This window comes from Lissotriton helveticus, chromosome 7, assembly GCF_964261635.1.
Source record: "Lissotriton helveticus chromosome 7, aLisHel1.1, whole genome shotgun sequence".
NCBI lineage: Eukaryota > Metazoa > Chordata > Amphibia > Caudata > Salamandridae > Lissotriton > Lissotriton helveticus.
Window position 1 is genome coordinate 924,695,119 of NC_136068.1, and position 72,089 is coordinate 924,767,207.

Below are 72,089 nucleotides of genomic sequence, written 5' to 3' on the forward strand. Positions count from 1 at the left end.
GCAAGTTCGATGTGCATTCCTGACTTACACCCTGACACTTTCCATAAATAGCTGGGGTTACTGACAGGTAAAGGGAAGAAAGTTTCCAGGGGCCCTGTTGCGTCTGTAGGTTTCCACTGAAATTCGGAATGCAGCTTTATGTAAAGCATTATGTTTTTACACAGGTGGTATCTATGACAGCACAGAAATCTCTGTAGAATTTCCACAAATGGTGTTACTGTACAACTTACTTAGAGAACCTGGAAGTTTCGCTGCTTGTTCATCCGAAAAATCTTTGCCACCGTTCTCGAATGAAGCATTACATCAGAAAGACATCAATAATTACATTTGATGTTCAGTCAATAAAGAGAGGGTTGGCAAAGTTTTAAAAGTTTATTTTCTCATTCTTAGTATAATAGTTCGATATTTGTATTCTTTTATTCAGATTAATGACAAATAAATTACAGAAATGATAAGAAATAGTTTGGTTAGAAAAAACATAGACAATTCAACAGTTTGTTCCAATCAAATTATAGTCCCTGCTCTAATCTAAAGGACCTATCATAACCTACCAATAACCCATAAAGAGTTATTTCTGGAAAAGAGCAAGTAGATAATGGAGCAGTTCAGAAAAAGAGAAAGAAGACCGAACTCCTCATAAAGTGTTATTCTGGAAACTCAGCGTAGCAACCATCTAAAAGGATCAGAAGGAAAGAATCACAACAGTAGCTATAATCAGTGTAAAACAAGAAAATTCTCCTCTCAAAGTGTAAGGAAAGCAAAGAAAAATGACTGTAAGCAGTAGCTTATGCCAAGTTGGGCTAGCACAACAAGGGGCAAGTGGCATGGAAAGGGTTGGGAAGAGAAACTCTATAGCTAGGAACACATACTATACAGAAATCAGCTAAAGATGTTGCAAAAACAGGTGCATTTCATAATCGTCATCCAATGGTAAGAAGTTTTCTGATGGTCCATCCTCAATTTCCACGGTAAACGTCCACACCAGCATGAAGTCAGTTTGAAATGGCTACAACGTATTGCAAGAAGTTACATGTACGAAAGTTTTCATGAGACCTTTTGGAAGCTTACTCTGTTTGCTGCCTGGTTTCTCATATTATAACAATGAGATGCTCTATAAAATGAAACATTCAAATTCTGGTATATCCTGGTTAGATCACAAAACGTAGGCTGCAGCAAGCATTTTCTTTTCATGAGTATACTTGTTCATTAAGGGTATGTGGCAAAGAAAACAATATAAGTACAGTAAAGTCATATGGTGATTATAAAATCATCACACACCTATGCTTCTCATGTGAGTCTGTTTCAAAGTGCACTTTCGTCATCAGTTGAGTCTTGTCTTTTTCTTTTCAACCCCCTAAATTTTAGTGAGTTCATGTAGTTACCGTTCATGATGCAATTCCATGACCCTTTCATGTAATTTCTTTTGGAATTTTTCCTGTCTCTTTCAGAGTATGTATTTGCAGCTCGGAAATAACACGTAAAGAAAAACAAGACAAAGCCCTACTATTACTATTGGCATTAATATAGCTTTCAGTACACTTCTCCATCACTATATGAGACAGCGGATTTGTCCCAGACACTCTTGCTGGTTCCTCTCTAGGCCACTGCACTGCAGTTTTACATTCAGCCCATAAATCGGCAGGCACTACAATGTCAAAAACGTTATTCAAATCTGTCCACAGTACCTTTGAAATGTGTAGAAACCTTTCCACTTGTGCATATCACTGAATTGGCTTGTCCCTCAATTTTGATAAATTGTTCGTAAGTGCAGCAAAATCATTACAACTCCACGGGAACATGGATATATGTACCTTCAGCTATTTCTCTAAGTGGATTAGCTGTGACTTCTCACATGTAAAACACCCCTCAGGTAGGCCCAAGCTACCCCTTTGGGCAGGATGCAGTGTATGTGAGAGTTAGGACATGTACTGGTGTGTGTTACATGTCCTGATAGTGAAATACTGTGCTGTTGTTTTTCACTATTGAAAGGCTATCTGTCCCATAGGCTAACATGGGGGATGCCTTGTAACATCTTACAAGCCTAACATCTATTGGGACAAGATAGAGAAATGGAGTTTAGGCTTCCTGAACTCAGAATTTATAGATACGTCTTTTCGTAAAGAAGGTTTTCCTATTCTATGTTTGAACCTGCCACTTTTAGACAGTGGGAATTTTCCTGCTTTATCATCCTGTGTGCCTCTGCCTTTTGTGCATTCCCTGTCTGGATTTAGAGTGACAGGAGCAGGGGTTGTGCAATCACAGTAAATAGACACAAGGGAGGTTGGTGAGGTGTGTCCTGCCTTTCCTGGGTGACTCATAGCCAGGCTGAATAGACCTGGCTGCATTTAGAGTAATGGGAGTTGTTTCTTGTACCTGAATGGACTGCGGCTGCTTCTCACAAAGCTGTCTCCATCTCCTGTGGTGAACCTGGCCTGAGCCAGGGACCTGGTATAAATATTAGGTCCCAGGCCCCAAAGCTTTAGATTACTGGTGGACTAAGGGACCTGCCAGGAAGAAGAGCTGGAAGAGCTGTGAGGAGAGACTACCACTTTGCTGTGTGCCTTCCTGGGTTGGCCTGCAGTTGCTGCTTCTGTCTTGGGCAGGGAAGGACTAAACTGTGCTTTCTGCATCCTATGTATATCCAAGGGCTTGATGTAGAGCTTGTCTCCTGTTGGAAGTCTCAAGAAAATCAAAGACTCCAACATCTACTGGGTAACGGCTTCTGGAACTGGATGTTTCAGCTGCCACAAAGCGAAAAGGTAACCCAATGCCACCATTGAAGCCGCCGCCAGCCCTGTGACCTGAAGGCACAGTAGAGGGCACCGCTGCACTTCACACCGCAACCCTGGTCCCACCGATGCCACCACCCGACGTCGCCACCGAGACCTGTGGGCACAGCGCTCTGCACCTCCTTGCTTCACACTGCTACCCTGGTATCCCCAACAATGCCATCACTGACACCGCTGCCTGCACTGTGACCTGTGGACGCCACTCGTGGAGAATACCGAGCACCTTCCCACTGCCCACTGTAGCCCTGATTTCACCAACGATGCCTCTCCAAGCTGACATCGATGCCGCTGTCTTCACCGTGGTTTGGGGGCACCGGTCGTAGGTTACTCGATGCACCACCCTGTCCCACACCGCATTCTTGGCCCACTGACGTCAGCGCCATCAACTACAGATTGTCAACTGTTGCCGCTGCTTACGACCCACTGACGTCAGCGCCATCAACTACAGATCGTCAATCGATGCCGCTACCTATGACCGTGACCTGTGTGTTTACTGATGGAGCCTGAGGTCAGTTCAAAAGCAGCCCTGTGTTGAAGGACTGCTTTTAAAATGCAAATTGTGCCCAAACTCGACTTTGGTGTTTGGGGCACTAACAAATGTATAAACTACAATAATCAGGCATATTAGATACCCCCAGGGTCTCCCCTAGGTTTCCCAGGGGAGGGGGTCAGGTATCCAAAAGGAGGACCCTTATAAAATTAGGTTTATATGCCCTTGGTTTAGTGAAATTGCATATTTCACTCACCAAGTTGTGGTAAAGTGCTACACAAAATCGACTTTTGTGCTAGGAGCACTGTAGAGTGAGGATCTGCAATATTGTTACATAATCAGAACCCCTATGTCTCCTCTAGGTATCCCAGGGGTGTGGGTTCCGCTAGATATTGGCAGGGTCATTATAAAAGATGTTTTATAAGCCCTGGTGTTGGAAAAAATCCTCAAGTAATTTTTCCCATTGCAAATCCCCAGCCATATAGGTTAACATGGCAAGAAGTTATTAAATAATAACTAATGTCAAGGAGCTGATAAAATATAATTCGAGTTCTTCCTAGAATGGTATTGAGAAATCCAACAATATGGTATTGTTGAATGTATCCTAAAATGTATTGACAAGAAGTTATATGACTTTCTGTAAGACAGAATTCAACCTGCTAGTGCTCTGATGCGATTGGCCAAAGTTAAGTGGATTAGCCAGGGTGCTTTGATAAGGTGATAAGTAGCCCATGGGGTCATGGAGCCATACTGGGTTCTGCTACATAAAAAGTGCTACAGCAGGGAGAGGGGTTTAAAACAACTTCTTCAAAGAGAGGAGGGGACATACAGTGTAAGTTAGGTCCAGTAATACCCCTACCCAATGAACCTAGTCGGATGGCAGGTTTAAGGCCTTTATTTCCAGATGCAAAGGTGAGGGAGCATGTCCTGTAGGCTGGTTTAGTTAGCTCTTCTCTGGCTGCTGGAAAATAGCCATAATGAATTTTGGAGAAATAGTTCTCTCTGGGAGAATATAGTGCCACACTGTGGAGGATGTGGTCATAACCTGGGGTGTTGCCCTGCACCTCTTTGGACAGGTGTGCCTTCCTGCCTGACCCAGAGAAATTGGAAGGGGCAGAGTTTCTCATCTCTGCTGCTTAAAACTTAAGGAAGAAGAAGGGTCCATGCTGAAAAGTTTGGTTTGCACCAACCAAGACCTGCAATCTGACTGACTGAGCCTGCTACACAATCAGGAACTACAACCCTATGGACCCACCTTGCTTCAAAAAGACTATGGAGTGAACTCACTGCAAGCTACAGGCTAACAGAGCTCACCTGGACCATCACCACCAAGAATCCCCAGCCTGGAGTATTACCAGTTGATTTGTAATGGTTTTGTCCAAGTAGAATGTGGGAATAGAAGTCCCAAACTTTCAAATACCATCTTGGAGCTACCAGACCCTCAGAGTATGTTTTGGACCCTTTCGGACCCTCAAAGGAAGTTCAGGAAAAAATTCCAGAAGTTTGGAGAAGTTTGGAGCAACTTTGGAAAAAAGCTCCATAAGTGGACCGACTCGACCTGACCAGCCAAGCCAGAGACCCTCAACCACGAGCTTGCCTGCCATCTCCCTGACTGGGAGTTGGCTGAAACCCAAGCTAGTGAGGGACACCTGAAGAAAAACTCCGTAAAAGTTTCTAAGTTCCAACGTAGGAAAGTTGAACGTGACAAACTGCGAGAGTCAAGCCGCCTGCAACCACGAGCCAGCCTGGATCCCCGGTTTGTCTCGCTGGAAAGCTCCGGAGGTCTGACTTCCATAAGTTTGGCTGGGAGCTTGTCGCAAGGCAAACCGGTAAACCCTCACACAATCCGGACTAGCTGAGAGCTTCGAGGGACTCCAGGAAGAAAAGCTCCAGAAATGTTTCTAGGTACGAAGGTAAAACTTTGACAAAATCTACTGCAAGGGGTAGCCCCACAGGGCTCCATTGTGGTTGACCTGAAACTTTGATTCTGTCCCGATCTAGTGCGACCAGATGTGCCAATAGGTGCTATAGGTTTCTATGTGCTATATACTACTAAATAATTACAAATTCATATCTCCAATTCCCTACATTGGAATTTTCTTTGTTTTCATGTCATTTTAAAGATAAAAATCTTGCCTTTTTTTTATAAATTGGTGTTGGATTTTTATTGTGTATGGTGTCTTAATTATTTACTGAATTGGTGTGTTTAAATGCTTTACATACCTTTCTTTGAAGTTAAGCCTGTGTGCCCGCAGCCAAGCTACCAAGGGTTGAGCATGGGAATACTTTGCTAAGACCTATACTGAGCCCTATATTGTGTTAGTGGTCTTTTTGCCAGTGGTAGATATATATTTACCACTACTAATAGCCTAATTTCCAACTATTGTGGCAATCTGCAATATCTGTAGGGGAAGTTCAATCTGAGTTACACTCAGCTGTACTGGAGCCGTTGGCACAATAAAACTAGTACTAGCACCTGACCTACTCAGTTCTGCTGCGGTCAAGTGTGGTGGAGGTCTCGAACTTAACATCTGTTCTAGTATTTAATCCACTGAATCAGTATCTGACTCACCCTCTTCCTTTGTTCTGGAGTCTTTGTTCTGTCCCCTATTAGCAGTCTCTCGATTAAGGACTGGATATAACCTAGTACCCTCTATGATAGTGATAGAGCGGAATTACAATTTCAGTTTCAAAGACGAGCAAAAACTGAACATGGCACATTTTGAGAGAAAAATAAATAAATGTGCAAAAACCTCACGCTATAGAAAATGCTGAAAACAAAGAATTTTAGTTATTGCATCATATAAGCAAGCAGAAAAGAGTAATTTAGAATGAAATCATACGTATAAGTAACATAGGTTGTTGTTTACTAAAGAAAATGTATATTGTTTTCTCAAGGTGTAAGAAACGTGTACTTGGTGAATTCCAACGTTATTGAGTTTACCTCTAATCAGTTTCAAATTTCAATTACATACTAGAAAAACAAATGAAAGTTATGAATTCGAATGATTAAGAGGCGTGGCTTGCAAGTGCAAGATGGCAGGCGGATTCTAACTTCTCTCCTCCTCACATCCAAGTTATCTGACAATTCCAGTGACATAGCGGTGCCATCAAACAGCCTGGAGTGAGTCGGCCATGTCCTAGGAACACCTGGAAATCATTGGTTTTTCGGGCGGGGCTGGCGGATGTGAGACCCTGGATCTGAGCTGGATGCACAGCAGAGCCAGGGATTGGGCATGAGTGTGCCCGAGATGAAACACGACTTGGAGATGGAGGAGGCCGAGAGAAGGACCTGACAGGTGGGAGCAAAGTGCTACACACCTGGTGGCGGCTGGCACTCCGGTTTGCACGGCTGCTAGAGGTGAACTGAGGCAAGGCCTTCACTGTGTGGGAGGAGACCACGCCGGCGGTGGGCTCCATCGTACCACTGCATGCCTGGAAGTACACGACTGGAACATGGACTGCAGGTCCCGGCACGTGCTGAAGAACATTGCGCCATAGGTATGGAGTGGATTTGTTGGCGGTGCATTCGCCTGCGTGCTGCGACATCTGCTCCTGCTGTGGGGAGGCATCAGGGTTGGGTCTGGTGCTACAGGGCACACTCCGGCCTTTTCGCAGCTGAGGCCACATCGAGTGCTACGGGCTGATCCGCTGCACATTGGAAGCCTCCTGTGGATCACAGTCACCAACAGGATTGAGTGCTGCTTACCCACGAGCCCGCTGGGGAGCAGAGTGCCGGTAGTTGGTGGCGGAGAGATGGTGTACGTAGTTTGGGAGCTCGCCGCAGCACGGGGGCAGAAACAGCACAGAGGTAACACGATGCAGATGAGAGATGGGTAGAGGCTAGCTGGTGTATCGCTCTGCTCGCACATGGGAACACATGATTTTACCACGCTGAGACCCTGCAACTGGACCTGCGGCTGTAAGGCCCGCATCGGACCCATTGGGAGAAGCAATGAGCGGTGCATGCCCGTCTGGGCTGGTGCCCTCTCCCCCATCCCTGGGAAAGTGCAACTGGTGGACTCCTGCTCAGATGCTAGGCCACTGATGGTATGCTCTCGCTTATGGCTCTAATTGACAGAAGGGAACAGGAGCATTGCACATGAAACATAGGAGGTCAATCCCCCTGGAATAACCTCATGAGCCCAACTGCTGGAGAAGAATTGCAGTGATGCACCTACACTGAAGTGTGAAGTGGATGGACTGTTCCTGATATGTCCTCACTGCATTAGGGAACATGAAAGATACAGAGGAGGACTGAGAAGACACAGCTGTGCTGGGGTGGATTGTTGGTTACTCCCTTCGAAAATTGGGGCCTGCTGGAGGCTAACCACAGAACACCGTGGAAGTGGTGAAATGAGGACACACGTGACCCTGCCTGTTGTGAGCCACACATGCCACATACATTGCAGCAGATATGGGAAGATCCAAGGGAGCAGGCTCTAGGGCATCCTCTCAGTCTTTCTCAGTTTTGGAGTTGGATCAGCAGGACCCTCAGATGCAACAGACCTTGGTTCCTGAGGACAAGGTCGATATGGTCCTCAAAAGCCATTAAGCATTCCAGACTCTCGCTGGAATCAAAAATAGATAGTGTGGTGGCAAACCTCACGCTTGTACATGCAGACCATTGAAAACTGGCTGGCCGTGCATCCTCCATGGAGCATTCCCTAACTGAAGTACAGCCTGCAGTAAACAGCATGAAGAAACAAATGAGGGACTATGAACAGAGGCTTTGTCATCTGGAAGAAAGGGCAGAGGATAGAGAAGGATGCTTGGGGTGCAACAATGTCCACATAATTGGCCTACCACAGGGAAGAGAGGGACAAGATGCAGGAAGACACATAGAACAATGGTTGTGAGACCTGTTACCTGTGGAATCACTATTTCCATTCTTCACAGTTGAGCGAACACATCGTGTCTCCTTCCAGAGACCTGCCCCCGGCAAGAGTCCCCATCCAGTCTTGCTCAAAGTGCTTCACTATCGTGATAGGGACTCCATACTGAGGGAACCTCATAAACTCGAGGAGGTCGGTATGAAGAATGCTAAAGTAATGTTCTTTCCGGACTACACCATAGGAGTGTAGCATCAGCAAAGCTCATTCCCAAAAGTAAAACAACAACTGCGATACCTTGACATCACGTACTTCCTGAAGTTCCCTGCCAGGCTTCTGATAGAGGCAGATGGGAAAACACTATTCTTTGACACACCCCAAGACACCTGGGATTGGCTAGAGTCATCCAGAAAATTCTCGGGGCCCAGACCTACCGAAAGAGAACAGAGGGGGGAACCCCATGAAAACCCCAGACAGACGGAAGCGACGGTTCAGGATTCGCATGCTCAATCTGACAGCAGTACAGAATCTGGAACAGATACTGCAGGAACACCAACAAGCAGTCAGAGAGGCAGAACGGATTGCTGATCCCTCTAAAGAATCTGAGAGAGAAATGTCCGCCAGGTCCACAGAGGATGAGGGCTCCTCAGTGTTGTGCCCTTCTGACACTAACTCTCTAACTTTACCAGATATCACCCCACAAACTTTGGAAGGAATAATTTGAAGTACATAACCTATCATTCAATGGTTTACTCACTTTTTGATAAAGTTTAACTGTGCATGCCGAAGTATAACTGGATAACATGGGAGGGGGCAAGGGAGCAGTAGTTGATATTCTCAGAAGGATGAGAGTGGGGGTAGATTACGTGGGTGCTTTTGGCTACTGGGACGTCCTACATGGCCCTGCTTCTAGTAATGACTCAGAAGATTGCTGATGCCGCTCTACCTACTGTTATCGTATAAATGAGTGGATGAAGTGCCTCTGATTGAGCCGTCGGGTCACACCCCCTCACATACACGCTTGTTAAAGGCTTGAACTAGTTCATATATTAAACAGTAATACGTTTGGGCAGTTCCCTACAATGTTATGGGCCGCTATATTGGTATTGAATGTTGCCATGTTGGCGGATAGCATAACATGGAATAGATAAAGGCACTTCTATTCCCGGCTGATACCGACCATAGACAGTACACCACATTATGATCATACACGGTATGCTCCCTTGCCCAACTTATACCTAAGTGACATAACTACACAATGCATAATAACTTGGAACACCCAAGGGTTGCGTACCTCCTCCCCTAGGTATGCAGTTTATGCATACTTGAAACAACATAATACACAAATAGCTCACTTGCAGGAGACTCACCTGACACAATTAGAAGTGAGCAGGATGTGACTTAGGTGGATGGGACACATCTTAGCTACGAGTTACTCTGCATTTGCTAGAGGAGTACTGATTTGGGTGCGACCTGGTACAACCTTTCTAATAGAGGAAGAGGAGATAGACACGGAGGGGAGATATGCTTTTCTGGCAGGCAAACTAGATGGGAGATGTTTACTAATTGGCAATGTGTATGCACCAAACAGAGACCAGGGCCTGTTTTGGAGCAAATTGTCTGCTGTACTGCCTATATTGTGTGATTTACTATGCAGCAGGGCTAGAGTACATGTTATACTAGTAAGTAGGATATAACAAAAGTCATGCTTGTTCCCATTTGACCCTGGCATAATTGACCCATCATATGATTTGCATATGACCATGTCTGATCTGGGGTGGCAGAGTGGGCTAAATAACGTTGATGGATTAAACCCAGATCTTTTGACTGGGTGTGAGTGTGTGATTGGTTCAGATGCTCCGTCCATCACCACCCCATTTTGTACCGCTTTGTTCGCCATAAGTTGGCAGGGTATGCTCACATGTGAGTCCCTTGCTCACTTTGCCACTGGATTCAAGCAAGCCTGGCTGAAGACGGCAGAAATGCCAGAAACCGGTCCTAGGAAGCTTGTTTGCGGTCCAGGGAAGGCATGGTTTGGCAGTTCGGGCTGGACTGTTCCCATGAGGCACAGGGTCAGACTGATTTGCACATGGCCATGTCTGAACTGGGGTGGCAGAGTGGGCTAAAGAACGGTGATGGATTAAACCCAGATCTTTTGACTGGGTGTGAGTGTTTGATTGGTTCAGATGCTCCGTCCATCACCACCCCCTTTTGTACCGCTTTGTTTGCCATAAGTTGGCAGGGTATGCTCACATGTGAGTCCCTTGCTCACTTTGCCACTGGATTCAAGCAAGCCTGGCTGAAGACGGCTGAAATGCCAGAAACCGGTCCTAGGAAGCTTGTTTGCGGTCCAGGGAAGGCATGGCTTGGCAATTCGGGCTGGACTGTTCCCATGAGGCACAACTGCCAATTACCTTGTTCTCCTTCCTTTGCATTATATTCCTATATAAAATGATGCCATGAGCACTTGTAATAACCAAGAAAGATTCTCCTCACTTCCTTCTGATAATGCTGTTTACATATCATTTATAATTGTCTCTGAATAATACCAGTTGGGATATCATATATTTATACCATACTACCTACCCCAATCCCAACACGGTTGATGGGTTTTATGCTCCTGTTGTACATACAAAACCAACCAGATACAGCGGGCAGAGATTCACCACCCACGCTCAGAAAGGTACTTTCCTTGTTTCACCCCTGTAGTGGAAAGACTGGTGCTCTTCCTCTGCTATTGCCAGTGGCTTATCGCTGCTTTTGGAAATCGTTATTTCTCACAAAGAATATCAGAACTTACGCTGCAGCTATGCCGCTACTCAGTGCACCCAAGGGGGACAGAACAACTACACTACCTGAGCTCACAGCCTAGCACAAAGCAGGGTTACACACATTGGGAGATCTGTATGTAGACGGAACACTTATGACATACAACGATCTTATGCAAGAAGCGGAATTACCTTTTGGATCCTTTCTTATACATGCCTCATGGATTCATTTATTACGCCAACACTGGCGAGATATCGCCCAGGAACCACATGCATACCTTGTACTCCAATACATCCATGTTATGGGAGAGGGTAAACATTTAACTTGATGGTTTGCAGATGCAGTCCGCTCTCACAAAACACAAGACTTGTCTTCATTGTGTGCTAAATGGGAATCCGACCTTGGGCGCTCATGCACAGATGCGGAGTAGGGCAGAGTCTTCGTGAGTCAAACATACATCCCAAATAACGCTTGATTCAAACGAATTCAGTACTATTCAATACAAAGGACATATCTCAACCCGGAGAAATTAAATTGCTATTTTCTCAGACAAGTCATGACTAGCCCTAGATGTGGTTGCTTGGAAGCTGATCGATTACATATGTTGTGGATATGCCCTGATTTGCGGTGGTACTGGGAAGGGATGGCACACCGACAGACAGGTGCCCCATACTTGGAAGGTATGCATACTGGGTATGTACAAGAGAGACAAAAAACAGATAGCCATGAGTCGCTTTATAGATCTAGGGCTGGTGGTGGCCAAACGATTAATAACAAGGCGTTGGCAATCTAGGGACCGCCACATCTACAGGCCTAGCTATGTTCTGTCCTCATCTGGGCCAAAGCAGAGGGAGAGTCCCTTCACAAGGAAGATGTATTGGGATTATGTAAATTCTCCATCTCAGACTGTTGGGAGGTGATCCTCGTGGCTGTTCTTATGGCTACACACCCTGGTTTGATAGTAAAGGATTTGTAGCCTAGAATAGACTTACTCAACGAAAGGATGTAGACGCACACTCCTTAACCAGAGGTGGTCATAGTGGTATGCTGTAGGGAGAATTTTTCTAAAGGAATTGGTAATTTTAAGAGTTTAGTTGTGGGTCTGATCCATTTGCTGTGCCTTTAATACTGGGGAGGAGGTGCCGGGGTAGACTGTGGTTAATTGGTTTAAGAATACTTGTTTATTTTATCTAATGCAACTTAAAATTTAACAAAAGAGTCCATATCCTGAGACAAAGTTGTTGCTCAATGTATGACAAAAATTAGGTAATGGTGGTGAACGTCCTTATGTAACTGTAGATTGTAATATGTGTATTCGTCAACTCACAAATTAATTATCCTTGATGCAAAAATTGCACTCATGCTGGTTTTTCTACGCTATAAAACTTGGTAAAAAGATCAAACAAAAAAATGAAATAGAATGATTACATCTTAATAATGATAGTGAATTTTATAAAAATACTTATATGTATGATAACATGTTCACTGAAATGACAAAAAAGAAAATAAGTGCTACACCTTTCTACTAAAAGATTTGTTCGTGAAACTTTCAGAGAATGTTCTTTACATATGTGTAATAATAATTGCTTGAAATTTAAAAATCATCTATACTTTTTAAGTGCATTTACAAGTTGGTACTTATATACGTGATAGTACCCTATTTCTAATTGAATTGATATTGACCATATTAAACGTTCTTCAGTGCATCAGAAATTACACTAGAAACTCAACTGCTACATTTTCTGTATAAATATATGTTCATATTTCTATATGTCACTGCATTATATTAGCTTGAGATTATATAGGCCAAACTGTACTCATAAAGATTTCTGCTTCGCTATGCACACTGAGTAAGAAAGAATCGCCAGATGCAGCAATGTGTATGTAGCAAGTTCTTTCCCTATTGCGTCCTCATATATAGTATAAAGATGTTGCCACAATTTTGGTATCATTTACAGGACAGCTGACTGGGAAACTGCCCTTTTGAACCTTTCTATGTGCTCTAGCTAAAGGGACATTGTTTAATGTTTCATATAACAGGATTATATATGGATTATTTATGGACTGTGTAATTGTTCCACCTTTTTCCACTGCATTTTGTGTCTTATTTAAGTCACCTGATCTACATTATACATGAACTGACCAGTGGTCTGATCGCATGAGGTGACACCAGGAGGTCTCAACCCCAAAATGCTAAAAATATAATATTGCCTGATAAGAAAGATTTTAGGACACTTGGGAAATACTCCTGGGAACAGAGTTTTGGAACGAGATACTCTTGTGCAGCTAATGGTGGTAATGGATAGCTGCTGTTCTGCATGCATGCAAATTACGAACTGACTGATGAGATGTGCAGAACTTTTTGATGCGGACTGAATTGACTTCCTGTCCTAACTAGCGCATAAGCTGCATGCACTCAGTGGTCCCTCCCATCTGGGAACACTAGAGCTGACATTATACGTCCTTTCCTGAAATTGTGAGCTTTGGGTATTTGATCTGTCTATTAAATGTTTTATTTCCTATTTGATGCACTTATTCTACTATTTGATAAACTAAAATATGTTAATTTAAATTGACTCAGTTGTCATGACTTATCCACTTAAAGTGAATGAGCATTCTTAATTTTACTAATGACTAAAGGCAAAGGGATTGAGATTTCAGGACACCAAATACTAAAGCTGCTATTCTTTATTGCTTTATCCGAAATTTTAATGTATTTAATCCACATTCGGTAGTCATAATGTGTGCAGGCTTTCACTCAGTAGGTGCCTCTTTGTCTCTACGTACTGGAATCGTAATATCCCCTCTCATCAAACCTTTAAACTTTTAAAAACATTTCATGATGACAATTTAAATCTGAAGCAACACGATTTTTAAATGCTATGATTTTGTTTCCGTATACGTCAAATTTCTGCTAACTCAATTAAATTCCGGCTATTATTTTCACTGTAGTTTGATAACAAATCCAAATTCACGATTCACTTTTAATGTTCCAATCCCAGTGCAACACTGCTAGATCACCAACCAAATGTAAATGTATGTGTCTTGTAAAGCGCACTGCTGCCCTGAGGCGTCGTGGCGCTGTAGACCGCTGGGAAACCCGTCCTGGCTACCCCTGTGAGATGGTCCCTACTGGGTATCTCCAAGGTGAAACCAGGAATCCCCGGCGAATGTGGGGGGGAGGTGTAGAGATGAGGCAAGCTAATGCCCAGAGTTACCGAGTGTGATCCCTGGTTAGAGTAGGCACAGAGGCGAGAATTTTCGAGTCCGCTGACCCTGGTCCACGACCCTGCCGCGTCAGGAATTGAACCCTGGTCCCGGGCCGTTCTCTGCTTCCGGGTCTGCCACCTCTAACCAGTGAGCCACACCACTCCACAATCCCAGTGTGAAAGCACAGCAACCAACCAAACCCAGCGTGAAACACTATGCTGCACAACTTTACTCCTCACAGTACTCACCCTGCCTCACAAGTTTCTTCGTACTTACACAAGTAATTTCCTCAACTCTTCAAACGTTGTTTGCTCTTACTAAAGAATAAAGCTTTGCATATACACAGGAATCTCTTCAGCATTCGTTTGTGAATTCTTGACCAGCGTGAAATCACCCAAATCAATGCAGCTTTGCCCATTTGCGCAATTAAATTCAACTAACACAGATCAATATTAATCATTCACAACAATGTAATATCCCTATGTTACTAGTGCAGGTGATGGTACCTCACACACCACACCTCAGAATCTCTGCAAACAAGTTTTAAAATTATGATTTTATCCCAGGGATTATTTGATTTCAACATGTCCGGAATCTTCGAACACCTTTTTCAACCACTTATCAACAATTTTTTCTCACTCACTCATTCTAATCAACCTTCATCCGAACCAGAGAAAAAAAGACACAATCACGGTTACTACCCATTTGCCCTATTAATACTCACACCTTCAAAACCACAACCGCCTCCAAGTACTGCTTTGCCGGTTCATATAAGAAGAAAGGTACCCCCTAATTATTTTCAGGTCCAAGAGGAGGGGGAAAACAACAACAAGTAGGAGAAAACCTCTAATCTGATCTATCTAATTTCAACATTGGCAAGAGGCTCGAATCTAAGACATCACCCCATAAACACAGTCTTGTCAAATGTAATTTCTGTATAAATTATTATTTTATTTTATATTAAAAAGTAAATTTTTTCATTTTTATATATATATTCTCTTCCATTTGTGCTCATAAGATCATAGAACAATACAATTATTTGCAAATACATATGAGTTCAGTCAATATACACATTTAAGAACCAAATCTCAAAATTGTGAATAACCCCATAAACAAACCATTGTACCTACATTCTCACCTGTCAACCTATTCACTCATACTAACATATATACTAACACCAAAAGTGACAATAAAATGACAATAAAGTACAAAACATAAATGGGATCTTACATAATTTTGCATTAAAATATAGACATGCGAGAGTTAGATTCTTCTTCTTGGCCGATTCTCTTCTTGGCTGTGTCTCTGGTAGGATTCCCAAGTGTCTGGAAATGGTCTAGACCAAATTATGTAGTTTTTCTTCTCATTCTTAGTAGAGTAGTCAATATTTTTATTCTTTTATTCAGATTAGTGGCAAATCAATTACAGAAATGATAAGAAATAGGTTGGTTAAAACAAGCATAGAAAATTCAACAGCATGTTCCATTGAAAACATAATCCCTGTTCAAATCTGAAGGACCTATCCTACCCTACCAAGAGTTCTTTCTGGAAAAGAACAAGTAGAAACTGGAGCAGTTCAGAATAAGAAGAGAAAGAACAAACTCCTGTTAAACGGTTGTTCTGGAGTTCTCCGGACAATTGCAGTAGCAACCAACTAAAAGGATGAGATGGAAAGAATCACAGCAGTAGCTATGATCAGCCTAAAACAGGAAGATTCTCATCATAAATTGTAAGTAAAGCAAAGAAAAATCACCATCAGCGGTAGCTTATGGCAAGCCAGGCTTCCACAGAAAAGTACCAAGGAGCATGGACCATTACATAAAAGACACATTCATTTATTTGGTGGTACAGAAATTCCTTGTGGAACATAAACTTAATAGTAGGTTGTTGGGGCTGTTTTCGTTGAGAGAAGACCTTCTAAGGTAGCAGGTAAGCTGCTTGAATGCTTTGGGGTGATTGTGTCCCTCTTTTTCTTGTGCCATGCTGAGGTTGCTGCGGGTGATGACGACAGTCATAGGGCTGCTTCACAGAGCATCTTTTTCTTCATCGCCAGCTATTTGAATCAGTTCAACTTCTTTTCTCTCACCAGCAACTATCTTTTTGATTTGCTCTGCCCATACAAATGCATGTTGAGTTTTCAGGTGTGCCTGTTGTCCCCGATACCATAAAGTTCATCTGGCTTAACAAGATGCACTGTTTTATGGCCAAGTGAGCATTCTTTACTTTCTCTGGAGTGTTCTTTCTATTATTTGTAGGAGATTGTGAAGTGGATATGTCCGGTGGAAGAGCAGTCACAACAACATCTTGCTCAAAAGCAAACTCAACTTTTGGTTTGCTCCTAACTCCAGAAAATCAGCTGTAGCATACTGTTAAGTTTACTGTAAAGCTTTTTTTTTGTTTGCAGCTGGGACATATTCACTCCAATTCACTGCTTACAGCCGTGACTGCCGTCACTGCAGTGCTGAGAGACATCTTCCTCGGTTTCGGTAGTGGTACTTTTGTTGATCCATGTTTCTGCCTAGCGGAGAGTGCAACAGGTGCGCTGCATTGCCTGAAAAAAGGATGATCACTTGATGTCAGGGGTGGCACTGGCAAAAGACAACTTCTCACTGGCCACTTTGTTGGTAGAAACTTCCTTCTCTGGGGCCATCTTCTTTGCTTCTTGTGTTAGTCAGCAGAAGAACTTAGCTGCGAGTTCTCTGGACTCCAGTGTCAGCTCATTCACATACTTCTCACTGTTTCAGTCAGTATTATCCTCTTATGCAACTGCAGGCTATAAAGATGTAAGTGGCAATTCCTGTCAATACAATACATGTAATCACGATCATCATCATTATCATCATAACAGTTTTATAAAAATCAATTAAATTAATATAAAAAGTACCTGGTGTCCCTCTAGGGCCCATGGACCCATATGGGAGGCAGGGCAGCTAAAAATGTAGAAAATTAATTAATAAATACTCTGGGTCCTTCTGGGGCTCATGTTACCCCTATGGGAGGTGGGGAGGGAGGAGGCATGCAAACAATTGAATACATTAATATCAGAATACCCAGTGAACCTCCAGGGCGCATATAGCTACTATTGGAGGTGTGAGGGTAGGGAAACAATTTTAAGAAATTAATATAAAAATGCCTAGTGTCCGTCTAGGGATCACGGAGCCCCTATGGGAGTAGGCAAAAATTGAATACATTAATTATTAAATAGTTGATGCCCCTCCATGGCTCATTGAGCAAAAAATCAAATACATGAATATACAAATAAATACCTGGTGTCCCTCGAAGGCCCATACAGGAGACAGGCACAACTGTAATAATGTAATTAAAAATAACAGCTATGTACTACAGGCTACTGCATTATTAAAACTTTCATTTTGTAAATCAGGGGTGAGATCTGTTTGTCAGGCTCTCGTTATATGCTTAGCCGGTGTTTCTATTCCACTGATTTGTCAGATGATAAGGTTTCTAACAAGGGCCGAAAAAAAGCTGATATCTGGATCTTAGATTTGTTGGCCTATGTTCTTCTGAATGGGTTTTTATAAGATCAGTCAATAGAAGGTCCTGCTTCCCTAAGCACTTGGCACTTTGAAACTTTATGCAGCTGTTTCTAGGTTATTTGAATTTAATTCACTCAATGTTTTTCTAACTCCGAGATTTTAGCTCAATATTTGTATAATTTATTGCCAAATAATGTATTTTATTGAATTTTTATGTATATATACATTTTTATGGATATATTTTCTATGTATATGTGTATTTAATATATTGTGAAGTGCTTTTTTGGGATGATTTTTATTAATCAGACAATACAATCTACTACTACTACTACAGGCAACTACACTCAGCCACAAGCTCAAATAAATATATCAAGAACAATATATTAGAAAAATAAATGCACAAAAATGACAATGACTGCTTCTAATATCAATGCTCCCTAACAATGTCCTTTAAAAGTGGAATACAATTATTAATAATCAGAAACAACCACAGGCCCAAAAAAGGGTGAACTTTTACCACATGTCAAAGCCTGCAAGGAAGGATACATGGAGAACAAAAACAAATGTTTGCCTATGACACACACATATTAAAAAATTTAAATCCGTGTTTGTAAAGCGTGAACTACTCACCTTTATGGGTCTCAAGGCGCTGGGGGCTGTCGTGGAAATTAAGTGAGCTATTGCCCAGAGTCCCAAAGTGCTGAACTGTGCTGACGCTAGAGCCAGAAATCGAGCCGTGAACGCTGTGCTGTGAAGTCAGCTGCCCTGGCCGCAGCTCCACAAATCTCCACATATTGGCTCTACAAAATGACAATCGCTGCATGGACAGCAAAGATGTTGGCATGGACAACAAAGTCAAAATGGCTGCCTATGACACACACAGTGGCTACACAAAATGGCTGTTGCCCCAGAGCCAGCAAAGAAGGATTCACAGAGAACAAAGACAACATGGCTACTCTGTGCTGGCTTAAGCCCTTCCTTTCCTTCCACTAACACAATCTTGCCGAGAAGGGTTTGGACAAATATACAGCCAACATGTGACTTGAACCTATCTCTAAGCAGCAACAATAATTTCAACAGTACCGCTAAATGGAATCAGTGAGATAATGGTTGAATAAACGTCAAACATGCCAGGACACAAATAGAATAATGCAACATTTGACCCTGCGAAATACTTTTAGAAGTTAAAGAAAAATTATTAATCGGCCATCTCACACAACCACAAAATAATAGTGGGTAAGCCCGTAAGGAAGAACAAAGAAAAAAGCCACCAAGAGGCACAAGCAGACAATAAAATAACCCAAATTTGGCATGACTGCATGGCCAACCAAAGGCCCAAAAATAATTAAAAAAAATTCTAGCACACAAGCAGTTATAATGTGAATAATACATTGAAATTGCATCCAAGTTCTACAGCAGACTGTGCCCCAAAATGTAAAACACACCACATTAAGAAAACTTTTTACAGAATTCACAAAAACACAAAACAAATTGGGAAATGTTATCACCCCTGGGCCTCCACCATTTAAAATGTCCATTACCTTTTAATCTCACGTGGGGCTCTCTGTACCTTCCCTAACTTAAACTCCAAGCCATCAGCAACGAACAAACACAATTAAAAAAAAAAGAATTGTGGTGCATGACAACGCAAACCTTTTGCAAAAAACTACACTCAACTTATATTATTTCCCCAACAAATGTACATATTCTAACTTTCTAGGGTGAATGATGCAGCAGAGATTGCACACAAGGGAATCCAAATCTAAAAGGACCAAGGTCTGGGCAAAGCACAGGGAGAAGTCTTCAGGACTGGAACAGGAAGTTAATACTGCATATACAGCATATACAGTAGCCTCTCTCTCTATGGCGCTTCCTCTGTGTAAATAAAAAAAAAGTATTTCGCTTCTAAAACTTATCCGCACGGTCCGCAAAATGAGTTTCCAAATTATGTAATTGGTGCCCCCCTAAAAGTAATGGTGCTTGCATTCAGGATGATGGCATTGTTCTGGTGCATCGACCATGTCGGTCCCATGTTCCGGTGGTAGATTTTGTTCACGAATAGCTATCTTGTTCATGAGAGACTGTGTAATAGAGTAATCTCAGAAATTAAGCGGAATTACTCCACCATAATGAAAAGTACACTGGAGCCTACTAAATATATGGTGAAAAAAACAAACGTTAGGTTATTTGCCTGCTGTATAAATTATGCACAATCCTTCTGACACAATTTATTTTCATAGACTGTGGCAACATTTGGATGGCTGGGGCATTAACCATTCGTTACTGTATCTCTTAAAACAGCTGCACACAGGCTCCCTTGCAAGTGTGAAATGTGTGATATCTCATTTTCGGCCTAGTTAAAGCTACTTCTCCCTCACTAATTAATTTAGAAGTTGGGCAGACAAGTTGTCATTACCCGCAGATAGAACCTCTATAACATATGCAGCACAGATTAGGCACTAAGAGTGAAATGTAGTTATAACTAACTTTATAAAGAATCAATTAACTGCACAGAATAGGACATTCCAATACACAATATAACGAATCATGTGATTCCAAATTCAATTTGACTGAGAACGAGACGGAATAAGATATCAGCCTGATTAGATCTATAAAATTCACCAGCAGCACATAATATGCCAGTACCAGACTTTTTACAAACCCTAAACATTAAGAAGATCTCAAAATTGTATTACAACATTAATACAGCACTTACTACCGCTATCTGGGGCGCTAAAGCGTTTGCCTACATGGATACCACACTACATCATGGAGGGTATGTGGTTGGAAGTGTGTTGTCTTTGTTTTGATCCTATGTGGGAAGTGTTTCCATGTCATGCGAGATGACCACCGACATGCAGTTATCGTGTTAGGGGACACAGCGCTTAGCTGTGTGATAGATGAAGAAATGTGTGAGACTGCATGTAGTTTATGTCTATCAGTATGCTGACAGCTTTCAACATCTCTGAAGACTACTTTACAGTGTTTCTTATGATCATAGACCACTTAGCTGGTTACTGAACTTCCTTGCCGATTCTGAGATAATGGGTTTAAAGTTTATGGTCCTAAGCAATCATAGGTTTGAGGGAGACACTGTGGACAGATCTGCTGGGATGGACTTTGTTAATATCATCCCATATCCAACTGTTATTGTGAGATATCAAGAAGCAGTAATTTTAACTTGTTGGGACCTGCATTTGTGGACTAAATTAAAGTTCTCCGTTGGTCAGCGGCATGTGGCAAATCTCTTCATTTATTCCATACCTTTTCGGTTAGTTTATCGTGTGGACTGGTACAGTGCTTGCTGAAGGGCATAACCTGTAGCAGTTTAGTGTTATTTGAGCGTATGAGTGTCAAGCAGTATGATGAAATTATTATTGACCCTGTATGAGTCGGTGCACAGACAGAATTTCGAGTTTTTAATATCGATATACAAAAGAATCGAGCCAAAAATATCGTGATACAGGAATATCGACAGCAAGAATATTGTGGTCCAGAACATTGACTTTAAGGTAAGCAATATCGTTTTTTTAAATATCGAAGTCAGTAATATCATTTTCAAAAATATTGTTGTTTAAAATATCGATTTTTATATGTGGTATGTATTTTAGTATGTATTTTAAAAGTATGTGATCTATTTTTTTTAAATAAGTATTGCTTTTGTTTTTAAATATATGTTTTACATTTTTAGTAGTGATTAATTTTACGTTAATTTCATTTTGCGTTTTTTAGTTCTGTGGCGGGTTGTGGGTTTATAGGGGAATAGGGTGGAAAGTAATTTAACTTTAATAAATTAATTAATATTTATTATTTATTAGTATTTCTTTAATTTATATTTTATAGTGTTAATTGTGGAAATTCATTAATTATGAATTAATTATTATTTTGTGGATAATTACTATTTATTAATTGGTAATTATGTTAATTGTGTAAATTTTGTAGTAGCGGGTTGTGGGTTTATAGGTGATTAGGGTGTGAAGTAATTTGTTTAAAAATAATGAATCATTAATTGTTATTTAATGGTAAATAAAGAATTAATTATGGATATTGTGTAATTAATTTGAGATGTGAGTTGTGGGATTTATAGTGATAAACGGTGGGAAGTCAATTATTTTCAATTAATGAATACGTTTTGTTAATTGATAATAATTTAATAATGTAAAATTAGTTATGGACGTTGTGTAATTATTTTCATCTGTGGGATGCAGTGTTTGTTGGGGTAGAGGGTGGAAAGTATTCTAAGTTTGATTAATTAATAATTATTTACTCATTATTATTCGTTTATTAATTGATACATTTTTGTAGTAAATGTTTACTTTTATGTTGTGTCTGGATTTTGGTTTTATAGGGGTAATGTTTGGTGAGTAAATTACTTTTTATATGATTTAATTAGATTTATAGTTAATAATATTTGTTTATTTGATAATTAATTATATTAATTATGGAGGTACAGTTTTTTTAGAAATTTAGATTTGTGTTGTGAAATGTGTGATGTTATTGGGTAGGAAATAAAAAATATTCATTTTGTGTAATAATGTTTTTGATTATAATTAATTGATATTAAATATGGGTATTTGTTTATAATTCATTTATATCAAATATAGTTATTTCCTTTTTTAAATTTTTATAAAATAATGTTTGTAGGTAATTTTTATATTTTTTAACATTATAATGTTTCCATCTTTTTTAATTTTTTTATATTTTTATATAATTTTTATTTTTGTGTTATTAACAATTTTGTATTGTAGTTGATATATATATATTTTTTTATTTTGAATTGACTTTGTTGGGAATATTAATTTTAACCCTCTGCTGTCCAACACCTTCCCTACTGTTCCACTCACAGGTGTGGGAATAGTAATTTGTACCCCTCCGCTATCCAACACTTTCCCTACTGTTGCACTCACTGGAGTGGGAATAGTAATTTTGACCCCTCTGCTATTCAACACGTTCCCTACTGTTGCACTCACTGGAGTGGGAATACTAATTTTTACCCCTGCCCTATCCAACACTTTCCCTATTGTTGCTCTCTTTGGAGTGGGAATAGTAATTTGAACCCCTCCAGTATCCAACACTTTCCCTACCGTTGCACTCACTGGAGTGGGAATAGTAATTTTTTCCCTTCCGCTAGCCAACACTTTCCTTACTGTTGCATTCACTGGAGTGGGAACAGTAATTTTTACCTCTACGCTATCCAACACTTGTCCTACTGTTGCACTCAATGGAGTGCAAAATGTAAGTTTAAAAATGAGTAAATATTTTAATAATTTAATTTATAATATAACTTTTTTATTAGATTTTATGTTATAGGTGTATATATGTATATCTTTTTGTTATTTTTTATATATTTTTAATGTTTTTTAATAAATTAAAGTTCATTTATTAATTGTTTTACAGTAAATATACCTTTATATATTACATTTTATATATGTAAGTTTAAATTTTTTAAATTACATTTATTTATTATATTTGTTAAAATGTACATTACATATAAATAATTGTTTTAAAGTTAATTTTATTATTTCATTTATTTAACATTATTTTTTATATATATAATTTTTTTTATATTTTCTACATCGATATTTTTAACATCTATATTATTTTTTCGACACAAACCACCTGCGGGGTCCCCCAGGGATCCTCACTGTGCCCCACGCTGTTCAACATCTAGATGGCTCCGCTCACCCCCATCATCAGAACACACAGACTCAACATTGTCTCATACGCAGACAACACCCAACTCATCCTCTCCTATCCAACGAACCAAATGCAGCCAAGCACATCGAAGGCATGGAAGCAGTCGCCAAATGGATAAAAGCAGCTGCCTAAAACTCAACACTGCGATACAAAAGGAGATGATGGACGGAGTCTTTGAACAAATCAAACACTCACCCCCAGTCAACTGATCTGGGTTTAAACCATCACCATTCTTTAGTTCACTCAGCCACCCCAGTTCAGACATGGCTATATGCAAATCAGTCTGACCCTGTGCCTTGTGGGAACAGTTCAGCCCGAACTGCCAAGCCATGTCTTCCCTGGACCGGAAACAAGCATCCTGGGACCGGTTTCGGGTTCATAATCCTCATCAGCCAGGCTATATTGAATCCAGTGGCCAAGTGAACAAGGGACTCACGTCTGAGCATACCCTGCCACACTTAGGGCGAACAAAGCGATACAAAAGGAGATGATGGACGGAGTGTTTGAACAAATCAAACACTCACCCCCAGTCAACTGATCTGGGTTTAATCCATCACCATTCTTTAGTTCACTCAGACACCCCAGTTCAGACATGGCTATATGCAAATCAGTCTGACCCTGTGCCTTGTGGGAACAGTCCAGCCCGAACTGCCAAGCCATGTCTTCCCTGGTCCGGAAACAAGCATCCTGGGACCGGTTTCGGATTCATAATCCTCATCAGCCAGGCTATATTGAATCCAGTGGCCAAGTGAACAAGGGACTCACGTCTGGGCATACCCTGCCACACTTAGGGCGAACAAAGCGATACAAAAGGAGATGATGGACGGAGTGTTTGAACAAATCAAACACTCACCCCCAGTCAACTGATCTGGGTTTAATCCATCACCATTCTTTAGTTCACTCAGCCACCCCAGTTCAGACATGGCTATATGCAAATCAGTCTGACCCTGTGCCTTGTGGGAACAGTCCAGCCCGAACTGCCAAGCTATGTCTTCCCTGGACCGGAAACAAGCATCCTGGGACCGGTTTCGGATTCATAATCCTCATCAGCCAGGCTATATTGAATCCAGTGGCCAAGTGAACAAGGGACTCACGTCTGAGCATACCCTGCCACACTTAGGGCGAACAAAGCGATACAAAAGGAGATGATGGACGGAGTGTTTGAACAAATCAAACACTAACCCCCAGTCAGCTGATCTGGGTTTAATCCATCACCATTCTTTAGTTCACTCAGCCACCCCAGTTCAGACATGGCTATATGCAAATCAGTCTGACCCTGTGCCTTGTGGGAACAGTCCACCCGAACTGCCAAGCCATGTCTTCCCTGGACCGGAAACAAGCATCCTGGGACCGGTTTCGGATTCATAATCCTCATCAGCCAGGCTATATTGAATCCAGTGGCCAAGTGAACAAGGGACTCACGTCTGAGCATACCCTGCCACACTTAGGGCGAACAAAGCGATACAAAAGGAGATGATGGACGGAGTGTTTGAACAAATCAAACACTCACCCCCAGTCAACTGATCTGGGTTTAAACCATCACCATTCTTTAGTTCACTCAGCCACCCCAGTTCAGACATAGCTATATGCAAATCAGTCTGACCCTGTGCCTTGTGGGAACAGTCCAGCCCGAACTGCCAAGCCATGTCTTCCCTGGACCGGAAACAAGCATCCTGGGACCGGTTTCGGATTCATAATCCTCATCAGCCAGGCTATATTGAATCCAGTGGCCAAGTGAACAAGGGACTCACGTCTGAGCATACCCTACCACACTTAGGGCGAACAAAGCGATACAAAAGGAGATGATGGACGGAGTGTTTGAACAAATCAAACACTCACCCCCAGTCAACTGATCTGAGTTTAATCCATCACCATTCTTTAGTTCACTCAGCCACCCCAGTTCAGACATGGCTATATGCAAATCAGTCTGACCCTGTGCCTTGTGGGAACAGTCCAGCCCGAACTGCCAAGCCATGTCTTCCCTGGTCCGGAAACAAGCATCCTGGGACCGGTTTCGGATTCATAATCCTCATCAGCCAGGCTATATTGAATCCAGTGGCCAAGTGAACAAGGGACTCACGTCTGGGCATACCCTGCCACACTTAGGGCGAACAAAGCGATACAAAAGGAGATGATGGACGGAGTGTTTGAACAAATCAAACACTCACCCCCAGTCAACTGATCTGGGTTTAATCCATCACCATTCTTTAGTTCACTCAGCCACCCCAGTTCAGACATGGCTATATGCAAATCAGTCTGACCCTGTGCCTTGTGGGAACAGTCCAGCCCGAACTGCCAAGCTATGTCTTCCCTGGACCGGAAACAAGCATCCTGGGACCGGTTTCGGATTCATAATCCTCATCAGCCAGGCTATATTGAATCCAGTGGCCAAGTGAACAAGGGACTCACGTCTGAGCATACCCTGCCACACTTAGGGCGAACAAAGCGATACAAAAGGAGATGATGGATGGAGTGTTTGAACAAATCAAACACTAACCCCCAGTCAACTGATCTGGGTTTAATCCATCACCATTCTTTAGTTCACTCAGCCACCCCAGTTCAGACATGGCTATATGCAAATCAGTCTGACCCTGTGCCTTGTGGGAACAGTCCAGCCCGAACTGCCAAGCCATGTCTTCCCTGGACCGGAAACAAGCATCCTGGGACCGGTTTCGGATTCATAATCCTCATCAGCCAGGCTATATTGAATCCAGTGGCCAAGTGAACAAGGGACTCACGTCTGAGCATACCCTGCCACACTTAGGGCGAACAAAGCGATACAAAAGGAGATGATGGACGGAGTGTTTGAACAAATCAAACACTCACCCCCAGTCAACTGATCTGGGTTTAATCCATCACCATTCTTTAGTTCACTCAGCCACCCCAGTTCAGACATAGCTATATGCAAATCAGTCTGACCCTGTGCCTTGTGGGAACAGTCCAGCCCGAACTGCCAAGCCATGTCTTCCCTGGACCGGAAACAAGCATCCTGGGACCGGTTTCGGATTCATAATCCTCATCAGCCAGGCTATATTGAATCCAGTGGCCAAGTGAACAAGGGACTCACGTCTGAGCATACCCTACCACACTTAGGGCGAACAAAGCGATACAAAAGGAGATGATGGACGGAGTGTTTGAACAAATCAAACACTCACCCCCAGTCAACTGATCTGAGTTTAATCCATCACCATTCTTTAGTTCACTCAGCCACCCCAGTTCAGACATGGCTATATGCAAATCAGTCTGACCCTGTGCCTTGTGGGAACAGTCCGGCCCGAACTGCCAAGCCATGTCTTCCCTGGACCGGAAACAAGCATCCTGGGACCGGTTTCGGATTCATAATCCTCATCAGCCAGGCTATATTGAATCCAGTGGCCAAGTGAACAAGGGACTCACGTCTGAGCATACCCTGCCACACTTAGGGCGAACAAAGCGATACAAAAGGAGATGATGGACGGAGTGTTTGAACAAATCAAACACTCACCCCCAGTCAACTGATCTGGGTTTAATCCATCACCATTATTTAGTTCACTCAGCCACCCCAGTTCAGACATGGCTATATGCAAATCAGTCTGACCCTGTGCCTTGTGGGAACAGTCCAGCCCGAACTGCCAAGCCATGTCTTCCCTGGACCGGAAACAAGCATCCTGGGACCGGTTTCGGATTCATAATCCTCATCAGCCAGGCTATATTTAATCCAGTGGCCAAGTGAACAAGGGACTCACGTCTGAGCATACCCTGCCACACTTAGGGCGAACAAAGCGATACAAAAGGAGATGATGGACGGAGTGTTTGAACAAATCAAACACTCACCCCCAGTCAACTGATCTGGGTTTAATCCATCACCATTCTTTAGTTCAACTCAACACTGACAATACAGAAGTACTCAACATGGGCCCACACCCCGACACCTGGAACGACACCTGGTGGCCCCCCGCCCTCGGAAACCCGCTGTTAGATTTGGGGGTCTCTGGTTGGCACAGGTAGGTACTCGTGACAAATAGGGACCCTCGCCTCTAGTCAGGATAAGAAGATTACACTTCTAAAATAACCCCTGCTCACCCCCTTGGTAGCTTGGCACGAGCTGCAAGGCTTTATCTCACAGGCGTTGTGTGTTAAGCATTTGTGACCACATACGGTAACCCAGTGACAACACTACAAATGGAAACCACACAGGTTTTATATAAAAAATAAGTAGACCATATATAGAGTTACCACAAGACCATAAACAACAAAAATACACAATACTATTACTTTGAGATGGTAGATTTAAGCTTAGTTCAGTTCAGTTCTTAGAAGCGTCACTCTGGGGTCGATTCCGATCCGGTAAAATAATCCGCCGTACGATTCGTATTCGTAGTCGAATCCGTACGAATGGGAAAATACCATCCGACCTGCGTATTACGATCCATTTCCGTTGATTGCCGTACGAATACCAGCGAACCGTACGAACCACAGTCGATGACCCGTACGAATTAGCATCGGAAATCCTACCGTACGATTTGTAAACATGCCGTACAATCACTCTAGTACGATCCTGCACGGAAAGCCTGTCCGCGATTCGTACGGGCCAAAGTATTTGCACATGAACAATGATTTGTACGGGATTTTTCGCCTCACAGCAAGCGGCATCAACACATACCACCCGTGTAACCCTCGACGAAGCGTACGCGAAGCCCTCCACCCGCCAACGGCCCGTACAAGTCACCCGCATGCACAAGTACGACACGCACACACCCCTCAAGCGACCAAGAACCCCCCCACCCGCCAACGGCCCGTACAAGTCAACCGCACGCACAAGTACGACACGCACACACCCCGATCAAGCCTATGCGAACCCCCCTACCAGCCAACGGCCCGTACAAGTCAACCGCACGCACAAGTATGACACGCACACACCCCGATCAAGCCTACGCGAACACCCCCACCCGCCAACGGCCCGTACAAGTCAACCGCACGCATAAGTATGACACGCACACCCCCCCTCAAGCGACCAAGAACCCCCCCACCCATCAACGGCCCGTACAAGTCACCCGCAAGCACAAGTACGACACGCAGACCCCCCTCAAGCGACCAAGAACCCCCCCACCCGCCAAAGGCTTGTACAAGCACCTGCACGCACAAGTACGACACGCACACACCCCGATCAAGCCTACGCAAACCCCCCACCCGCCAACGGCCCGTACAAGTCAACCGCACGCACAAGTACGACACGCACACCCCCCTCAAGCGACCAAGAACCCCCCCACCCACCAACGGCCCGTACAAGTCACCTGCATGCACAAGTACGACACGCACACACCCCCTCAAGCGACCAGGAACCTCCCCACCCGCCAACGGCCCGTACAAGTCACCCGCACGCACAAGTACGACATGCACACCCCCCCTCAAGCGGCCAAGAACCCCCCCACCTGCCAACGGCCCGTACAAGTCACCCACACGCACAAGTACGACACGCACACACCCCCTCAAGCGACCAAGAACCCCCCACCCGCCAACTGCCCGTACAAGTCACCCGCACGCACAAGTACGACATGCACACACCCCGATCAAGCCTACGCGAACCCCCCCACCCGCCAACGTCCCGTACAAGTCAATCGCACGCACAAGTACGACATGCACACACCCCCCTCAAGCGACCAAGAACCCCCCACCTGCCAACGGCCCGTACAAGTCACCCACACGCACAAGTACGACACGCACACACCCCCTCAAGTGACCAAGAACCCCCCCACCCGCCAACTGCCCGTACAAGTCACCCGCACGCACAAGTACGACATGCACACACCCCGATCAAGCCTACGCGAACCCCCCCACCCGCCAACGTCCCGTACAAGTCAATCGCACGCACAAGTACGACATGCACACACCCCCCTCAAGCGACCAAGAACCCCCCCACCCGCCAATGGCCCGTACAAGTCAACCGCACGCACAAGTATGACACGCACACATAACGCCTAAACCAGCACAAGGACTTTGCTAACGAGTCGCACAACAACACTGAACATGTCTCCTGTGTACACACCAGTGAGAAACAATGTCCTGGTCACAGCCAAACAGGCAAACAGAGGTCAACACTAACACCCACCCCATATAACACACACACCACCAATTCAAAATAAGCCACACCCACAAATTGACCAATAAAAGGGTCCACACATACAACCCAACATCCTTTGCAAAATACCTATTTGCTAAAAGAAGAGCCTGCCAGCACATCAACAACTGCACCCATTAACCTTCACACATACACCCTATCTCATCTACACCCACACCACCCCCTTCACAATCAGACCCACACACCCTCATCCATACACACCATCACCCCCTCAATCACATACACCCCACACCATGACAACACCCAAGAATCCAAAGTTCACTAACCCGGAGAATGAGATCCTTACAGATGAAGTCATCAGAGTCGAGCCACAGCTGTTTGGCGCATTGGTCAGACAGACCAGCATGGCAGAAAAAACACGCATGTGGGAGAGGATCGTTGACAAGGTCAATGCTGTTGCACCCATCAGGAGCACTAGGCAGGAATGCCAGGCCAGGTGGTATGATCTGCGGAGGATGGTCAAGAAGAAGATGGACCAGGACTACGCCAATGCACACTACACTGGAGGTGGTGGTCCCCGCAGACCTCCAGTATACCAGCCCAGGGAGGAGAAAGTCATGGCCCTGCTGCCACCGAAGGGAGTACACGGAATTGAAGGAGCCGTTGAGCCTGGTGAGTGTACAAAAAACACATGTTACATGGGTGGACTTACAACAGTGCCCAGCAGTATGGGGGTGGGTGGCCATGAGTCACAGCAGTACACAACAGAATGGGGGTAGTTGCAAGGGGGAGGCTCAAAGGGTGGAAGGTGTAGGGTAGGAGGCTGCTCTCATCCCATATGTCCCAGGTACACACCCAAGCACCATGCCCAATGCACAGGAATAGGGAAATTTCACACAAGATAGTAGACCACAGCTTCAAAACATTTCATGTTGCTGACACACTTTTCGGAGATGCATCATTTTGTGACACAGTAAGGCAGTGTAGCAAGCGAGCGAGCACAAACAACCTGTCTCCATCCCTCTATTGCCCTCCTCCCTCTGTCTGTCTCCCTCCCTCTGACTGTCTCCCTCTGTCTGTCACACTCTGTCTCACTCCCCCTGTCTCCCTCCCTCTGTCTCCCTCCCTCCCTTTGACTCCCTCCATCCCAGTCGCCCTCTCTCTCTGTCTCCCTCTCCCTATGTCTCCCTCTCCCTATGTCTCCCTCCCTCTGTCTCCCTCCCTCTGACTCCCTCCATCCCTGTCGCCCTCTCTCTCTGTCTCCCTCTCCCTATGTCTCCCTCTCTCTGTCTCCCTACCTCGGTCTCTCTCCCTCTGTCTGTCTCCCTCTCCTTCCCTCTGTCTCCCCCTGACTCCCTCCCTCACTCTCACTCTGCCTCCCTCACTCTGTCTCCATCTCTGTCTGTCTCTTCCCGCTCCCTCCCTCCCTCAGTCTCTTACACTGGTGGTGTGCGGTAGCGTACCGTACCCCCAGGTTGATTACGTAGGTGCGGCACGTCTCACTATTACACAGGTGATATGCGGTAGCGTGTGGCGCAATGTACCCAGACATTACAGTCGTGCAATGGAGATGTGCGCGTGTGGCACCATGTACAGGTATGTTGGACTTCGTTGTACTCACCGTCTGCGCCATCGTCGGTTTCTATGTAGGAGGTGGTGGCCGTACAGGATTGGGATGACACGGACGATGGCGTTCATGTCTTGTTTGTCGCGTACCGGGGTGCGGGTCGTGCCAGTTTTACGGTAGTTTTGAGCTCTCGTAGCAAAAGAGCCGTACGGAGTGTGTTCAACACGGATCGTACTTCCTGGTTTGGAAGAAGCGGTCTATTTACGTTCGGACGTAGCGTGGAGCGTCAGCCGACTGCAAATCGTATGGACTTTCGATTTGTACGGCGTTTTTTACGAGGCGCACGGAGTGACGCTTTTGGTTGGGATCGTACTTGCTGATTCGTACGGGGACGCTTACGGGTACGAATCGTATGGGGAAAAATGCTCCGAACGGCAATTCGGAGCGCTTTTTACCGGATCGGAATCGACCCCTCTGTGTCAGTGTACCTTAGGTTGCGTTGCGCTTCCACGACTAGCAATGTCGCAGCGATGGGAAATGCCACGGGGAAGAAAAGTCTCCTTCACCGCCATTAGCGAGTGAGCCTGATTACAGGCCATGCCCACTACTTTTGGCCACGCCCCCTTGACTACTTAAAGCGCCGACGCCCAGTCTCTCTCAGAACCTATACTCCTGAGGCACAGCCGGGAGCTCTGCTGAAAAATTGTATGAAAAATTTTATGTTTTTTTTAAAGTGTGTGTAAATTGATTTTAGAATTTGTACACCTCCCACTAACCTGTTAGGGGCACTCACCTAGACTCTGAAAACACCCGTGCAGCCGACCTAAACGCTGCCACGGGGAAGAAAAGTCTCCTTCACCGCCATTAGCGAGTGAGCCTGATTACAGGCCACGCCCACTACTTTTGGCCACGCCCCCTTGACTACTTAAAGCGCCGACGCCCAGTCTCTCTCAGAACCTATACTCCTGAGGCACAGCCGGGAGCTCTGCTGAAAAATTGTATGAAAAATTTTATGTTTTTTTAAAGTGTGTGTAAATTGATTTTAGAATTTGTACACCTCCCTCTAACCTGTTAGGGGCACTCACCTAGACTCTGAAAACACCCGTGCAGCCGACCTAAACGCTGCCACGGGGAAGAAAAGTCTCCTTCACCGCCATTAGCGAGTGAGCCTGATTACAGGCCACGCCCACTACTTTTGGCCACGCCCCCCCTGTCGGTAAAAAATCATGTGCCGCATTCGGACGCGCAGCGGACGGGCGCAGCGGGCGCGCCGTCAGCGCGCCGAAGGCGCGCCAAAGGCAAGCCCATCTGGGCCCGTCCGGGCCCAGCCGGACCCGGGCCCAGTTACTCTGCCCATTTCTGTCACGAAATGCCCGAACTACACCCGGGACAGGCTCCTGGCCCTGAACACACAAAAACACCCCCTCTGCAATTACACCTATTCGGGCGACAATCCTTTTACCGGCTGCAGTTTCTGCAACCCTCCTGGCACAGACTCGGCACCAGGCGGACTACAACTAGGCCTCCTCAACTGCAGATCGCTCGCTAAACATGCGCATGAAATTAACCTCTTGATTCTAAACCACGCTATGGACATTCTGTTTCTCACTGAAACATGGCTTACTCACAACAATGGCCCTGATATAGTCCTAGCACTCCCTCCGGGCTATCAAATCTGCTCATTGAATAGACCAGTTGGTAGAGGAGGCGGCCTAGCCATAATATCTAAGGACGTGTTCTCCTGTAGAATCTCGGATGGTAACATCAAAGGTTGTGAAAGCTGCCACTTCTCCATCCAAATCTCCCCAGTAACATCCCTGTCGGGAATGCTTGTATATCGCCCCCCTGGCCAACTCACCGATTTTCCTAGCAAACTCACTGACCACATCACCATGGATTGCACGACTTCCTCCAACTATCTCCTACTGGGGGACCTCAATATCCACTTCCTGGACCCGGTCGACAAACAGGCTGTAGAACTCCTACAAGATCTTTCCTCTATGGGCCTCGGCCTAAAAAACGCACAGGCGACTCACGACAAAGGACAGCTACTCGATCCCATATTCACTAACATCCAAGATCTGAGCACTCGCCCCCACGTCCCCCTCCCTTGGACCGACCACTTCCTGGTCCCCTTCGAATGGCACATTAACATCCCTCCACCTCAACCTCCTAAATTCAGAACCCTTATTAGACGCTGGCATAAACTGGTCCCAGAGGAATGGGCAGCTAAACTAAGTGAAGATACCCCTCCCCCCTCTCAAGACACTATCACTGCTGACACCAAATTTAACACATGGATCTCCCAATCTCTGGACGACATCCTCCCGAAATCCAGCACCCTCAAACGTACCAAGAGAGTCACCCCTTCCCCCTGGTACACCCCCGAATTAAACTTACTACGGAAGGAATGTAAGAGGAACGAACGCTTATGGAGGAAAGATAAAAAGGCAGACAAAAAAGATATATTTCGGGCCTCTTTAAAATCCTATAAAACGGAACTCCTCAATACTAAAAGCGCCTTCTACGAAGATAGAATTAAAAACGCCTCCTGCTCGGCACATGAAACCTTTGCCGTCCTTAAGGAACTCCTCCAGGCCCCAGACCCCCCAGTAAAACCTCTGGACCCCAAAGCAGCGGAAAGCAAATGCATTAAACTTTCCACCTTCTTCGACGAGAAAATCCAAAAAATTCTTGCGGACCTACCCCCAATCACGGCTGACAACCTGGGCGGGGATCCTTCTAAATCTCCCATTTACTGCCCTCACTCCCCTGATGGCAACCTACCCTTTCTGGACACCTTTGGCCCAGTGTCTACGGAAGAGGTAGCCGCGACATTGGCTACAATTAAAAGTGGCTCTCCTCGCGATCCCGCCCCCCTCCGTTTTCTGAAAAAAGTGTCTAGCACCATCCTCCCCCCCCTCACGTCCCTCATTAATTCCTCCCTCTCGCAGGGTCTAGTCCCTCCTAGCTGGAAGGCGGCAGTGGTCAAAGGCCTTTTAAAGAAACCCTCTCTAGACCCCCTGGACCTAGCCAACTACAGACCTATCTCCCTCCTCCCAGGAAATAGCAAGATCACGGAGAAGCTAGTGAATATAAAACTATCACTATTCCTTGAGAGCAACAACCTACTCGGGACCTCCCAGACAGGGTTTCGTCCAGGACAGGGCACTGACACAGCTCTCCTGGCAGCAGTGGAGAAGGCCAGAAGCATTCTGGACACGGGAGGATCAGTGGCAGTGATCCTCCTGGACCTCAGTGCGGCCTTCGACACTGTGAGCCACCACACCCTAATCCAACGACTGGGAGACATCAGAGTAAGGGGCACGGCCTTGAAGTGGCTAAAATCTTTCCTAGACGGACGCTCCTTCCAAGTCTGGGAGAATGACAGCCACTCCCCCGCAATCCCCCTCCGTTGTGGAGTACCGCAGGGCTCATCCCTTAGCCCTACGTTATTTAACGTGTATATGTCCCCGCTGGAGAAACTGGTCAACCCGTTCGGCGTCTCGATTATCAACTACGCCGACGACACCCAGCTGGTGGTAACCCTCTCACACCCGCACCAATCCCCACCCGACCTTCACAGCTGTCTCTCGGAAATTCATAACTGGATGAACTCCTCGGCACTGAAACTGAACGGGTCCAAGACCGAGATCCTGCTGCTCGGACATAAAGAGCCCTCCCTGCCGCCTGACATCTGGCCCGTCTGTCTAGGTGACCCCCCTACACCGAAGGAGGAGGTCAAGAGCCTGGGCGTATGGCTCGAAAAGGACCTGAGCTTCAGATCACAGGCCAAAAAAACGGCAGGAATCTGCTTTGGACTCCTTAGGGCCTGCAGAAAGGTCTTCCCCCTGCTCCCCGCTACCTCCAAGAAACTCCTGATTCAGGGCCTCATTATGGCGAGGCTGGACTACTGCAACGCAATCTACCTGGGTGCCCCCGAAGCCACCCTCAATACCCTGCAGAAAGTCCAAAACGCCGCGGCCCGCCTACTTACCGACACCCCCGCCAGATCCTCGGCAAAGCCAGCCTTGAAGCTCCTGCATTGGCTCCCAGTCAGAGAAAGGGTGGCTTTCAAGGCCCTCTGTCTGGCCCATAAGACCCTCCATGACAAAGGCCCACCCATCCTCAAGGATTTCATCATCCCTTACAATGCGAGTAGGGTCCTCCGCTCAGGCGGAGAGAACTTCATCACTGTTCCCAGAGTCAAAAAGGCCCGGTCCGGAGGACGCCGCTTCTCGGTCCACACGGCCAAACACTGGAACAACCTTCCTCAGAGACTGAGAACTGAACCTAATCTTCTCCAATTCAGGAAGGCCTTGAAAACCTTTCTCTTTCCTTAAATCCCCCCCCCTCGATTCTGACCTCTCCTGAGTTCTGGTTCTAGCGCTGGGATGCTCTAGGGTTACTACGCGCTCTATAAAACCTTAAAAAAAAAAAAAAATGCGGCAAAGTTCAGATACAAAGAAATAAAGACGTGAAGATCTTCCAGATGCGGCACGCTTCTCAGGGATGCAAGAATTTCTCGGTTCGATGAGTGGACTACAGCAGCGACACCCTGACGATGCACCGGCAACAGCTCCAGCGGCGACAGTCTTCTCCCACGATGCGTGAAGCTTCCGCTCGATGCGACAACCACAGCGGCTTCATCTATGATGTGACGGCAGCAGACCCGACGGCGGCGTGCTTCTCGTGGATGCAAGGTGCTCTTCTTCGATGCGGTGCAGGGCGACAGTTTCAGTGGCGACACCCTCCTTCAGAGTTGTGATGGGAACACACTGCCCCCTCGTTGCGAGATTCTTCTCCTGATGCAGTGCAGTGCGACAACTACAGAGGCGACACCCTCCGTCAGAGTTGCGACGGCAGCAGCAGCAACGGCGACACGCTTCCTCTTTGTTGCGGCACGCTTCTCTCCGATGCGGTGCAGTGCGACAGTGACACCCTCCTTCGGAGTTGCGACGGCAGGCTCAGCGACGGCGACACGCTTCTTCTCGTTGAGTCGCGCTTCCAGCTCCTTGCGACACGCAGTCCCTCAGAAGGCCCAAAACAGCAGCAATCACTTCCACAACGACTCTGGGGAGCTGGGGGGGGGGGTGAAGTCTGTTGTCTATGAGACTTCAGCAAGAGGCAAGCTCTTTTCCAAGCCCTTGGAGATCCTTCACAAGTTGAAAGCAAAGTACACAGAGTTCCTTTCTCCTTCCTTTGGCAGTAAGGCAACCACTGCAGGCCAATCCCCCAAGCAGCACTTCCACTTGGGAATAGTCTATCCTCAGTTTCTTGAGGTTCCTCTCCTCAGTAAAGGTTTCTTCTTGTAGTCCAAAAGTGATTTAATTTCATGGGATCAGGGACCCAATATTTATACCCCAAAAGTTCTCTGAGGGGAGAGGGGCCTTTGCCCAGTCCAACCCAGTTCTGAAGCACTCTGTTTACCAGACTTCTCCTTTCCTTTCACGGTACAGGGCAGGCACATCAGACACCCACAGGAGGTGGAACCAGCACTGTGGAAGGCAAGTACAGTCCTGGAGCTCTTTGTTTACAGGACTCCTTCTCTTCTTTCAGTGTGCAGGGCAGAGACATCAGCCGCTCCCCAGGAGCTGGAGTCAGCATTGTTGAAGGCAGGCACAGCCCTGTTCAAGGTTCAGGTGCAACTCCTCCCTCCCATCTAGATGCAGATCCCTCTATTCACCACTTGGGAATCTCGAGCCCGGTCACTCACAAAACCAGACAAAGGAATACACAACCTAGCAGAGGCAGGTTTGAATGGTTAGACAAGCAAATACCTCCTTTCTAAAAGTGGTATTTGCAAACACAGAATGTTAAAACCAACTTCACTGAAAGATGTATTTTATCATTCTGAGTTCAGACATACTAAACTCGAATTTCTTCCATGTTCTCTGAGACAGTTAGGATTATAAACATGTAATAATCTAACAGCCCATTCGGGCCTATGGAGAACAGGTAGCCTTGCAATAGTGAAAAACGAAAATGGCTGTAATTCACTATTAGGATATGCCACACACATCAGGGCTATCCCTGCCTTATACGTGCAATGCACCTTGACCTTGGTCCTACCATAGGGGTGACTGATATGAAGAAAAGGGAAGGTTTAGGGACTGGCAAGTGGGTGCACTTGCCCAGTCACCATGACAATACCAAACTGCACGCAGGCTCTGCAATGGCAGACCTTAGCCACATTTTACAAGGCTGCTTCTGTGGGTGGCACAATCAGTGCTGCAAGCCCACCAGCAGCTTTTGGAGTTACATGCCCTGGGCACACTAGACTAGGGTCTGACAAGTAAACCAAACAGCCAAACATGGAACCACTGATTAATATATCAATTTACAATAGGGAGCACTTGCACTGTGGCACTGGATAGCAGTGGCACAGTGCCCAAAACATCTAACATCAGCAAAAATACATGAGGCAACAGCAAAAATGGAAGGGAGACCCACGCCAATGGTGCCAGGTCTAACACACGCCCACCCCCACGGGCCACACACGCAACCTCGGAATCATCCTGGACTCCGAAATCAAAGTGGACCGCCCGATCAACTTCGTAGCATCCTCCTGCTTGCACACCCTCCACCTCCTATGCAAGACTTTCAAATGGATCTCCCTCAAGCACAGAAAGACAGCCACACACGCTCTCATCACCAGCAGACTTGACTAGGGCAACACACTCTATGCTGGAATAAACAAAAAACTCACCTGCAAGCTACAAAACATTCAGAACGCCACCGCAAGAGTGGTCCTCAACCTGCCAAGACACTGCCACATCTCCAAGCACCTGCACACACTCCATTGGCTTCCATTGAGGCTAGAATCACCTTCAAGATTCTCACCCATGCACACAAAGCCCTCCACAACACTGGACCTGCATACCTGGACAGCTGACTCAAATTCCACGCACCCCAAAGGACCCAACGACCACCCCAGCTCTACTATGCGGTGTCCCCCGTACCAGGAAGTCCAGATCGGGAGGCTGCTCCTTTTCCTTCCTCATGGCCTGAGCCTGGAATACCCTACCTCTCCACCTCATACAGACGACATCACTCCCAATCTTCACGAAAAACCTCAAAAGATGGCTCTTCGACAGACCTCCTCCTTGATGGACTGGAACCTGCACCTCCCCTCCTCCCCAGCGTCTTGAGACCTTCATGGGTGAGTAGTCGCGCTCAACAAACCCATGATTGATTTGCATTTTACATTTTAAAGATAGGATGTCGATATTTTGGATATCGATATTTTTGTATCGATATTTGTGTATGGGGATATTTATGTAGTCAATATTATGTCAGTGATCCGTATGAGTAACAATCCACTGCCCCATTGCTGAGTGTTATGGTATTATTGTGAGTCAGGAGGGGTTGCATATTGTGTACTAATTTAATAGCATGTATTAAACAATTTACCCAGACGAGGCGCTGAAGCCCTTTACGTCAGACAGCATGGTGCTCTGGTACCCAAGGTTAGTGGGTTTTTTCAGTGGTTGTCAATGGTTGTTGTTTCATATCGGGATTTCTTGTGCTCTTAAAGACACAATTTGATACATTTACTCCAGTTTCTATGTGGTAGATTAAATTAATAGGAGTTAGGTGTGATCTTTATTAGGAGGTGTTTGTGTGTTCATGTAAAAGTTTGGCAATAAATTAAGCTAGAAGAGATTATGTGATGTTAGCTTGCAGGGATTTGACTTTTAACGGAGAGGTTGTGCGTGCAATTTTCAGAAATAGAATAAAATAAGCACCACGGTAAGCAAGCATTTGATTTAGAGTAGACTGTGTTCAGAGAGAAGAGGCATTCATTTATCTGGAAAGAGACACAACAATGAGAAGCTTTATGTCAAGGTCACTTGTCATGAAAAGGCAGAAGAGGATTGTTGAGTTTGCATGCAGGATGCAAAACTGTTGAAAGAAACAACCAGGAGCGGCCCATGCAAATGATTTCTTTAATTTTCCCTCGTCGTCGTTTGTCAAGTTCCCCCTATCCCTGCCCACCGCTCTTACGTGCATGGGCCGCCTCTGGAAACAACATTATCTGCATATGAGATAGTGCCATATTAGATCATTTTGATAAGCATTAGAATCAGGCGAACATGCTATCCCCGGAAAGGCTGCTACTAAACCAGCCCATGTTGGATAGCTAGGCTATGCCCAGACACTGTGACACATACGGTCACGACATCCATCACACAACAATTTTTGCCTCTTTTTCCTTTCCTTTTATCCTTTAGCAGATCTTGATGAAATATGAAAGAAACAAGCCGCGTTTGTAGATAATGGAAATATGGATATTAGGGCGTTGCTCGCCTACTCTGTGTGTACCGCAGTTTATGGTAGGAACTGAAATCATTTTTTAACCCGCAAGACTGAAATGTTAATTAATGTATGATACTGAATACTAGTGCATTTTATATTTTAATTCCTTTCATTAACTACAAAATAAATATATTTACCTTATTTATTACCTCTTTTTTTGTAAATGTGTGGACAAATATCAAAAAGTTTGTCTCCCGGAAAATAAATCACCTTGTGTAGCGTCACCTGGGCGGGAATTTGTTTTTTTGTCATCTGTTGGGATTTCCAAATTCGGTTTATCTATTACTGGTCCACGGTATTTGTTACCTTAGGATGAAGTTCTACCCACAACGTGTGCTGATAGTTGGTTTTGGCTGATATCGGATCGGACACTGTTATGCCCCCATGTGCATGTCCAGTTACTGCTAATGGGGTCAGATTGCACTGCCCTGCTTCTGCCCACTCCTTCAGAAGATCTGAAGCAATACGTGCATTTCCATATCCCAGACACACAGCCCGGCTCGCGATTGTTCAAAAACTTCATTAGCTGGCCCTCCAGGGGCAGGGCATGTCTTGGATCTGCTCGGGTCTGTGCTGCAGCTATATTTAGCAGGCACCCCACAATTCCTTGCAGCCGCCTCGGATTCCTTCACGTCGCAGCCTGACAGCTTTATTGCCTGAAATATTTTCACTTCAATTCCGATTATAATCCATGCACGAGACACTGAGATGATTTGGGGCCACTGGCGTGTGCCTTGAGCCAATGTCCTTGGCGAGCTGACCTATTGTGTTTGGAAAAACAAAGCAATTATATTGTTTTATTAAGCAAGATAGTGCTTCAAAGTGTGCACCCTGCAGGAATACACTATCTGCCTGGAGATGACACTCTTCAGCGAATACCTGCAATGGTGGCTCTCACACCATTTAATTGGTGACGTGCTAATAAATTTGATTTTAGTTTTTTTTCCTCTCTGCACATTTTACTTTGAATTATGTCGGCATCGCTCACAATAGAAAGCTTGTCAGAACTACTTCCAAGGGGTCTCAGACAGACACTTCTCCCAGCCATATTTACTGAGCAGCTCATTAAATGTTCTATTCAATAACTATATTTACCACAGGCAGGGGAAGGGAAGGCTCCGAGTGACTCGCGCCCCTGAGTGATTTGTGGCAGAGTGAACTAATTAAGATAAATTGGTTCTGTCTGTACATCTGGTATCACTTCACTTCCCCAAGTAAGCTGTCTGCCTCTATTTCATGCCACACCAGAAATAATATTGGAAAGTGCGCTAGCGCCGCTGTGCAGGGTTTCTTACAGACCTAATGCACAATATCCACATCTTCATGGAGGAATTTGAAGACACAGCTCTTAAATTCCTCACTGAGACGAGGCTCGGCCATAATTATTTTTTAGTTGGGAACGTGGCATTCGCTATTGGTCTTACGTGTAAAGTACGCGTGACACGTTGACATTTAAAGGAATATAACATCTCTCTCTCTCTCTCTCTCTCTCTCTCTCTCTCTCTATATATATATATATATATATATATATACCCCTAGAAAAATGTGTGCACCTTCAGCTCACATTAAACAATTCCAGCTTTTAGAGTAAACCATTACCAATCAGGCTTCCGTTCTGGTCAGAGTACTGAAATTGCCATGGTCCACATTGTGGACGATGCCATGTGCTCGCTTCTCCAAAATAAATCCTGCCTCTTGATCCTACTGGATCTCTCAGCAGCCTTCGACGCCATCAACTATGCTACCCTGCTCAACCTGCTAGAACATAGGGTGTGCCAAAATGGTTCACCCCTGACCTTTGAGCTCTGAATTGGTTACCATTGGAGGCCTGGATGAATTTCAAATATGACTCTAGGACTCACAAATAACTGCACCACAACACCCCCTCTTAACTGTCCCAGAAACTGACCCTTTCGGGGAGAATCAGATCCTCCAGAAGTATGAGCTCCCTACTGCTGAAGTCACAAAAATTCAAGAAAAAGAAAACCTACTACAGTCCTTCCCTGGCATTGTGCAAAATATCTGGAACTCTCTCCCCATTGACATCAGGTGCAACCATACATATCATTCTTCAGAAAATAAGTAAAAGCTTTTATATCCAACAAATGCCTCTCCTACTGATGATATGGCCATGCTCCACAGGGCCGGCTTTAACACCGGTGGCGTCCTGTGAGACCATATTTGTTGGCGCGCCCCCAATGGCCACCTCTGCCACGGATTCCCTCACTAGCACCCTTTAACAGTGCTTTTAACCACTGTTTCTCAGATTCATTTAGGGGCATATTATCACGGGATTTATCTCCGCTTTTTTGGCTTTAAAAGCCAAGAAAGCGGAAATAAAATTATCTCCCTATCAGCAACAGGGTGCTAACACGCAAATTCGCATGTTAGCACCCTTATTCTCTACGCTTCCCCTTGCATCTCTAATGAGATGCAAAGGGGGCGTTCCAGAGAAAAATAATAGGAGAAATGTTGTTAAGCGACATTTCTCCTATTATCAAGGATTTCGCTAACCCTGTTAGTGATAAAAAAAGCAGCGCTAACCGCGGTTAGCGCTGCTTTTTTTACACCTGGTATTTTCCTGACTTAGCCATGATATCCTATGGAAGGTGGATATCATGGCTAAGTTTGTGAGCCCCTATCATCAAGCTAACGCCAAACTTCGAGAGATTATTGTTGGTTTTCCAGCGATAATCTCTCAGTTGGCAGTTAGCGCGAGGATTTTTATCACTTCTGAGACAAACCTTGCTAATAGCAAGTTATTTCTGCGATAATTTCCGGCGATGCTTAGCGTTAAAAAATTCGTTGCTAAGCCTCGTTAGCGATAAATATCGCTAATCGTTGGTAATATGCCCCTCAGATTTATAGCACCACTCATACCAGTGTAAGGTGTCAGTGCACTTTACCTCACACACATTTTGCACAGAGACAATCATATGTGTATAAGTCAGTGTATAGGAAATGCACATCAGACACGACTACAAGGTGCATTGTAGGAGTGACATGCCATTGTTACTGGTAGGCAATATAGTTTAAGAGTCTTTATTCTTTAAAGCACAAATTCAGAATTTAAAAATTAACACCACTGTTAGGGGTTCTCTTTACTAATAAGAATTGTTTTCTACTCAAATAAACCCTGTGGGAAGATTAGAATAACGAAAGACTGTGCAAAAAACACATAGCTGTAACATTTACCTTGCAGTTTGCATGCAGCTCTTTGATGACAATTAATAGCTCAATGTTCAATATTAGGATTTTGACTTACAAACATCAAATAACAAAAAGAGCTCTTTTACTGAGAAGCAGTAACCCACTGACCTATTACATTATATACACTTTGTGATCTGCATGGTACACATTCTTAGCAGCAGGCATTTTAACCCTCTGCGCTGCTTTTACATGAGTCAAAACTTCCAATAGACGAACCTCTGGTTTCTTTCCAGGAACACGATTAACCACCGGAGTTATCTTGAAGTTTTAATTGATGCCTGAAAATTGCTGGAGGCCTGGAACGCAGCAGCAGGTGCTTTTAAATTGATAATATAGTTGCAAAAATGACACCCCCATCCCAAGTCAGTGCCCGGTGCAGTAGCACCGATCGCACCGCCCTAGAGCCGGCCCTGATGCACCATTTCCTGTTTAGACCCCGCTCTCCTGTTGCCCACTGCCTTCTGTCATGTCGTAACGTGCCGAGTCTTGGACGTAAGTCACACTTCACTCTAACGATAATTTATGCTTCACTGCCTCGCATTTTGCGATGCAGGGCGCGCTACGAAATTCGTTTTATTTATTAAATTGTTTACTTACCTCCAATTATCCATACTCCGGTTTTTAGCACCCCCGCCCCGCCTTCCAGCCCACCGTAACTCCCTCCACGGGCCGCGGCTGCTGCCAGGCAACTCCCTATGATAACTACCTCAGACTTTTTCTGCATTCATTTATCCTACTGACCTTTGGATTCTATGGCAGGACTGGAGCCTCAGATTATGCTTTTCTTTCTCCGCTCTTTATTCCTAATACAAAACACAGCAGCCTTAGAAAAGCTTCAAACAAAATGCTTATATACCAAATCACAGTAAAAAGCATTTAACAGAAAAAACATAATGAGTCTCTTGACAAAACTACAACTCCCATCAGTCCATCATAGTAGTCCATAACATTAGTCCTTCCACCATGTCAACCAGGGTTAGATAGGAAGTCCCTCTTCTCTCTTCCTCCTCTTTCTTAGCTGCTCACGCAGCCAGTTAAGTGCTTTTTCTCTTACTCTCCCTGATATTACTTTAATGGTTTGTTAGACGTGTTTAGGCTTGTATTTGGGTGCGGGGGGCTCTCGCACTGTGTTTTCCTTTCGCAGAGCCCTGTTTCGTCGCGGGAACCCTCCTCGTTCCTAACGCGACTTTCTCCCCAGAGAGTTGAGTGCGGTGCATAAACACCCACTAGGGAGCGCTGTGCCGTCTCATTGCTCCGCAGCGCGGTTTCTCCTCACAGAGAGGAGCCACGCTGAGGAATTCGCCGAGCCGGAGCCTTGCCCCCTGCCACCTCTCAGTAAGGGTTAGGAATTGCCCCGAAACACATTGTGAACGCCCCGTGGGGGTCCGTATTGCGGTGTGAACCACGTTAATCGCCTGCGGGCAGACCAGCACTGTGAGCATTTTATGTGTGGTAGGGCGCAGTGAGGCGGTCAGACCCGGTCTTCTAGAAGAGGGTCGAGGCGCTTTGGAGGTCTAGTGCAACCTTTACTCGCCAGTTTTACCGGCCCCAAAAAACGTCGCAGTCCTTTGGTCTGCCTATATTTGTTTGACTCCCACACCAGTTTGGGTAGTAAATAGGGGGCTATTGAGTCCATTTCACTTACCTGTCCTGGAACAAGACGCTTACTATGAGGATGAATCCCAGGCATATTTGAATGATGAAGACTTTTATAACGCTGTCAACAGCTCCATTTATCGCTGCGTTACCGAAGTGGTAGGCCCCATGGAAGAGCGCCTTTCATCTCGCATTGTAGAGGAGTGCGCTAAGATTGCGCAAACCCAGGTAGGAGCACCAGTAGGTCTCCCAGGCCCGTCAGGAGAGGGCCCTCCTGCCCCAAAAAAGCCCTGCAGGGAGGGGATGCCTGAGAGGGGGCAGGGGTGGATAGGGGTGCCTTCGAACGTCTGCGTGACGCTTTCCTGGCAAAGGCGACTGCCCCCCCTGCACAGCTCTCGGCCCCTCCAACCCTCGGTAGCTACGGGTACGGCTCTTCCATCTCCAGGCGGGGACACCCCAGATACAGATGATGAAGAGTCAGTTCGCTGCTCTTGGCGCCCTTCGAGCTCGGCCACTGAGTTGCCTAGGGACAGTTCAGGCATGCTGGATCCGGAGGAGATTATCCATCCGCGATCCGCAGCCTGGACCCCGGGTGACAAAGTGGCAAAGTTTGTGGCGAGTTGCCTCCGAAAGCCCTTGGAGAAAGAAGCAAGAGGGTGTCTGCGTGGGGAATGTCCGAGACCCATGCTGGAAGGTAAGGTGGCCTTGACACCAGAATTGGCCACCTTCCTGGCAAAATTCATGAAAGATCTGTGCAAGAGCATTGACCGCTCCTTGCGGTCATGCCAGGATAAGCTGTTAGACGCGGTCGGGCCTATCACGAAGATTCTTGATATGGCGGAGGAGGCGAAGGTGTCAGGGTCCGCCATTTCTCCCGACGTCCTGTCGAACTGGGCGCAAAGAGTGATAATTTTTCTAGGGAACGCCAATTGCACCCTATCGACAGAACCCCGGAGATCACTCTTGATCAAACTGGACCCGAAATTGGGGTACTTGGCCTCCTCGGAGGCAGGCGCAGTGTCCCAGGGGGGCCTTTTCGAAGAGCCTTTCATAAAAGTATTGGGAAAGTTTGTGTCAACGTTTACTTCCCTGGACAAGGCCCAGTCCAGCATAAAGAGAGTTTTCTAACAGCGTTTCTCCCAAGGGGCTGGTCGTAGTAGGGTCCGCACGACCGGCCGTGGCGGGCAGAATGCCAGCAATAGAGGGCAAGGCTCCGGGCGAGGCCAATATAACACCTCCACAAATTTCACCAATTTCTATCCCACAAGAGGGTGGTCGAGGCTACAGGAAGAACGCAGGACCCAACAGTTCGAACGGTGAGTGTCATCCCTGCAGACCAGGTTCAGATTGGCGGTCGGCTAGCGGCCTTTCAGAAGGAGTGGGCAGCAATTACTGCAGACCCATGGGTCTTACAGACTGTGCGCGGATTCCATATAGAATTTTACAATCAGCCCAAGCAGGTTGGGGCTCCGTGCCCTATAGTTTTTTCCGTGTCCAATGCAAAGTTGATCGACGAAGAGTTCTCAGGGCTTCTTCTCAAAGGGGCCATTCATCAATCAACTGGGCATCCTTCGGGGTTCCTCAGCAACATTTTTCTGGTGGACAAAACCGATGGGGGCAGGCGACCAGTAATCAATCTCAAGGAATCCAACGGGTGGTTGATTTATCGGCATTTCAAAATGGAGGGGAAACACCTCCTCCGGGATGTCCTCCTTCCACAAGACTGGATGGTGCGGTTGGACCTCAAGGATGCTTACCTTGTGGTTCCCATTCACCCTCCTCACCGCCGTTTCCTGCAATTTTTCTGGAGGGATCGAGTGTTCGAATTCACTGCCCTTCCATTCAGGCTTTCCTCAGCCCCATGGTGTTTCACAAAAGTGTTGCACCCAGCGGTGGAATACCTGCGAGGTCAAGGTATCCGGATGATCGTCTATTTGGACGACATCCTGCTGATGGCCCAATGTCCTGAGAAATTGAACTCTCAACGTCAGCGAACAGATTCCCTTTTACAAGGGCTAGGGTTTATCATCAACAGCGACAAGTCGGTCCTCGTACCATGTCAGAGGGTGATATTCCTGGGGTTTGTCATAGACTCCGTCGGTGCCTCTCTGAGTCTTCCGTCGCGAAAGATGTCCAAGATCCGGCATGTTCTGCGACAGACAATTGCAAAGTCCCAGACTTCTTTGCAGCAGATTGCCAGAGTGGTGGGACTTCTTTCCTCCTCCATTCAGGTAATCTTCCCGGGGCCCCTTCGTTACAGGGTGCTCCAGCGTCTCAAGGCGCATCATCTCCGGAGGGGCATGTCTTATGATGAGATGGTTCTTCTCTTGGAGGAGGTGAAGGAGGAAATGTCGTGGTGGCTGTCCCACATGGAGGCCTGGAATGGTCGGGCGATCTTCGGGTCAGTCAAGGATCTTGTAATCGAATCCGACGCCAGCAGGTCGGGTTGGGGTGCCCGTTGCGGGGAATTTTCCACATGCGGCATCTGGTCGTCAGAAGAACAGAAGATGCACATCAACTGTTTGGAGCTTCTGGCGGGGTCTTTCGCAGTACGCTGCTGGACCAGAGATTCAGCGAAGTCATGTGTGCTGTTAAAGATGGACAATGTCTCAGTGGTTTGACCATCTGGGAGGTCCACGATCTCGAGCTCTGGCAAATCTCGTAAAAGAGTTCTGGGATTACTGTCTGGCCCATCATGAATCTGTGACGGCGGAATACTTACCGGGCCAAGCCAATCAGAAGGCGGACTGGCACTCCAGATACCTGTGGGACTCAAGTCAGTGGATGATGGACGTTCAGGTTTTCCAGTGGCTGAACAATCTGTGGAGTCCTTTCTCAGTGGACCTGTTTGCGTCTAGCTTAGATCATCAGCTTCCGATGTTCTTCAGTTGGAGGCCGGATCCTCTGGCGGAAGCCACGGACGCATTCCTCCAAGATTGGAGTCAGGAGAGACCCTATGTGTTTCTCCCCTTTTCGATGGTGGTCCGAACGGAGGCTCAAGTTCGCCGGCAGAATGTGGAGCTGGTGCTGGTGACACCGCTCTGGAGGTACCAAGTCTGGTTTCTGGTTCTTCTGGAACTTTCTTGGGATTCTCCAATCCTACTCCCCCTGTTTCCTCACCTTCTGCTCAATCCGGATCGGGAGCCGCATCATCTCATCATTCAGGGTTCTCTCCACCTCATGGCATGGAGGCTTTCCGGCGACGCTGGTCGCTCCCGGGCCTTTCGAGATCAGCTGAAGGCCTTTTGTCAAAAGCCTGGGCAAACAGTACGGCGAAGCGCTACAGATCCGCTTGGTCTAAGTGGGTGCGTTGGTGTCTTCGACGGGACTTGGATCCCCTGGTCGCGGGAGTCGTTCCCATTCTGAATTTTTTGGCAGAACTGGCAACAGATGGCCTAGCGTACTGAACGATTAACGCAATGCGTAGAAACCACCGCAATGGAGCGCACACCGCTAGCCCCTCCTCCGGATCGCCCCTCGGGACTCTGGTACTTGTAGTTTAATAGAGGATCACCCAGGTGGGTGCAAGTCGGTACTTGTTGGACTGATGAATCTCTAGACCCGATACATGTCCCGGGTTTTTGGGTATCGCCCGAGACATGGCTCGGGTTTCGGGATAACTTCCCTCATCAGTAGAGAAATGGTTAGGGGTGGAGGAGAAGGCCGCCAAACAACCGTCAATGGCCTCGATGCCCGAACCGGCACGCAGGGCAGCATCCAGGAGCCCGTCGGCTCAAAGCTCAATGGAGCCAATTAGTAGAAACCACCGCAATGGAGCGCACACCGCTAGCCCCTCCTCCGGATCGCCCCTCGGGACTCTGGTACTTGTAGTTTAATAGTGGATCACCCAGGTGGGTGCAAGTCGGTACTTGTTGGACTGATGAATCTCTAGACCCGATACATGTCCCGGGTTTTTGGGTATCGCCCGAGACATGGCTCGGGTTTCGGGATAACTTCCCTCATCAGTAGAGAAATGGTTAGGGGTGGAGGAGAAGGCCGCCAAACAACCGTCAATGGCCTCGATGCCCGAACCGGCACACAGGGCAGCATCCAGGAGCCCGTCGGCTCAAAGCTCAATGGAGCCAATTAGTAGAAACCACCGCAATGGAGCGCACACCGCTAGCCCCTCCTCCGGATCGCCCCTCGGGACTCTGGTACTTGTAGTTTAATAGTGGATCACCCAGGTGGGTGCAAGTCATGGCTCGGGTTTCGGGATAACTTCCCTCATCAGTAGAGAAATGGTTAGGGGTGGAGGAGAAGGCCGCCAAACAACCGTCAATGGTCTCGGGCGATACCCAAAAACCCGGGACATGTATCGGGTCTAGAGATTCATCAGTCCAACAAGTACCGACTTGCACCCACCTGGGTGATCCACTACTGAACTACAAGTACCAGAATCCCGAGGGGCGATCCGGAGGAGGGGCTAGCGGTGTGCGCTCCATTGCGGTGGTTTTTACTAATTGGCTCCCTTGAGCTTTGAGCCGACGGGCTCCTGGATGCTGCCCTGCGTGCCGGTTCGGGCATCGAGGCCATTGACTGTTGTTTGGCTGCCTTCTCCTCCACCCCTAAACCATTTTCTCTACTGATGAGGGAAGTTATCCCGAAACCCGAGCCATGTCTCGGGCGATACCCAAAAACCCGGGACATGTATCGGGTCTAGAGATTCATCAGTCCAACAAGTACCGACTTGCACCCACCTGGGTGATCCACTACTGAACTACAAGTACCAGAATCCCGAGGGGCGATCCGGAGGAGGGGCTAGCGGTGTGCGCTCCATTGTGGTGTTTTTTGATTAACGCAATGTGTTCGGCGATTTCAGCGGCTCATCATCCGGTGGAGGGGGCACCGGTTGGGAATACCCTTTTGTTTGTAGACTCTTACGAGGTATTCGTCTTTTGTTATCCCCCGAGCCTCACTATTCGGTTCTTTGGGACGTCAATGTGGTTCTGAATCTTTTCCTATCTTGGCAACCCAATGCGTACCTGTCTTTGAAGGAACTTTCAGCCAAGTTGGCTATGCTTTTATGTTTGGTATCTTGCCATAGGGTGTCAGATGTCCGTGCTTTGGACGTTTCAGCAAGAGTTTTTTTCCTAGATGGGGTTACTTTTACGGTGGGACATTGCACAAAATCCGCATCGAGAACTATTTCGTATCCGGCTTTTGTGGATATTCCCAAGTTGTTTGTTGTGCAATGCCTGCAAGCATATGAAGATATGACTCTGGATATTCGTCCTCCGGGCCAAAGACAATTGCTAATTATCTTGCGTAAACAACACAAAGCAGTGTCCTCCCCCACCATAGCCAGGTGGGTGCACTGGGTCATGCAGGAGGCAGGTATAGATACAAAGTGCTTTGGAGCTCATTCTGCCAGGGGAGCCATGGCCTCTAAGGCTTTTTCAGTAGGAGCTCGGTTAGAGGACTTGATGCGGGTGGCAGTTTGGTCCTTAGATTCCACGTTTTAGAAAGGTTTTATTTTAAACCGGTTGTGGATATCGCTCATTTGGTGGTAAGTAAGCTTTGACCTAGCATAATCTGAGCCTCCGGTCCTGCCATAGAATCGAAATTTACCTAGCTTACGTAACGGTAAGTTTCAATTCTATTAAGGACACGGAGGCGAGGATTATCCCTCCCTGGGCATCTTTGAGTGAGATCCCGCCCGTATGGCAGTAAGTAATCAGGTTTACAATCTGACTCTGTAATATGTTACATAGTAAATGAGGCTGTTTTTTTGAATGACTATCGTAAGTGTGTAGTTTATTTTACAAAGCTTACGCTGTCGTCCTTTTCTGTTAGAAAATGACGTTTTAAAACTGGACCAGTGAGAAGTGGGCGTAAATTGCGCGAAGAAAGAGGAGGAAGAGAGAAGAGGGACTCCCTATCTAACCTTGGTTGACATGGTGGAAGGACTAATGTTATGGACTACTATGATGGACTGATGGGAGTTGTAGTTTTGTCAAGAGACTCATTATGTTTTTTCTGTTAAATGCTTTTTACTGTGATTTGGTATATAAGCATTTTGTTTGAAGCTTTTCTAAGGCTGCTGTGTTTTGTATTAGGAATAAAGAGCGGAGAAAGAAAAGCATAATCCTTCTTCTTCCATACAATGTATCTTAATTGTCGTTTTTTCCCCTGCAATTCGAGTTTCTGCTGCTCATCTGTTTACATATCCCACTGTATACCGTTTACTTTTTTTACCTTTACTATAGATTTTTTTTACGCACTTTGTACTTTATTTTAGTGTGTTGTACTTACTCTGTAAAGCACTCTGATAGCTTCAGCTCAAGTTCGCACTATATTATACTCACAAATAAATACATAATATACATATTTATATATAAAAATTCACTGAAAAAAACAAAGGTTAAAGTAAAGTTACATTTAGGTGAAATGTTAAGTAACAACATAATGTATAAACTCTTAAAAACCACAGAAATTCACCAGTTATGGTTATCTCAAGTAACCATGGGGCATATTAGCAAGAACCTTGTTAAAATTATCGCAGTTTTAGCGGCAGTCTGCCGCTAAACCGGCGATAATGTGCTTGATAATATGCGTTATAGAATTCCAATAGAAGCCCAGGTTAGATGTCCTGCACAACTAACCTGGGCTTCAATTAGAATTCTATAACGCATTTAGCAAGCCCATTATCGTCATTTTAGCGGCAGTTTCCTGCCACTAAAACGGCAATCATTTTAACGAGGTTATTGCTAATATGCCCCCATAACTCATGCCCTGAGGTAACTATAACTTGTGCCCTTGCCATGCACAGTTTTCTCATCAACATTTTCATTTGAAAATTTTGCAGTAATATTATCAATGATGTCATGAGTAATGTGATATGTGAGGTTATTAAAATGACATGACGAGGGCGCAAGTTCTACTTACCATAGGGCACGCTGGGCCAAATAAAATTGGAAAGGGAGAGAGGGGCCGTAGGGCCCCGTCCACGAGCCTTATTAGAATGAAGTATCTGGAATGATATTTAATTGAAGTGATGATAGAAATGGTAATGATCAATAGTTCACTTGTGTGAGAAGGCACTAAGGGCCCATTAGGATGTCGGGCGAATCGCCACCACCCGCATGGCGGTGGCGATCCGCCCGACATTTGTGCCGCCCACAAGCTAATTCCCCCTCTATATTACTATGGTAGGGGGGACCCTGGTGGACGGAAAGACCGTCCGGCGGTTTTCCGCCGGTAGGCAATCGACCCGATTGCCTACTGGGCAGGAAAGCAGTTAATATGGTTTCGGTGTCTAGTAGACACCGCCATCCATATTATGATGCATGCGGGGTGTGCCTTTCCTTGGCGGCAACGTCGCCACAGAACGGCAGGCGGTTCTTGCCATTGGGGGCCCGTAGCGGGCCCCCCGGGTTTCTGGGGGGTGGGGGGTGCACATGGGGGGTACCTCCCTGCAGTTTCATGCACAACATGGCAGGCACCGCCTGCCACATTGTGCATCGAACTGAACGACAATGCCTTTTTGGCATTGCGGCGGGTGGTGCTGAGAGCACCACCCGCCACAATGTCAAGAATGCAGGATGGCGGGCGCATCCTAATGTCACCCACGGGACCCCCGCACCAATGGTGAGCGGTCCCATTCTACAAAAGGATGTCCGCCCGCCATCCTAATGATGCCCTTGGTATTTTGTAAACGCATCTTACATTGAGGACATGATTGGTTGGCTTGGTGTTATGGTCATAGATCAACTTGTAGGTAATTAAATGGTCCTTTTATGCCAATGGTTCATAGTATTTTGTGTTTTATATCATAGTGGTACACACTTGGGCCCTTAAAATTTAGATGCAATCCACGTGCAATGATTATGTATATTTAATGTGGGATTGTTTGTCTTTGAATTTGGTACATGTGCATTGGAGATATGGTAGGATTTAACGTTGTCAGTACTGAAGATTGGGAAAAAAGTTAAGATATTATCTTAACCTGTAAAAGTTCTCAGGTTTGTTCGTGACACTATGTACAACCTCTGTCAAGCTTCATTTGACTTTTATTTCAGGGAATTTCATTTTTTGAAATAAATGTAGGGCTTGTAAGATTGTTGAAGCAAACATCATTTGGATTTGTTATTTCATTTGTTCATATATATGTCTGTGAACTCAGTGTAACATTATATAGCGCTATTTATTTTTTTTACATATTTTGAATTTAGAAAAATCACAATGAGTGGTATATGTTTAACAAGCGAAAGCACTGTCCGATCACATTTGTTAATCCAAAGATTTTTAGATTTAAAAAAAAAAAAACATCGTGGGCCACAAAATGGTGCAGGGCAAGGAAGACCAGTGCAGTTGCCCCCTACCCCAATGCTCTGTTCATTATTGTAACTACAGCAGGCGCGCAACACCCATTGGGCTCACCGGGCTTCAGCCCCCCCCAGTCGTGTGTGTCAGCCCGGGCTGACACAGCTTCGCGGCTGGCGACGTTTTAATTGCAGCCGCACCAGAGTACTTCACAGGTCTGTAAAAGACCATTTAAATGTAAATGAGGCTTTTGTTATGTTTTTAGCCCTTCTTACATCCACTCTGGTTACGGCTGGAAGAATTACCCCCCCCCCCCCCCCCCCCCCCGAAATTTGACTCTAGTTGCCCGCCTGCCTCCTGTAGTCGCCTCCACCCACACACCTCTGCTGATTATTTAAAGTGGGATTGGCTGGGATTCGGTATTCTCTGGGGCACTGTAAACCCAGCCTGATGGCGTGAAGCGAGACTTTATTTGCTGGGAGGTGTGAAGGTTTTAACGTGACAGTGGAAAGAAAAAGAAATGTGACTACCCAGAATCGTGAATGTCCTGAAAGCTGTCTTGTAGTAAATAGGCAATAGGCATTACGTGAATAAGGAAATTATGCAGTATTCTGCTTCAAGTTAAACAGGTCAAATTTGCTTGATGATGCTGAATCTATTTTGTTCTAAAAAAAAACATTCCCTTGTGTTCAGGTTCTTAATAGCAAAGGTTGCTTAATCAAGGGGTTTCATCTCTGGCCAGAGCAACAATTCTTAAGGCTACAGACTACACTATTTAGTGCGCCTTTTACTGGAAGTAGTGCGTACCTAAACATATAGATAAGAGGTTATAGGACGACATATTGTAGATGGTAATATGACATTTCAAGTACCATCCCAATTATTTCCGCAGACTAAAAAAATATAATGGACAGGGTGCAACAGTTGCTGAAAGAATGCAAGTCGTGGGATAGGGGTGGGAGGTTACACTTCCTTACCCACATATGACACAGGCGTCCTACTGAATGAATCTCAACCAAATATACATTTGTTAGAAAGGAGGCTAAGATGTTGAAGCAAGTATCGTTTTTCAGTTCAGATGAGTTATGCGCCGCCGATAAAAAAATAATGCCCCTCAGAAAGGTATGGGCTTTGGTTTTATGAGCACAAATACTATCCAGAAGTAAACTTAAGAGAATATGTTACAAACACACTTAAGTTTTCCCCAACTACATGTTTAGACTTTTGACGTTTCTGAAATCAATTTGACAACTATATCGATTAAACATAGAAAGAAAAGGCAAGAAAATTTGGCAAACTGAGCTATTAAAAAGCTTCTAGGCAGGAGGCAGATGGGAATTGGGAATGCATTGAAACCCAGAATAAAAGGTGGCCATCTTTATTTAACATTACGCTTAAAAAAATTGAATATGATTAGGCAAGGTGTCCAAGCAAACTTTTGGATGGAATTGCTTCTCCTAAAACCAAGAAACAATTTATGTAAATGCACTCAACAACTGGTAAATGCCATTTACCATTCAGTGGCATTACATTGTGTCATAAGACCAACAAAAAATCACTAATGTATTTCCTCAAGTGGTTCTATGACAGGTGGTTTATTAACATCAAAGCAGAAAGCTACCCCTAGAGATTTGAGAGGAACTAGAGCAATAAAGTGGCAATGATTTACCTTACTAGTATTTATTTTAACATACAAATACTCCTATGCAAAAGAACACTTCTAAGGGAAATCTGTAAAAGTTGCAAGGAGATACAGGGATGAATCCTCTACCTCCCCCACACACCCCTCAGTTAATTGGACTTCATATACGTCCAGATAGACTGAATGACGTAAAGTTACAACAGCCCTTTTATTAAGAAGCAGACAAAGCTGAAACATCTTTCCAAAATGGTCACACCGCCCTCTGTGCCAAATTGCATTGACTGAACAATGATGTTGATTTTACCCAAACGCACATCTAGACATCTAGAAATGGTGAAAATAGGGTTCAGATAATGTCCTCTCCATCTCCGTTCTGATTAGAACAAACCCTGTTGGAGGGCTGCTTTCAACCGTGGTCTTGGAAGTAATGTTTTATTGTTCATTTTGAATTGTTGCGTATGAACATTTTTACCTAGCACAGATACCATGACAACCGCTGTGCTGTTTTTCCACGTTGAGAAGACTGCTTAAGTCCTCTTACAACTACTGGTTCGTGGCAGTCAGTGCTTTAGAAATAATAGTTATTAAACTTGTTGCCTTAGAACTTTAAAAAAAAAAAAAAAAGGAAATTATGCAGTATTCTCACGTTTCCCCATTCCTTGCGCTAGAAATGTCCAGTTAACGTTTTCTCTGCATTCTGGTTCTTGTAGTCCTAAATTTGTAACGGGATGAACACTTCTATACGTGCCTGAATTTACAGAAAAACCTTAACTGGAAAAGCTACTCGCGCACAAAAACAGGAGGCCTGAAACCTGCTTGAACGTTGTGTAAATTGCTGAGGTTCAAAGAAGGGAATAAAGGAAGCGTACTCTTTTATCTGCAGAACTTCTGCTGTTTGTAGACAATCCACGTTCACGAGTAGTTGTGAAAAAGTGGGTGTTCTCAAAGCTGCACTATAAAAAGAATGTACATCTTCTGCTGAATGGGAATAGTGAAGCTGTTGGTGGAATGGCCAGGGGACGGCAGTGCAAAATGAACGTACCCAGCTACAGATGAGTGTACATATCTGCCAGGCTAAGATGATCATGACCGCATGACACTTTACTGACACACATTAAAATAATTAAAGCATGGAAACCTTTCTTCCCCAGTTAAATTTCTATTTAGGCTGCGTGTAGCATGGATGCTTTAGCATCCGAGAATGTGATTTTAATTACCTCGGAGAGGCCCAGAACCAACCCCTGCCAGCCCGCCTCTGAAAGGTTTCAACAACCCTCCCTGCCCCACACCTCTTGTTTTGTTTGAGACGGGCTACCACCGAGGTGATATCCTTGACTGAATGCAGGGATTTCACCTAAGCACTTTTGGTGTGTGGAATTTGTATTCAGCTGTTTTAACAAGGCAAGGCAGCAGCTGCTTTGAGGGGAACATTGGCCCCAGACGGAGATCTATGCTTGAAGATAGGTGGTGCATGTTGTTTTGGGCACATGTCAATGGTACATGAGCGTCAAGGCACCTGGGACATCATGGGCATGGTGTTAGGATCGAGATTCAGTATGGACGAGACTACATAATTGCTGTCAAATTCACTCAGTCTCCTATGATGGTGAATATCAACAATGGTTGAGGTGAGGTCTGTCACTGACCCTTGGGAGGAAAAAGGGATAAGGGAGAGAGAAAAGGGAGACCCCCCAAAAGATCACCACAAGGACGCGCCAATCAATGCTTTGCCATGGTCCATCTATCAGAGGGAAAGTCTGGAGTAAGTTAGAGAAAATATGATCAAATACAAAGTAAGAAATGTGAACCCAAAGATCTCTACATTAGCACAGAGAATTTTACTGCTAACATTCAGAACAAGAGTGTGACCAGTCTCCCAGCTGCCTGAATCCAGCCAGAGAACCTAAGAGAAGAAAGGCAGGATACTTTGCTGAGGTGGAAGACACTGTCAACCCCATAGAAAGAAGTGAAGTAGCTGCAAGCTCCAGATTCAGGTCCACAGAGCCAACCCCATACGGAACAAAATAAAACTGTGGTGACACAAACATGTGATAGAGCATCGTGAAGTGAAGGTAACTCACCAACTGCTGTCGCAGGTGAGAATACTCAGGGGACTGTGGCTCTTATTCTATCCCTGCTTATCCCTTCCTGGGTGTGCTCCCATAACCAGTGTTCTACCAAATCTGTGCCATAAGTGTTTCCATCTTTGTGACCCCAATCTATACTGTCAACCAGTGCATCCTTCAGCCATAGCCTGTTTGGAATTCTCCTTCGACGGGACAGATCAGTCCTACCAATTCTGACACTTTTCATCAATAGTTGAGATACGTTAATGCAGAGGGCAGGCACAGTCCTCACATAGTCATTGTGTTCCAAGAGAGACACACAATGCAGGGCGTATTATATTGTATTTGTAGAGCACTTACTACCCCTATGTGCGATGCTGAAGCACTTGTCCATGCGGGTAGCAGGTTACACCTTATGCTTGTGTGGTTGGAAGAGTGTTGTCTTTGCTTTGAGCCTCTGTGGAAAGCGTCTCCATGCGGTGCATGATGAATACCAGGGTGCAGTTTTGTAATGCGGAATCGCCACTTCTGTTTCTCAGGTTGGCCTGAGCATTACCTGATTCTGATTGTCTGCCATTTTAGCTCCGCCCCCCTTGATTACCTTTAGCCACGCCCCTTATTTGCTATGTTAGCCACACCCGAAGTTAAGACCTAGTTGCGCCCATGAACTACAGTACTGGGCAGTGGTCCCGAGTCTCCTCCACCTTGTTATTTGAGGATGAAGTTTGCTAAATTCCGCAGGACTTGCCAGACTATGAAGTAGTATGGTTCAAATAGTTTTTTACTTGTTCCTGTTGTTTAAGAACTCCTGCAAAGACTTTTTTTTTAAATTGCTTAGTGGATGAGTGTGTGGTGCTTGTTAGCTCCTCCTTGCCAATGGGAGGGGAGTCTCTGTTAACCCTTGCATCCTATCTTTCGCAAAGAAAGGCAATGTACGAAAAACAAAGTGCTGTGGAAGAGGATGGATCCTATTTGGTTGGGGGAAAGGCCTCCTTGACACTTAAAATGCTGCAGCCACATAGAACAGGGGCTATGTAACCACTGCCCCAGTGCCATATTTAATTGTTAACTGTGTGCTTTGGCAGCTGCCATCGGCCTCACTCACCATCCCAAAAGTGTGGGTGAAGGAGACTTTGGTGCAGTTAATAGCTGCCTTGGCAGGCACCTGCGCAATAGCATAACATGGCTGCCCCTATTTTGTTAGCACATTTCTTGACAAATTTGGAGCCTATAATGCACTTCTCTGGATGGTCCGAGAGTGGTGTTAATAACCTAAGAATTGTAGTGCTCCACACCTGATCCTGATCAACAAATCAAATATTATTTAATAATATGTGAAGTACATTCGGCTTCACAAAGAGGACGGAGGACAAAAAGGACAGAGAATATTTTACTATCAAACCATGAAGGTTTATTAAAAGTTAATGGTTTATTGAAGGCAAGAATCATGTTAGCAGCAATTAGTAATCAGAATGCATAGGAATCCACTAATACGCAAACCAGGTTAAATCAAAGTCTTATAAATCAGAGGACTATCCAACATGGAGTCACCTCCAAAGGGTATAATGGAATGGCAAAGGAGAATAATAAAGCCTTTGCTTGCGGAGTGCACACTTAATAAACGCAAATAGTTCTAACACTTTGCATAACCTCACACAGTTCTCCGGAAACACTAACCATTCAGATTAAAGCAAGCCGATGTAATAACATCCTCAATCGGTTCTCAAGGTTTTCTACTGCTTCTCTCGCCATTCTTGCTTCTTACACTACCTACAACAAGATAAGATACATGGACTAGTCTGCACACTGCGGGTGTCTTCTTGAATGTGCTATTCATTAAAGCAACATTCCACGATAATTACAAAGAAAAGAAACCCCATCCCCTTTGAGAATGTTGACAAAATATTTTTTAAGAGCAGGCAGTATCCCACGGACCACTGCCTACTCTTAAACAAGCATTTACAATGCAATGGTTTCGCCTTTGGAAAAGTTAGAGTTATTGGCATTGTAAATGACAACATTTTTATTTATGTGTTGGTTTTGAAAACAGATAAATAAATGGCATTGTCATTTACATTGCCATTAGCTTAATCTCTGCAGTCACTCTGCACTCTCTAGCACTCCCTACTCACTCTGCACTCTCTAGCACTCCCTAGAACTCCCTACTCACTCTGCACTCTCTAGCACTCCCTATGCACTCTGCACTCCCTATGCACTCCGCACTCTGCACTCCCTATGCACTCTGCACTCCCTATGCACTCTGCACTCCCTATGCACTCTGCACTCCCTATGCACTCTGCACTCCCTAGCACTCCCTAGCACTCTGCAGTCCCTAGCACTCCCTAGCACTCTGCACTCCCTAGCACTCTGCACTCCCTAGCACTCCCTAGCACTCTGCACTCCCTAGCACTCTGTACTCCCTAGCACTCTGCACTCCCTAGCACTCTGCACTCCCTAGCACTCCCTAGCACTCTGTACTCCCTAGCACTCGGCACTCCCTAGCACTCTGTACTCCCTAGCACTCCCTAGCACTCTGCACTCCCTAGCACTCTGCACTCCCTAGCACTCTGCACTGCCTAGCACTCTGCACTGCCTAGCACTCTGCACTCGAAAACGGCCACGAGCCAGCCACGAGCCAAACACGAGCCAAATCTGAAATAAAAAAATGAACGTGTCAGAAACATACTCTGGAAAAAAAAATAAACGTGTTAGGAGCATACTGTGCACGGGGCATTTCAGAACAAAAGACAACATGAGACGGGGCATTGGAAATAACAACAACTTCAAACTCGCCAACCACTTCGGCCAAAGGCTTTTTCAAAATGACGAAAACATCACGGGACAAAAAAAATAAAAAATACACGCCCACAGCCACATGACGTCAGAAAAGAGGCAGGATGAGAAAAACATCGCCGAAACGCCCACGAATCGCCTCGAACGATGACAGGCAGATCTCACTTCAAATGGCTAGCCTCCATTTATGGAGGTAGCCAATGGAAGTGAGAGGTGTGACAAAGCACCATACTCTTTACAAAAGATTTTGCCTGCGCGAACAGCTGCTTGCGCAGCTTTTCGCCAGGTCGAAACCACATACCACATCATTCCAGTGACACTGACTATTACCCAATATAACAGAAGGGCACAGAATGAGAAACAAAGAGAAAGGCCATAGTTAAAAGGAGCAACAATGGGTGTTTAAAAGAGAAATAACATGAAGGGGAAAAGGCTGAGAGATATGGAAAAGAGAAAGAAATATGTAGTTTTGGAAAATCAGCTTGGACACAACAAGAGGGAAGAGAGAGAGAAAGCAGTAGAGAAGGGATACTACATGAAACTAAGGAAATCGTTATGTAAATGGAAAGAGTCGGCCAGAACTAAGAAAGTAGGGGTGAAGAAATGAAGGTGTTGTGTACTTGGCAGCACTTGTAGCCGATGCTGCTTTCTGCAGGCGCTCAGTGGGTACCTGCAGCGCACAGCTGTGCTCACTTACGAGCTACATTGGGTGTCTGCAGGATCTCACTGGAGGCCCTGCCTAACCTCTGCTGGTGAAGCAGGTACGTAGTTCGGCCAATACAAGATACTATTGGAGCGTCTGAGCTGTCTCTACACAAACTCCTTGTGGTCTCGGTATGAGCCCAGTGTGGCGCCTGCGTTAAGTCTGTGTCATCCCTGCCTCACCTCCATGTGGTACATCCATGAGTTCTATGAAGTCTGTGCAAGAACTCTGAGTGGTGCTTGAATGAGCCCTGTTTAGTCCCTCTCTGACCCCTTGTGGTGCCTCCATTAGCTCGTTCGGTCCCTGCATGAACGAAGTGTCATTTCTGCATAAGCTCCGTGTAGTCCCTGCATGAGCTCTGTGTGTTGCATGCACGAGCTCTGCACAATTCTGGGTGAGCTCTTTAAATCAATGCGTGACCTTTGGGTAGTCCCTGCATGAGCTACATGCAGTCCCTGCCTTAGCTCTGTGTGGTTCCTGCTGGTGAGTACAGGAACTAAGTGGATCGAGCACACGTGCAACACATACACAAGTGCAGTTCTCCTACATTCCTGCTAGAATGAATAACCTTACATATAACCTATATGCACGAATTTCAATTTCTGACCCTAAATATCTTGCATATCTGTTACAAATCAGGAGGGGCGCTTTTTAACATTTTATCCCGGGCTCCATTTTTTTTTACCTCAAACAGTCGTGGTGGGCAGAAATCACCGGCCCCAGGCCAAGTAATCATGAAAGTGAAACCAGCAAACGTATAATGAAAAAAACGCACCTGCTGATTCAATCGTGACAAAGTAAGAGCAACACACTTACTTATGCCCACAAATCCGTCTGGGCTCCACGCGCAGTGCAACGGGCATGGTGACCGACAGACATGCGGCTCCTCGCAAGAAGAAGAGAAGACATGTATGGACGGAGCTGCCGGAAGGACAGCCTCGCATCCTGTCTTTCCGTCCGGCCGCCACTTAGAGCATATCTGACTCTGACCTGGTATCGGAGTCCATCGGGGGCTGCAGCGCTGGATTACCTCAGAGCGGCCGGGCCAGCAAGGACCTCCACTGCTTCCAGAGAGCAGAGCAGCTTACGGGAGCATGGTGACTCAACCCGTGAGGCTTCATATTTGAGCTCACCCTGTCCCCTGCTGCAGCTGTTGTCGGAACTGTACTCCTGTACGTCGGACACCAAAGCCCAGAGCTGGGAAAGAGGGGCCACTTTGTCTTCAGAGGCCCTGCACTCGCCGGGTCTCCAGTAGCAGCAGAAGCAGAACAAGCACCTACGAGGACACAGGGGGCGGGAGAGGACACGGACGGCGGGAGGGGGCGGGAGAGGACACGGACGGCGGGAGGGGGCGGGAGAGGACACGGACGGCGGGAGGGGGCGGGAGAGGACACGGACGGCGGGAGGGGGCGGGAGAGGACACGGACGGCGGGAAACGTGCACAGGACAGCGAGGGGGGGGGCGGAAAGGCACACGGAGGGGGCGGGAATGGACAGACTTTCAGTGAAAGGGGAGGGAACGTGAAAAAACGTAACTCCGCCCTGGGAAAAAATCTCGGGAACGCCCCCGAATCTGGTCCGGCCTTGACGGACAGATCCGGCACTCAATGGCTAGCCTCCATTTATGGAGCTAGCCAATGAGAGCCGGGGGACGTTCCAGAAGTCCTTATGGTCAACATAGGATTTCACCTGCGCCGAAAAGCTGCGCAGAGCGCAGCCTTCGGCAGGCGAAACCCAAAAATTAAACTTCAAAGTTTAAAAAAAAAAAATACATTGACAGACAGCATTTAAAAAAAGATTGCTTTATTTAAAACAGACATGGTGGTCTGCTGACCTAAGCAGGCCATCATCCCTGTGATAGCTACAATTCATAATGAATCATAACTTGCTACCTACCTCAGTAATATTTATGAGGTAGATCGATTTGCGATCCACTAGGACTTGCTAATTAGAAGTTGTAAGATTTTTTATATGAAGAATTGTGATTTCCCAATTGTGATTTGGTAAGAATCGCAATCTGGAAATTGCAGCTCCTACATTTTGTACATCTGGCCCTTAGTTCTTCTGACTTATGTTTGTTCACTGTCACTAGCACTCTGTTTGTTTGGCTCTTGTTCTTCCCTATTTATCTCTGGAATTTGTTCTTCCATCACAACGTATTTCAATCTCTCGCTACCTTTTGGTCACTTCTCTTCCCTCTGCATGGTACTATCCAAAGTGCTTGTGCTTTCTTCCAGTTCATGGGGCACAAGCTCATCCTCAGATGCTTGATTGGTTGTTCTTATTCTCAGTCCATTCACCACATTTTAACTTTGGGACCCTTGTGTACTGTCTTCTCTTCCCTCTGTTCATTCACACTGAATTTGAGTTTGTCTTTGCAAATCAGTGGTTGTTGACAGCACTTGTTACCTGACTTGTCTCACTCTCTTGATATGGGAGGCATGAAACTGTGTGAAAATCCACCACACTTAGGGCCCCATCCCCTTAGAAAAGACCCGCCGCCATATTAGAATGGCTGGGGGGTCCTCGGCGGATGGAGAGACCGTCCGCCGCTTTTCCGCCTGGTCGACATGTCGACTGGGCGGAAAAGGGTTCTATATGATGGTGGTGTCTTTCAGACACCGCCAGTCATATCAGATTGTGCATGTTTCAATGCCTTTCCGTGGCAGCAATGCCGCCACGGAAAGGCATGCGGAGTCTGCTTTGGGGGCCCGTTGCGGGCCCCCATGGACTCGGGGGGATAGGGGGTGCACATGTGGGGTACCTATGGTACCCCCCTGCCTTTCAAAGAACAACGTGGCAGGCACCTCACGGTGCCTGTCACGTTGAGCTTTGAAATGCAAAAGATGTATTTTTAGCATTGCGGCGGGTGGTGCTTTCAGCACGGTGCACGGGACCACCGCCCTTATGGCGGGCGGTCCCTTGTACCGTTAGGAGTCCGCCCACCATCCTAATGATGCCCTTAGTGTTCATCACAAGAATCACCTGTAAAGGTCCTTTCCTACTTTGCTCAAGTCATATTTTCCAGCCCTGTTTGTTCACCAAGGCCCACTTGCTTGGGCTAAGGTGATAGCACAGCTTTTGTTTTGCAGGTGGTGTTGCCAAGTCAACCTGATGAAAAATAGAACACACCACATGAGCCAACCCCTTTATAGTAGTCAAGAACCTTCTCATCTATTATATTCACAAGTACAGCAGCAGGCACAGACAGAATTCTCATGGCTCTCCCAATTCAATCAATCAATCAGTGGTTGTTAAGCATGATTACTCCCCCGCGAGATTCTCAAGGCGCTGGGGAGAACGGTGGGGGTAGGGGGTGGAGGGGGGGGGGGGGAGGGGCAGCAGCAGGCCCTACTGGCACTGAGGTTTAGTCGAATTGGGTCAGTGACGGGGATAGCCTGAGGCAGAGAGGCAGGTTATTCAAGGTTTTGGCGGCGAGGTAGGAAAAGGATCTTCTCCGGTTCTGATCTTGCAGATCTGAGGGACAGTGGCAAGGGCCAGTTCAGCGCAGCACAGGTGTCTGTGAAATGAGAGGCGGTGGTTCAGTTATGCTGGTCTGGTGTCGTGGAGGGCTTTGCAATTAGCACTTCATTTTTGAAAAAGTCTGGTCTTTGATTTTGGAGTACTTCAAAGGCTCATCTGAACAAGGGGAAGACCATCAGACCTTTTTTTAAAGAAAGTAGAGGTACACACCTTTGACGTCTTTGATTTTTGAGTGGCATTAATCTGTCTCAAAATACCTGAGCCTCTGGTCTGTAACTATAGTGGATATTCAAAGCTAAACATCGCAACTTCATGATCTAATTTTTTTTAATGAGTGCCTTTATCTGACTCCATAGTAACCGGTAGGTTGAATAAATGGATCAATTTCCTCAATAATAATTTGACCACAGTGAGACTGTCACACCTCCTGGTCGAGTGTGCTTCAACCTGTCATGGAAAAAAGACAAACCGTTGCAGATGGGCATGGCAATAAAGTCCAACTGCATGCAATTGAAGGGACCATCTGACCGACCAATGTGCTTCATGGTTACAACTGTTCTTCCGCCTCCATTTAACTGCTGGCAAGTAAAGCACCTTTGACACAAATTCACTGCAATGGCATGGAAATTGGAACTCTACCAATATTGTCGAAAGTAACAGGAAGTTGTTGGCATCTAAGCAAGTCATCCAAAACTCATCATCCATATTGATGTCAATCTTAGGCTCTCTCTTGTCACCCCTAACTCCCTCTCATGACTTTGTTGCCCCGTCTTGTCCTTCGCAATCACAGGAAAAAAAACCACAAAATCAAGGACGCTCTCTCGACACCCCTGTTGCCCCGCATTCCATTTTGACTCAATCAAACTACAGATTTTAGTCCATGTTTGAGTTTTAGATATCGTTTTCCTTTTTCTGTTCAGCATGTTCCCATGCATTTAAAGCTTCAAACTGTACAGATCTAGGTTGAGGATGTGTCTCATACAGCACTCTTCTCAAGTTTTCAATTTTTCTCACGTTGAGCGTGCCATGAACGGGAAATTGCAAACACCAATCTTTTGCTGTGATCATATTCCCATGTTTGACCCAAACACATATATATTCCGACAAGAGTGGCCATATAAAATGTCAGTAAGCCTTCTAGAGGAGCATTGTCATCCTGATGAACAGGTACATCATGGTTTCTTAACATAACTCTTATCTCTTAAAGAACGTAATCCTCGTGCAAATTAAAAACATAATTTGTTAATCGTATTGAAATGGCTAGCAGCTTACAGCAAATCACAATGCCAACGCAGTTCCACAGAAACAAGCAATGATGTAATGGCAAATCCCAAGGCGACACTCAAAGCTGAACAACCAATCTCAGTATGACACCTAATGACATAACTTGCAACACAGCACACAGCAATTCTCACTTCACTCAGGTCTGCTTCGTATAAAAAAATAGCACAGTACAACAGTACCTGTCTGCTTTACCTAAAGGAAAAAGGAATTAGCAATTGCTCTAAAGGAAATATGGTAACAGTACCTCCGTGTATATCAAACACACAAAGCAAATTCTTGACCGGCAAGAACTCGCTCTGACGAGTGTGGTCTAGTCCTGCGTGCAAAGGTTCAACCGAACACAACTCTCAGTTAGTACAATCTCACAATGGAAGTTTAATAAATCCCTATATTTTAGGTGGCCATGATGCATCATGCTCCGACACCTCAACCTTAACAGACGACTGAAATACCAGTTAAATGTATCTATCCCCAGATCTTCGATTTCGCCAAATTCAATATCTAACCCTCAACATGGAACAGTAAGCACATTAATCACCATATGTACAAATGATAAACATGAAAATACACTTGAATCTCCATATTTAACACAAAGTCCTCTTAGACATCGTTGGACACCCCAACTTAAAAATAAGTTAAATCTTCGAAATCGCAAACACCACAACCCATAATCAAAATGGCATAGTTAAGATTCACTGCCCTACTTATACTCACTCATAGGATACTGCAACCGCTTTCAGGAATGCCAGAACGCTATCAATCCAAATGGGACCATGGAAGATGGAGAATGCAAGTTGAATTGGGCAATTGTGTAAATTCAGGAATTATGTTTAAATTATCCAGGCCCAATTGAGTACCGTGTGCTGTTACCAGATTTTTTAGCCTTTTCATAGTGACAAATTTGACTGCTATAAAGCGTTTCTCTGAATGGACCAGGAGTTGTGTTAATCCTCTTAGGATTTTGGCGATCCACACTTGAGCCTGGTCAACAACATTCAGTATGTGAAGCACATTAGGCCATTAGGCTCCACAAAAAGGACAGCGAATATTTTAGTATCAAACCATGGAGGTTTATTTAAAGTTACTGGTTTACAGAAAGCAAGAATCAAGTTAGTAGCAGTTAATATTTAGAATGCGTAGGCATCAAATATGTTGAGCAGGGTTATCGGGTGGTAGGAAGGGCATCTCCTTGGATCTTTCTTGGGTTTGGGTATCACCATGATCAGTGTCTCCTGCTTGGAGCCTGTCAGTGTACACATCTCTCTGAATGAGTTATCACCATGATCAGCGTCTCCTGCTTGGAGTCTGTCAGTGTACGCATCTCCCTGAATGAGTTATCACCATGATCAGCGTCTCCTGCTTGGAGTCTGTCAGTGTACACATCTCCCTGAATGAGTTATCACCATGATCAGCGTCTCCTGCTTGGAGTCTGTCAGTGTACGCATCTCCCTGAATGAGTTATCACCATGATCAGCGTCTCCTGCTTGGAGTCTGTCAGTGTACACATCTCCCTGAATGAGTTATCACCATGATCAGCGTCTCCTGCTGGAGTCTGTCAGTGTACGCATCTCCCTGAATGAGTTATCACCATGATCAGCGTCTCCTGCTTGGAGTCTGTCAGTGTACGCATCTCCCTGAATGAGTTATCACCATGATCAGCGTCTCCTGCTTGGAGTCTGTCAGTGTACACATCTCCCTGAATGAGTTATCACCATGATCAGCGCCTCCTGCTTGGAGTCTGTCAGTGTACACATCTCCCTGAATGAGTTATCACCATGATCAGCGTCTCCTGCTTGGAGTCTGTCAGGGTACACATCTCCCTGAATGAGTTATCACCATGATCAGCGTCTCCTGCTTGAAGTCTGTCAGTGTACACATCTCCCTGAATGAGTTATCACCATGATCAGCGTCTCCTGCTTGGAGTCTGTCAGTGTACGCATCTCCCTGAATGAGTTATCACCATGATCAGCGTCTCCTGCTTGGAGTCTGTCAGTGTAAACATCTCCCTGAATGAGTTATCACCATGATCAGCGTCTCCTGCTTGGAGTCTGTCAGTGTACACATCTCCCTGAATGAGTTATCACCATGATCAGCGTCTCCTGCTTGGAGTCTGTCAGTGTACACATCTTCCTGAATGAGTTATCACCATGATCAGCGTCTCCTGCTTGAAGCCTGTCAGTGTACACTTCTCCCTGAATGAGTTATCACCATGATCAGTGTCTCCTGCTTGGAGTCTGTCAGTGTACGCATCTCCCTGAATGAGTTATCACCATGATCAGTGTCTCCTGCTTGGAGCCTGTCAGTGTACGCATCTCCCTGAATGAGTTATCACCATGATCAGTGTCTCCTGCTTGGAGCCTGTCAGTGTACGCATCTCCCTGAATGAGTTATCACCATGATCAGTGTCTCCTGCTTGGAGCCTGTCAGTGTACGCATCTCCCTGAATGAGTTATCACCATGATCAGTGTCTCCTGCTTGGAGCCTGTCAGTGTACTGTGGTAAATAAATAAATAATACCCTATTTTTGACTAGACATATATCATAACAGATAGCTCAATAAATAAGAGTCAAGATTCGAGGTAGTAGGAGTTTTTGCAGGTTTAATACAGCATAAGGACAGGAACAGGACAACCTGCATAGGAATAGGATGACAGGGCCCAGCAGCTGCTGGGGCTGGGTCTGGGATGAGCGCGCTGACTTTTAATAACAATGCATGAGCATATATACATAACGCAAACACATAGCATTACATTGCAGTAGGCGTAGCAGTGGGTGGAGCAATAGGTGTGACGCGTAGCAGTCGCGAAAGATAAGGGCGAAAGTAGGTGTAACTGGGCGTATACATAGACATGTGATGCAAACGTAACAGGATATGTCATGAATGGGGCGGAAACCATGGAGGGGGCTACCTGGGGAGCCGGGACCTCTAACCTAGTGGTGCACGCAAACTGGCAATGACGTATCACTAGGAGAAGCTGGGGGCTATGAACTCTGTGCTAGGAGCAGAGACTGAAGTCTGGAGGGTCGGAGCGACATGTACCTAAACCCTATCTAGTATCTGATGTTTAGGGAACATGTTGATATAAACTAGAAGTCAAGAGAGGAAAGGCTAACTTGATTCTAAGACTGGACCATGTATTATTCTACATGTAGTACGTGATGAAGAATATGAAATGACCATTGAATGCAGTATTTCTCTAACGTGGAGACGTGAAGGCTAGACAATGACGGAAACTATTGATGCAGTTCAGTAGCTTAGGAATGCAGAGAAGGAGGACTGAACTGATAACTGGAATCATAACATACTTTTGGCAGACTCAGAGGCAGAGCCAGGCTGGATCGGGCACTGCGAGGCAGGAAGTAAGTGAAGGGTCGAGGATACAGGTGGGGGCTGTATCCCTCCTCAGCGAGGCTTCAGGAGACAGGAGCTGAATCTGGTGTCCAGGCCCTTTTGAGGCCTAGAAACGGGGACTTTATAATAGAATAACGTGCACACTGAGAAACGTGGCAACGTAGCTTTACATAGGCCTGATATTCGTAGTATTCACGAGAACTGGAAACTGACATACTAGAGGTGGACACAACTGTAATTGCGTCTTTTAATCGAACATGGGAAATAACATATGCATATTAATCATGCACACATAACATATGATGGATGACACGTAGGGACACAGAACATGGCAAAATTTACTTTTCCACATTCCCTCCTTGTCACTACGTTTCCATCAGGAAACATCAATATTCATGATACCATCTATCATTTCATACAGTATCATTTGCTCATGTCGAATTCTCTTAGAACGGGATTTAGAACGGGACTTGGGACTAGGAGTTATACTAGGAATACAGGATGTAGCACACATGCCGCAAATCGCAGGGCCACATTGTATACAGAGGCAGCAGCTGAATATGATCGCTACTGCTATACCTAGAAAGGACAAGACTTTCCATCCCCATGCGGAAATTATATTCCAGAACCAACCGGACCATGTCCAGGTGCCTGGATCTTGGTGTAACAGATGGGCAATTTTATGGAGTCTGGTTATAGCTGAATAAACAGACGGCGCGTTATTTGGAATGAAAATGCAGCAACTAGATCCGATGACTCTACAAGCCCCGCCCCTATCGGCCAGTATGACGTCAAGGACGAGACGATTTTGCAAAACGACAAATCTCATAGCAGATTGCTCTTCGGTTAGGTTACCTAGAGCAGAGGCAGTCTCATTTACTACAGCTTCAAGGGTTCTTGTTAATCTACGGATTAACTTACTATTCTGGACAGGGCCTATAAAGAAGAAGAAACCTTTATTGAAATCGGTATATTGTTCTAGAGTAGTTTCAGTGTAATCGACAATCGGGGACTCCCTTCTATGTCTAATGTGTACTAGATGTGTATTTCTATGATAATCAGGTGGGGCTAGGAAAACTGGTGGCAGTAGGAAGGCAATGTAACAGGTTCCCTCCCAATCGAGGGGCAGGCGAACATATGCAGTTTGACCACAAATAAAATATGAATGACGTGAAGCTTTGAAAATAGATTTCCCACTGTCACTATATTTGACAATAGTAGTACAATCACTATGTCCTACATGTACGGAACCATTATTTCGGACACATAATTCGCCTTTGACTGGTAATACTGAAATAGCAGGTAAGTCTGGAGTAGTATCAGACTGAACATTCAAGACCATGAAATTCGACGAATAGTTACCTAAATTATACACTTCATTTTCTAGATCTAACCCGGTTCTGTGGGAGAAACCTTGCTTGTCTGGGAAACATGTACTGTTAAGAAAAGACATATCTGTTGAGGATGACGTCAACGTGGACCATGCTCCACACGAACCATTATGTGAAAATGGATAAGGAAAAAGTGGCAGAACTCCCTTCGGTGTCTGGAAAGGGGGGAGTCGACCACACACCCAACAATTAGTGGCATTGCTGGTCTGGTGTGAGTAATGTAACATGCGGATAAATGAGTTATTACGCATAGCGAGGCGGTAAGAGAGTTCATGAGGGGGCAGATCACTAAACGTGTGCTCTGCTGTAACATTAGAAGACTTATTTACATGAAGAACTGGGAAACACAGATAAAATGCATAACTGGTGCAGGAAATCATAATGCTGAGAAACAATATGAAACATAGAAAAACGATACATCGGATTGAGTTTTGACTGACTCTCTCACTATGGGGGTCTATTTTATACATGTCAGAAACAGTCTAACCGTTTCACCTAGGGGAGGACTTAGACAATCAAACTGGCTGACTTAATTTACTAGACCGGATTGCTCTTCGGTTAGGTTACCTAGAGCAGAGGCAGTCTCATTTACTACAGCTTCAAGGGTTCTTGTTAATCTACGGATTAACTTACTATTCTGGACAGGGCCTATAAAGAAGAAGAAACCTTTATTGAAATCGGTATATTGTTCTAGAGTAGTTTCAGTGTAATCGACAATCGGGGACTCCCTTCTATGTCTAATGTGTACTAGATGTGTATTTCTATGATAATCAGGTGGGGCTAGGAAAACTGGTGGCAGTAGGAAGGCAATGTAACAGGTTCCCTCCCAATCGAGGGGCAGGCGAACATATGCAGTTTGACCACAAATAAAATATGAATGACGTGAAGCTTTGAAAATAGATTTCCCACTGTCACTATATTTGACAATAGTAGTACAATCACTATGTCCTACATGTACGGAACCATTATTTCGGACACATAATTCGCCTTTGACTGGTAATACTGAAATAGCAGGTAAGTCTGGAGTAGTATCAGACTGAACATTCAAGACCATGAAATTCGACGAATAGTTACCTAAATTATACACTTCATTTTCTAGATCTAACCCGGTTCTGTGGGAGAAACCTTGCTTGTCTGGGAAACATGTACTGTTAAGAAAAGACATATCTGTTGAGGATGACGTCAACGTGGACCATGCTCCACACGAACCATTATGTGAAAATGGATAAGGAAAAAGTGGCAGAACTCCCTTCGGTGTCTGGAAAGGGGGGAGTCGACCACACACCCAACAATTAGTGGCATTGCTGGTCTGGTGTGAGTAATGTAACATGCGGATAAATGAGTTATTACGCATAGCGAGGCGGTAAGAGAGTTCATGAGGGGGCAGATCACTAAACGTGTGCTCTGCTGTAACATTAGAAGACTTATTTACATGAAGAACTGGGAAACACAGATAAAATGCATAACTGGTGCAGGAAATCATAATGCTGAGAAACAATATGAAACATAGAAAAACGATACATCGGATTGAGTTTTGACTGACTCTCTCACTATGGGGGTCTATTTTATACATGTCAGAAACAGTCTAACCGTTTCACCTAGGGGAGGACTTAGACAATCAAACTGGCTGACTTAATTTACTAGACCGGAGTTTCTGTTTATACTCCTGCTGCGGAGTTTTCTCCAACAGGGGGGGTTTTGAATCAATGTCATTTGCGGGACAGTCCTTGAGAACAATGCTTTGGCAATCCTTCAAATCCTGGGAAATGTTCTTAAAGACGGGTTTCAGTCCATTCAATTGTTTTATATGAGAAAGGTGCACCCAGCCTTTGCGTCCTTCCAACTTCACGGCTGTACGGGTGGTGAGGAGGACTTGTCGGGGCTCCTTCCAGCGAGGCTCCAGCGGACTTGATCTGTCAAAGTTGCGGACCATCACCATGGATCCTGGAACGATTTCATGCGGTGCCACCTCGGTATTGTCTGGAAATGCGGCGGCAACCTGTGAACGACATGAGTTGAGGGCAGACATCAAGGAAGCTAGGTAATCTGTCAGCATATTACTTGAAACATCGGTAATACTTCGGGGTCTAGGAGTACCCCACATATTTGGGGGGCGGCCGAATACGACCTCGTACGGGGACAGGCCTGATCTGGAATGTGCGACCATGCGCATGTAAAATAGAGCAACTGGCAGAGCTACTAGCCAGTCCACACCTTTTTCTTGACAGACTTTGGCGATGCGGATTTTCAGGGTTTGATTATGTCTCTCAACGAGACCGGCTGCTTCAGGATGGCGTACACAATGGAACTTCCACTGGTACCCTAACAAAAGGGAAACGTGCTTCATTAACTCTGAGGAGAATGGCTGGCCGTTATCAGAATATACGACTCTAGGGAGTCCATAACGAGGAAAGAATTCACGAACCAACTGCTTGGCAGTGGTCGCGGCTGTGTAATCTGTGACTGGATATGCTTCTGTCCACCTGGACAAAGCGCATACAACTACAAGGACATACTTGAAACCTCGACATCGCTCCATCTGAATATAATCCATCTGGAGGACTTCAAAAGGGTGGTCAGGGGGCTGGAAACCACCTTGTTCCACCGGGACACTTTTACCTGGATTAAACTGACAACATATCATACAGGTACGGACTTTCTGCTTAGCTGCAGCTCGTAAATGCTTGTTGAACCAAATGTTCTGGATACTGTCTAACATAGCTTTTTCTCCTAAATGTGCTGGACTATGTGCGGTATTAATAATGACTTGAACCATAGAGTCGGGGAGAAACCATGTGGTTCTACCCTTCGTTACCCATCCTTGATCTGTCTGGACCCCTCCTTGTTCGGACCATTTCTTGATTTCATCGGGAGTAGCATGTAACTGGATATCTATGACATCTTGTGTAGGGTCCTTAACTGTCATACATGTAATCGGATCTGGAGTATGTGTCATGTTAACTTGAATGTCTGGAGTCTGTGCTGTAAGCTTGGCTGTGCGATCTGCTAGATCATTACCTTGGGAAATAATATCAGTGACTTTCGTGTGTGCTTTGCACTTCATGATAGCGATGGATGTCGGT